At 39.6% G+C, this 72,089-nt stretch overlaps 2 protein-coding genes and 1 long non-coding RNA gene across 3 annotated transcripts; 2 read left to right on the plus strand and 1 right to left on the minus strand.

Moving 5' to 3' along the window:
• Positions 1-9,123: 9,123 nt before the first annotated feature.
• On the plus strand, positions 9,124-33,010 carry pld3 (phospholipase D family, member 3). Its single transcript, XM_053623377.1, has 12 exons — positions 9,124-9,348; positions 14,155-14,227; positions 14,730-14,780; positions 15,128-15,273; positions 15,559-15,739; positions 18,369-18,486; positions 18,673-18,800; positions 20,101-20,298; positions 21,017-21,156; positions 22,605-22,770; positions 23,727-23,826; positions 29,476-33,010. The coding sequence occupies exons 2-12, from the start codon at positions 14,201-14,203 to the stop codon at positions 29,667-29,669; spliced, it is 1,449 nt and encodes a 482-aa protein (XP_053479352.1). The 5' UTR covers positions 9,124-9,348; positions 14,155-14,200; the 3' UTR covers positions 29,670-33,010.
• Positions 33,011-36,266: 3,256 nt separating this feature from the next.
• On the minus strand, positions 36,267-38,098 carry LOC128606311 (uncharacterized). Its single transcript, XM_053622346.1, has 2 exons — positions 37,321-38,098; positions 36,267-36,387 (listed from the first exon to the last, which is right to left on the minus strand). Exons 1-2 carry the CDS (start codon positions 37,985-37,987, stop codon positions 36,311-36,313), a joined length of 744 nt encoding a protein of 247 aa, XP_053478321.1. The 5' UTR covers positions 37,988-38,098; the 3' UTR covers positions 36,267-36,310.
• Positions 38,099-50,804: 12,706 nt separating this feature from the next.
• LOC128606312 (uncharacterized) lies at positions 50,805-52,944 on the plus strand. Its single transcript, XR_008385658.1, has 3 exons — positions 50,805-51,566; positions 51,994-52,085; positions 52,371-52,944. It is a non-coding gene; the product is annotated as an uncharacterized LOC128606312 (long non-coding RNA).
• Positions 52,945-72,089: the final 19,145 nt, after the last annotated feature.

A 72,089-nucleotide genomic window follows, 5' to 3' on the forward strand; every position in this document is an offset into this window, starting at 1 on the left:
TGGAAAAACAACCGCTTCAGTTAATTTTTAGATGGTTGTTTAAACTTTATGCTGAATAGTCATCTTACATAAATTTGAATTTTTATTAAATGTATTTTATTAAAGCAATCATTTCAGTCTCCATAAGAACTGAAGAGTGCGTACACAAGAAGAAACTGAAGGAAATGAAGAATGAGAACAAAGTGACAGAATTGGGTCACAGTCTTGAATACCACAGAAATAGTATTCACCTCCTTCACTTTTTTCCTGTTGTCAGTCCCGGATCTGTAACTCAGGACATTTAATAGCTGCACTCACTTGCTAGTGAGGAACATATTTATCTAAGCAAATTAGAGGCACCTGCTCAGGTAAGCAGGATGTGGGTCATAAAAGTGGAACGACTAGGTAAAACGTCCTCAAACACACCATCAAAACACATGGGCCAGGGTCAAAATAACAATGAATGATCAAATTAAGTACATTAATCAGTCAATTAAACATACATAAAACATTTGCAATATATTATATGTATTAATTAGATCAAATACAGATCACATTCTTCCACCTAACAACATAATAAATTTGTGTGTGCGTGTGTGTACGTGTGTGTGCATGCGTGTGCGTGCGTGTGTGTGTGTGCTTTCCCTTCTACTTGACTCCTTAATTGTATCCTGGATTTGTGGCAGAGGTTCTTGACTCACCCATAACGGCCCTCAGGCTATAAAGCATTAAATGCTAAACCTACTTTGTATCACAAACATGTCAGCGAGAGAGATAGACTAGTGTGAATGCCATTATCATAAAAAAGTGTCATAGTGGAATAAGGTATATTGCATTATGAGCTCTTAGAATTGGGTTGTATGATTGGGATGGTAATTAGAATAATGACATGGGTCTTTGTTGCAGGGGTCTTAGGCCCTAGGAACTTTGTGTTGCATGCTTTTCAACATGCCAAAACCAGAAACGCCTATGCCCTAACACACATTTAAGGGGCATCAAAATTATTTTTCAAATATGGAGCAGATAGGGCCTTGCTCAAGCGTCCAATAGTGGTGGTTTGGCAGTGCTAGGGCTTGAACCCCCAAACATCTGATCAATAAGCCAGGGCTTTAACCATTGAGCCACCACTCCCCAAATTTTTTACAACACCTGGTATTCCCAGGTGGTCTCCCATCCAAGTACTAACAAGGCCCAACTTTACTTTGTTTCCAAGAACAGGTGAGATCAGGTATTCTCAGAGTGTCATGGCCAGCAACCTAAACTTGTAGAAGTCAGCATATGAGACTCCAAAATTATACTGAATGCACACTTCAGCCTTGAAAAGACTGCCGTTTCTTTTTCTCTCATTTTTATGGATTTCTTGGCCCTTTTTTGCATTTCATTGTCATTTTAGACAGCTACTGTAACTTCTGGTAGCTTTTTTAATGATAAAAAAGTGCCTCTGAGGTGTGAGTGTTTGGGAAAGTTTGGGAGGACACATCAACAACCAGAGAAAAAACTGTTCAAACAGAACACCTGGTCAGTCTTATTTTCAGGCTGGGGTCTGAGTGTCCTGTTTTAACTGGGTGTCCTGAAAACCAGACAGGTCACAACCCTAGAGGAACTGCTGATAGTTACCTTTACAACAGCAGGAAGTACATACAGTACATATGTCCCTGCTGAAATAAATAACAATAATAGGAATCATCATAGAAATTGTGACCTGATAAGCAGAGAGAGCAAGAAGAGAGTCACAGTTACCCAGTTACTCTGTAACTTTTATATACTGGTTATAATGCTGGTTATAGTAGGAGTTGTATTGGTTTTAATGGAAAATGTAATGGTCCCTGTTGTTCTATACTGGTAATTTGTTGCCTTCTATTAGCGGTGTGTATTGTCTAGTGGGTACCATTAAGGACCGGTAAAGGTTTTAATGGTTAGATGATGGTTTGTAATGATATTTGTAGTTGAGACCTTTAGAATTTCTGTGATGGTTTCTATTATTATTTTTTTTTGTTCAGCAGGAGTATTTTAGTATTAGTTATTGGAAACTAACCAGCCATCACAAGCTAGCTAAATGGAGCTGCTAATAATATTCTGTTTAATGACTTAACAAGCTAGCGGTACATAGCAGAGATTAATAAACATAAAGTCTCTTATAACTGAAATAACAAACAGACTAGCTAGCTGAATTAAGATTATCTGTCTACTACTTTCCCTCCAGAAACATATCACACTAGGACTGCCAATGATTGCCTGATTTTACTAAACCTTGGTAATATTTGCAAGCCAAAATAACTGTGGTGTGATTGTGGCTTAAAGTAGCATTAAAGTCCCTGGAGAATGCTGTAGATAAAGAGGCTAATTAACATAACAACTAGCATTATCAACAAACTGGCAGCCCTGGCTAACATTTCATATTTTATATAGAGAATTCTTGAAGTGAACACAACAGTGTTACCAAGGTTAAGAGGTGTAAGAATTAATTAACATTTGAATAAAATACATTATATATAAAGTACATATACAATAAAGTACATTATAAGTTCATAGATCAAACTTGTATGTATACAGCCTAATTAGCATATTGGCCTCTGTAAGCTACCTACTCTTTCATTCTTTTTTTAAATTTTTTTATTATTATTATTTAATTGTGGCTAAAAGGGGTATTGTATAATATGGGTATCATGAACAGACATGAAAACAGTGGTGAAAAAAAGTAGAGTTAAACTGATATGTTGTGCACTAACAGCAACAAGTAGATTAAACATAAAGAGTGATTAGCATAATGTCTAAAATCAGAAGGCAGCATTATTTTTTTTTGTTTACAGGTGATAAAGATAAACAGGGTAGTGTAAACAACAGTAGCAGCCATGTGAAATAAAATAGGCATTTTCGTAATAGAAGCTAGGTAGCATTACTGCTCACAGCTCTAGGGTCCTAGATTCAATCCTGAGCTCGGGTTACTGTCTGCATGGAGTATGTATGCATGTTCTCCTTTTCTTTTTGTGTGGGTTTCCTCAGGGTTCTCTTGTTTCCCACCTCCCACCTCCCACCTCCCAAAATATGTCAGTAGGTTAATGGCTAAAATAAATTGCCCCTAGGTGTGAATGAGTGTGTGAATGTGTGTGCATGGTGCCCTGTGATGGACTGTCCAATCCAGGGTGTATTTCTCATGTTCAGTGTTGCAGGGATAGGCTCCGGATCCAACTGATAGTGAGTGAGTGAGTAATGCAGTGAGAGATACATAGAGTAATTGAATGTGTACATTGATAGACTGGGGCACACGGTGGCTTAGTAGTTAGCACGTTTGGGTTCGATTCCCACCGTGGCCCTGTGTGTGCGGAGTTTTCATGTTCTTCCCGTGCTCCAGTTTCCTCCCCCAGTCCAAAGACCTGCATGGTAGGCTGATTGGCATGTCTGAAGTGTCTGTAGTGTATGGTGTTTATGTGATTGTGCCCTGCGATGGATTGGCACCCTGTCCAGGGTGTACCCCGCCTTGTGCCCGATGCTCCCTGGGATAGGCTCCAGGTTCCCCATGACCCTGAAAAGGATAAGCGGTATAGAAGATGGATGGATGGACATTGATAGACCCTTGTTGGCCGGCCCTACAGGAATAGGAAAGGTCCTTTGGTGCCATCTGCTGGAGAAGCCATAGAAACGCCTCTCTCAATCCTAAATAAACTTTTAAAATAAAATTTTAAAACTGCAGCAGATAGTGACCGAAGCATCCATCAAGATGTCATCTATGAGTTATAAATAGTCTTTATTCGTTATTCTAAAAATAGTAGAAAATACAATCGATTTCCTCAGATACAGTGACACAGCGCCGTTGAAAAAGAGAGTTGCGACACTCCCATAGACTTTTTTTACTCCCATAGAATTCTGTATGAAATCGGAATGCGGAAGTGACGCGTTTCATGGGGCAACCGATAGTTCCAAATTTATGTGTACATAAAGATTTTGTGTGCCCTGCGATGGACTGGCACCCTGTCCAGGGTGTACCCTGCCTTGTGCCCGATGCTCCCTGGGATAGGCTCCAGGTTCCCCCGCGACCCTGAAGAAGGAGTAAGCGGTAGAAGATGGATAGATGGATAAAGATTTTGTTGATTTCAACCCCAAGAGAACATTACAGTGTGCTTATTGGAACAGCATCACTTAAGTATTTGGATGACATTTAATTTTACATTATTTAAGATAAGCACCTCTTCCCTCTCTTTTAGGAGGTTATAGAGAAGTCTAAAGCAAGACATATCCATGTAGTCAGTAAATCTCCAAGTTCCAGCTGTTGAACCTATGGAATTTTCTTATTATTATCTCTCTCTTTTATTTATTTAATACAGGCAAATAATACAACATAACCACACACACACACACACCTCTACTCACATCAGGTCTGTTATTATAAGCAGATATTATGCTGTTTATGAAGGACATTAAAATTACCGGGGCTCATTAAAAGCCTAGTTTCCTTTTTTCCTTTTTTTTTTTTTTGCATCCAAATGCTACACAGCCAACTAGGGTAAAAATAAATAAATAAATAAATAGATAAATTATATATATATATATATATATATATATATATATATATATATATATATATATATATATATATATATATATAAATCACAACACCCAAATGCGTCGGCTTTTTCGTGTGAATATTAGAATAGCAATATTTTAGTTAAGGGCAGTGTGGTATTGGTTGTCTGGTTAAACTCTCTACGTCATCTTAGACTCACAATTTACCCGCGCAAAGAGAAGAAGAAGAAGCAAACATTTTTTTCTGCCAATTTCAACATGGATTTGTCTTTTAAATGGATTTTAAAAACTAAACCTTTTACTGCAACCACCTCTGGTCCTGCCTCCTCTCAGCCCACCAAGTGAAATATTTCTGATGCTTTTGAGGGCTAAATAATTGGTGAAAACTGCTGAAATGATGTATCCAAGACATAATTTATCTGTGGTGATGGCTACTCCAGGCATTAATAGACAGGCTACGTATATATTTTGAATGTACTATAAAATGTATTTTGCTTTTTATTATATGTAGTAATATATTTTCATATTAAGATTAGGCTAATCATACTCTGTGTTTGATCGTCAGAAAAAAAGTTCTTAAAATTCTTCGGTAGCCCATTTTTAATTATAAAGTCTATGGCAACCACATTTATCATGGCCAGTGACCACAGCCTATGAGAAAGCAAAACATTCTGCTATCTAAAAATGTATTGGCTTGTGTAACGCAAATCGGTTGTGGGATCAAGGGGATGCTTGTGTGTGTGTGTTTGTTTGTTTGTTTGTTGGGGGGGGGATATTGCCTGATGTATTTCAAATGCTTTCCGCGGTCCATAAGATACGGGTTGTATGTTCTTGTCACTGTATTTCCGGTAGCGTGATTCGACACGGTAGCATAGACCAACAGACTGGCCTATAAATTAGTGCTATAAATTAGTAGGATGTAAGGAAGCTCGACAGAACACTGACCCCGCAATAACGCGGATTCTGGGCTGCATATGTTTTTCTAGTTGGGGAATACTTTGCGTTACGTCATCGTCCCCTTCCGGTACTGCAAACGCCCCCTCTTCGGTACGCCGCTGGTTCCGGGTCTGCAGCCAACCGTTTATTTTTTATTACATTAACATTATATTTATTGTTTTTTTGTTTGTTTGTTTTTTTTTGGGGGGGGGGGCATCGAAAGAACATATCATATACACAATAACATTTATAAACACTCCCTCACCCCACCCCCACCCTCAACATTGAACATTCAGGAGGGATCATAAATAAATTATTATTATTATTATTATTATTATTATTATTATTAAGAGGTACAGTATTTTTTATAGGTGCTGTCATTTTATTGTTCAATTACACTCATTAATTTCAGGCTAATCACTTTCCAGGAACTGCATAAAAGTGGTGTGTTTTCTGCCATCTTTCTCTCCCTGTAGAATGGTGGAATGAGTTTCTATGAAGACTGGCCATTCAAGGAAAAACTTATCTACCCTCTCCCTGGATATATTATAGAATAAAATGCTTAATTGAATGCAGTTGTTTGCCTTGTTTATTTTGCACTATTGACCAAACCTCTTTCTCGGGTAAAATTGAGTAGCTGCTTGCACTCATTGATATCCACTTGTTGTGTATGCTTATGTAAATGTCTTAACATAAGATAACATTAGGATGTGAGTAATTATGACCATAGAAGCATGGAAAAAAATATGAATGCATACATACTGTAAATGTATTCTTTGTTATGAGAGTAATCCCCTTTTCCTCCAAAAGTGAACAGAAAAACTGAGTAATTCGGTCTCTCCATCACTCATGAGAATTTTTTTTTTTTTTTTTTTTTACTGTAAATGTAGTCAATATAGTAATCAAAGCACATTATGTTAGAACTTACAGAAAATTGCTGCAAAGCACATTCAAATAGGTTGACAGCGCGGATTTGTTTGGAACTCTCTGCTTGCCTGTCTGACATCTCGGACTGGATGAGGGAACACCACCTTAAGCTCAACATGGCAAAATCTGAGCTTCTCTTCATCCCAGCCTGCCCCTCAATCAACCACAACCTCACTGTACAGCTCAGCTCAACCACACTCAAGCAAACAAGGACAGCCAGGAACCTTGGGGTGATTTTTGATGACAGCTTAACCTTTACAGACCACATTTCAACAACTGCACGGTCCTGTAGGTTCATTCTGTACAACATCAAGAAAATCAGACCCTATCTCACTGAACAGGATACACAGCTACAGGCTCTTGTCATATCAAAACTGGACTACTGTAATGCACTACTCTCGGGCCTCCCAGCCAGCTCTGTCAAACCCCTTCAGATGATTCAGAATGCAGCAGCACGTCTCGTCTTCAAACAGCCAAAAAAACCCATGTCACACCCCTCTTCAACTCCCTCCACTGGCTTTTTGTAGCCACTTGTATCAAATTCAAGGCCTTGATGCTCACATAAAAGACCTTGTCTGGAACAGCACCCCCCTACCTCAACACTCTTCTGAAGGCTTACATTCCCTTACACAGTCTGAGATCGATTAATGACCGACACTTAGTAGTGCCTACGCAGCGTGGATCAAGGTCCCTTTCCAGAACCTTCACACTAACTGTCCCTCAGTGGTGGAATGAACTTCCAACCTCAATCCGGACTGCAGAATCTATCATTATCTTCAAAAAACGGCTAAAGCCCCACCTCTTCTTTGAACACCTAACTAACCCCTAAAATGCCAACCACACATTATCCTTTATAATATATATATATATATATGTGTGTGTGTGTGTGTGTGTGTGTGTATGTATGTATGTATATATATATATATATATATATATATATATATATATATATATATATATATATATATATACAAAGAAATGATCAGTCTATAATTTTAATGGTAGGTTTATTTGAACAGTGAGAGACAGAATAGCAACAAGAAAATCCAGAAAAATGCATGTCAAAAATGTTATAAATTGATTTGCATTTTAATGAGGGAAATAAGTATTTGACCCCCTCTCAATCAGAAAGATTTCTGGCTCCCGGGTGTCTTTTATACAGGTAACGAGCTGAGATTAGGAGCACACTCTTAAAGGGAGTGCTCCTAATCTCAGCTTGTTACCTGTATAAAAGACACCTGTCCACAGCAGCAATCAATCAATCAGATTCCAAGCTCTCCACCATGGCCAAGACCAAAGAGCTCTCCAAGGATGTCAGGGACAAGACTGTAGACCTACACAAGTCTGGAATGGGCTACAAGACCCTTGCCAAGCAGCTTGGTGAGAAGGTGACAACAGTTGGTGCGATTATTCACAAATGGAAGAAACACAAAAGAACTGTCAATCTCCCTCGGCCTGGGGCTCCATGCAAGTTCTCACCTCGTGGAGTTGCAATGATCATGAGAACAGTGAGGAATCAGCCCAGAACTACACGGGAGGATCTTGTCAATGATCTCAAGGCAGCTGGGACCATAGTCACCAAGAAAACAATTGGTAACACACTACACCGTGAAGGACTGAAATCCTGCAGCGCCCGCAAGGTCCCCCTGCTCAAGAAAGCACATATACATGCCCGTCTGAAGTTTGCCAATGAACATTTGAATGATTCAGAGGACAACTGGGTGAAAGTGTTGTGGTCAGATGAGACCAAAATGGAGCTCTTTGGCATCAACTCAACTCGCCGTGTTTGGAGGAGGAGGAATGCTGCCTATGACCCCAAGAACACCATCCACACCATCAAACATGGAGGTGGAAACATTATGCTTTGGGGGTGTTTTTCTGCTAAGGGGACAGGCCATGTACCGTCAAATCTTGGGTGAGAACCTCCTTCCCTCAGCCAGGGCATTGAAAATGGGTCGTGGATGGGTATTCCAGCATGACAATGACCCAAAACACACAGCCAAGGCAACAAAGTAGTGGCTCAAGAAGAAGCACATTAAGGTCCTGGAGTGGCCTAGCCAGTCTCCAGACCTTAATCCCATAGAAAATCTGTGGAGGGAGCTGAAGGTTCGAGTTGCCAAACGTCAGCCTCGAAACCTTAATGACTTGGAGAAGATCTGCAAAGAGGAGTGGGACAAAATCCCTCCTGAGATGTGTGCAAACCTGGTGGCCAACTACAAGAAACGTCTGACCTCTGTGATTGCCAACAAGGGTTTTGCCACCAAGTACTAAGTCATGTTTTGCAGAGGGATCAAATACATATTTCCCTCATTAAAATGCAAATCAATTTATAACATTTTTGACATGCGTTTTTCTGGATTTTTTTGTTGTTTTTCTGTCTCTCACTGTTCAAATAAATCCACCATTGAAATTATAGACTGATCATTTCTTTGTCAGTGGGCAAACGTACAAAATCAGCAGGGGATCAAATACTTTTTTCCCCTCACTGTGTGTGTATATATACATATATATATATATATATATATATATATATATATATATATATATATATATATATATATCTTATTCTGGCACTTACACCTCTACTCTGTGCACTTTGCTTTTCGAGAACTCAAGAAAGCGTCTGCTAAATGAATAAATTTAAATGTAAACTACTGAGAGCTACATGAACCACGTGACTACGTGGCGGCGCGATCGAAGCGTGTCGCAACTGTCTCTTTCAAAGCCGCTGGAGTGGCATAAAGTGGCATGACGTCACTTGACTTTCTCTCCACCCGTTGGTCGGCTCTTGAAACGCTGGTCACATGCTTGCACGTGCACGGGCGAGGAAGTAAGGAAACCAAACGCGAGCGCATATCGGCGCAGCGAAACTGCAGACGCGCTTGTGTTTCATTTCTCTTTTAGAAGTTGTTCTTTCTTTCTTAGTGTTGTCTTATTGTTGTCTCTCAGTCAGTCTGTTCATCATAAAGGAAATCATCATTAAAGGTAAGACTGATTAGTGCATGTTCACTCTGTGTTTCCTTTAGATGAAGCTAGGTTAAACAAAGTGAATAATAATGTGCTTAGATATAAACGTTACATTTAGTATATGCAAAGAAAGTAAAACCTATGTTTTACTAGCTAGAATACATCCTCTACTTGTGCATTTCTGTGAGGTGCAAATAGTGTTTATGTAAATAAAAGGAGAAAATGCATAACACTACACATACTAATACACAATGCTGTCAGTGTTTATAAAACTGCTTTGCCTATATGAGAAGCTGGTGTTAGTATATATGAGTTAGGAATTTAACTCCTATAGGTAGGCAGCAGTTTGTGGAGATAAAGATCAAGTCTGCGTTCAGTTGTGGAAATATTTCTGGCAGAATGTTTTGTTCTCTTCTCAACCTAGGCAACATTTCATACCTTCATGACAAATATGATGTAAAGAACAGATACTTGAAGGAAGAATACTTGTCATTTGTCATTGGCAATATTGTAAATCGTGTACTAAAAGTGTAATATGAGCATATAACCAGTATTTTCATATAAGAACATCTTTCAGGGATTTTTTTTTTTGTTTGTGCGTCTGTGCTTTGCACTACAGAGAGATAATCAAATGTCTCAACTCAAACTGTTGCTCTTACCGTGTTGTCTTTTGAATCATATTTCACATTCAAATCATATTTAATAAATGTAATAAATGTCAAATGATTTGGGCTGTAGAGACACATCTCATTTCGTTGTCTTTACAAACATGACTACATGTTCTCACTGATCACTGTTGAAGTCCTACAGTGTCTCGTTCAGGATTCAGCTCCGTCATTCACCTTCACTTCTCGTGTGTACATTAGTCACTTGTGCTCATGTACTAGCTTCTTATTTTTAATCGCTGGGACACTCACGTGAAGTGGCCACGAAAACAACGTAGTGCATGTTGTACACAGTGATGTATCATATAACCTGCACATTCATTGGCACTTTTCTAGTAACAAACAGCCTTAAAATGTTATAATCAGTGTGTTAACTCTCATACATGTGGAGCATTCTGTGAGCTTTTTGAGTGTATAGAACTGAAAGAAGCTGAACTCTATATCAAATATGCAGCAATATACATTTTCAGCATTAACCTGTCCCATCCTGCAGCATGCAACAGAATGAGAAGGGTTTGTGGTAGATAATGGACAGAACCAACATGGCTACTGATGACTGCAGTATTGAGTTCGTGAGTGGTGGCAGTCCTGTCTCAAGGCTGTATAAGGCTATAAAATAAAATTAATTATACCACAGTGCTGGCGAATTCTCCGTTTCGATTGGTCAGGAGGTGATCGTTCATTGTCTATTAACTCTGAAAGTAGTGCTGGCTGTAATTTTATATTAATCTTTCTAATATTGTTTCTCTGTAGTAAGAATTTGTATTGGGATTTGAAAATTGTGCTGTAATTTAACAAAGAGCTTAGAGGCATACATTTATAATTTTTGGAAGGGGTCTACAGTGTCAGCACTTTGTAACACTCAGTAAGGGTTCTGCCACAGGATGTGGTGTTGTGCTTCCCACATTCTCTGTAACATGACAAATTGCTTTTTTTGTCTTATTCAAGAGAAAGGGGAAAAAAGAGAGGCTGATTACGGCTGCTATAACATAAGTGATAACAGGAACTAACTTGTTTTGCGGATAGTCCACAATAGTAAATGTAACTGATAAAAAAATAAAAGTGAATAAAATTAAAATAATTGACTAATTGCTGTGGTATAAGAGGAATAAAATAATTTGGGATGTGTTATTAAAGGACAGTAACTTCATCACATCACCCAGTTACTGAATATTTTCCTGTAACAGCATGTCCTTTCATTTTTTTAGTTGTTTGTTTTTAAACAAAATATACACAGCACACTGAATGCTGTTGGTTAAGCTAGAAACATGGCACTGAACAAAGAACCAGTGCTGCTGTTTCAGTTGTATTTTATCTTTCAAGTCAAAATCTCAGTGGATAAACTAAGCAAACCTCTCATGCAATCATAAATATAATAATTATTAAACATAGTATGTGTTTGAGGTTGATTTGGATGAAGAAACAACATCTTGGTATAATCCTGCAGTGACACACTAGCAATATTCAATGCTGTGAAGATGATTTCTTCTGTTTTTGTGTATCTCATGCTAAATAGTTTCAGATCTTCAAACCAAATACAATATAAAACAAAGGCAACCCGAGTAAACCCATAATGCAGTTTCTATTTATTTATTTTAATTGAAGCAAAATCCAACACCTATCACCCATGTGAAAAACCTTAAACTTAAAATCTGCTAAAGGTGCCACCTTTACGAGCAATAAATGCAACCAAACGCTTCTGATAACTGGAAATCAGTCTTTCACAGTGCTGTGGTGGAATTTTGGCTCACTCTTCTTTGCAGAACTGCTTTAATTCAGCCACATTGGATGGTTTTTGAGCATGAACTGCCTGCTTAAGGTCCTGCCACAGCATCTCAATTGGTTCAAGTCAGGACTTTGACTAGGCCACTCTAAAACTTTTTTGCTTTTTTGAGCAAAATTGAGGTGGTTACTCCTATGCTTTCCTCCATCCTAAACTGTAGGTATGATGTTCTTTTTGTGGAATTCTGTGTTTGGTCTGCTCTATAACGGGACCCCTGTTTTCCAAACAGTTCCACTTTGGACTCATCAGTCCACAGAACATTCTCACAAAAGATCTGAGGATCATCAAGGAGTGTTTTGGCAAAATTCGAACGAGTCTTAATATTCTTCTGGGTTAGCAGTGGTTTTCATCTCGCCTCATTTTCCATGGATGTCATTTTTGCCCGGTGTCTTTCTGATAGCGGAGTCATGAACAGTGACATTTATTGATGCAAGAGAGGTCTGTAGGTCCTTTGATGTTGTCCTTGGCTCTTTTGTGACTTCCTGGATGAGTAGTTGTGCTCTTGGAGGAATTTTGGAAAGTCGGCCACTTCTGGGAAGGTTCACTACTGTGCCAAGTTTTTCCATTTGGAGGTAATGGCTCTCACTGTGGTCGTTTTGGAGTCCCAGAGCCTTTGAAATAGCTTTGTTCCCTTCCCAGACTGATGTATTTCAATCATTTCCGGAATTTTTCTGTCATAGTGTGTTACTGGGTAACCTTTTAACCAACTTCATGCTGTGAAAAAGTTCTAATTAAGTGTTGATTTGATTGAACAGGGTTTGCAGTAATCCGGTCTGGTTGTGTTTAGTCCAGCTGAACCCCATTATGAATGCAGTTTCAAAGATTTGGGGAATTAATAACGGGGGCAAATAAATTTTCGCACAGGTATTGAGTCGGTATTGGATAACTTATTTGCTTTAATATTATCATTTAAAAACTGTATTGTGTTTATTCAGATTGCCTTTGTTTTATCTTTAGCATGAGATATACACAAAAATAGATGAAATCGGGATGGAGCAAATACTCTTTCTCAGCAGTGTGTTGCTTATTTTTTTAAATTCACATTGCAACCATTATATTACAAACGTTATGATGTGCTGCAATAACACAAAACTTTATCCTCATGTCTAAGAACTGAAGAGATCACCTGCACATCTTCTTTTTTTTCCCCTGTGACGAAAAAATAACTTCCTCGTACAGGCTGTGTTGTGTTTCAGGAGTTTGTCGTTTGTCTTTGTGTGTGTGTGTGTGTGTGTATGCACTCGCAGTGTGCACAGTCATCAAAAACAACCCTCAAGCACTTTCTGCATTGTGAGCTGGCTGAGCACTTCATATAGAAAAACATTGTGTGTTTAGGAACAGCAGTAGTTTGTAAAGGGCTTTCACGAACACAGACGCACACAAGCACACATATTTCTGCACACCACATACATGCAGAAAATGCCATAAAAGTGTTGCAGATCATTCAAAATGTGGATCCACTTCATGGTAATACAACTAACTCAGCCTTCTGATTTCTTGCTAACATGAAAAGCTGTATTGTGAAATAACTTACACTGATCATCCTCTTCAAAAGTTTACATCCCCCTGGATCTTAATGTAGTATGTTGCCTTCTTGAGCAATTGTTAACATATTGTTATAAGAGAAAAAAAACAATTCAGGACTGTTAAAACACTCCATCCTGCTGAATTCCTTATGTATTGCATATATGATATATTGATTAATAAAGTTATTAACTTATTAGTAATTAACTTATTCTGTTGAAAAGACTAAATGGCATGTCCTTTTTTTTGGTTGGGCCTTTTTTTTTGCCCCAGAGTATGCATGCAATGAGAGTTCTGATACATCTTGTTCTGTATAGACACTGACCAGTATTACATTTCTAAATCACAATTATTGCCAAAATGTTTTGACATGGCACGCCATGTTATTATCGTTTTGATGATCACTGAAATTGTAGATTGCTACTAAAATGATAGAATTGCCTTCGCTGAGTAGAACACACACAGTGATCCTTTAAAAGGGAGACAGATGAATGACTTAAAATAAGCAAGGATGTAGCAGACATCTGTCCTTGTTCTGGCTTTTGACTTGCACATTCTTTTTCTCTGCCTAAGAATTTTGCCTATTTAGGCTTGTCACTACTGTAATGTAGGGAAATCATATTTTAAAGTGTCATGGATTACCGTGTATATCTGGGAACTGTTTATTGGCATGTGCCAACTTTTGTCCATTTTATTATAGCATAAATTTAGGGAATTTGGATTTCATTTTCTTTTTGTAAATATGGAGCAAGCAAATAAACGTTATAATTGTCCACATATGGATAGCAGTGTGTGTGTGTGTTAAGGTGCCTGCTTGGTTTCTGAACGTGTTTGTGACATTTCTCCTTCTAGTACTGATTCCTGTTTCGCCTCCGATGTGTCTCTGAGGTCTGCAAGCATGAAGTCTGATGTTGCATATGAAAAGGTAAAGGTACAGTTTTGTGTGATTTGCAATTTTAAAGTCTAAATGAAGGCTTCATAGGGTCTCAGTAATCGCATCACGGCTGTGATAATGTACTGTTATGAAGGATATAATGTGACTTGGAAATCTGAAGTTGAAGCATCCTTATAGTCATGCTGTACTTGTAGGGTATAGGAGAGATTCATGCATTTGTCAATAGACAATTGTAATCAAATGTTAAAAATTAAATGTGATTCTTCAGCTGTCTAATCTATATTAAATACTGGTTTTTTTTTCATGTCATCCTTTTTATGTCATCCTCTATCTGACAGACAATCTAATTTGTGTGATAAAGTACTGAATAAGATTAAAATTGACCCTTAAAATGTCTTAAAACAATTATTATTTTTTTTATCTGCGTACAGATCAACAAGGGATGATCAGACCAGGAATTTATTATTAATCATATATCATATTATCATTTTTACAAACTCCGGGTTCATTTGGTGGTCTAATTTCTATCCAGATGGCTGATGTGGAGTCGAGTAAAAGAGAGAGTCTTCTGAAACTCCAAAAGGTACAAAAGAATACAACATAAATAAGACACATTTGACAGAGAATCTTTGTTGTGCGAGTTGTGTGAAACCGAACTAAAAAGATCCACCGGATTTACAAACGCTGGTTTTCTTCATAATCACCCATAAATTACCAGGCACATGCTCAGCACAGCTGATTAGCATTTGGTGACACCCACAAAACTCCATTTAGGGCAAAGCTCACACAGCTGAAATGACCAGTAAACAGGAAAAAAAGCTTTCTTAAAGGTAGAAGTGAATATTATTTAGACTCACAGGGATGAAAACTGGGGCGGGGGAGAAGTCATGCATATTTTATGTCCATTTAACACTGTGTGTGTTTGTGTAGTATTCCAGGTGTATTCTGATCCTCACCCTTCTCACTGCTGTGCTGCTCATGATGTTTAGCATTCAAACACTCCTAATTCCCTCAATGTTAACATCTGGCCCAAAGACAAATCCTCCCATGGCACACCCCTGCACTGATACCTGCAGGTGAGAACACACACATGCTTGTAGAAAACATGCTTGTAAAGATGCATATATCTGCATATCTGTATAGCTATATGTCTGTCTACCTGGATAGTGTTGAGCTCTGCAGGTGAAACTGTATCTGTACCCTCATCTTGTGTTTTCTGTCACACACTCTTTCTAAAACATGCTTTACCTTTTTTTTCCCTCAGTGGTACTTTTAGACATTTACATTGATCCTTGCTTCAGCTATGTGTTTACTTTATATTGTGTGTGTGTGTGTGTGTGTGTGTGTGTGTGTGTTTACAGACTGGTACTGGTGGAGAGCATCCCAGTGGGATTGGAATTCAACTCGTCTGTTGGTAATCCATCCATCTATCAGGCATGGCAGAGTCTCTTGTCAGAGGCGCAGAGCAGTCTGGACATTGCCTCGTTCTACTGGACCCTCACTAACGAGGACACACACACACATGAGCCAACGGCCAATCAGGTGAAGATACTTTGGGCATGATGTTATACGATTATGAAATCTGAAATAGTCTGTCTGTTTCATTCTCTATAACATCATACCTGTCTGCTCACTTTCTGTTTGAATGTATGTCTCTCTATTAGTCTACCTGTCTTTCTACCTGTATATTCTTTTGATCTGTCTATTTATCAGTTATTTCTTTATATATATATATATATATATATATATATATATATATATATATATATATATATATATATATATATATATATAAAATATAATATAATGTCATGCCGCGTTACAGTAATTCATGCAAAAGGAGCCCCGACCAAGTATTGAGTGCATAAATTAACATACTTTTCAGAAGGTCAACATTTCTGTATTATAAATTCTTTATTCTAATATTTTGAGATACTGGATTTTTGATTTCCATGAGCTGTAAGCTGTAATCATCAAGATTAAAACAAAAAAGGCTCGAAATATTTCACTTTATGTGTAATGAATCTAGAATATATGAAAGTTCCTTGTTTTGAACTAAATTATGGGAAATAAATTAACTTTATTGAATTTTTTTGAGATTCACCTGTAGGTGTGGAACAATTATTGGCACCTGTTAGAGACAAAGGAATCTCAGATTATGTCTTTCAGATCTTCCGTCATGCCTTCTCAGCCTTTTACTTCTATTAACTCTTAGTTCTGTGCTGCTGTGAGCTAGAAAGTGTGATTTATCACAGAGTATTCAGGTGCCTGGAGAGTCTAAATGAACACACACTGACACAATGCTGTTCACAGAGACATCCAGTTTATTTTGTCTAGAACAGGAGTATTTATACACATCGATAACAGCATTGTGTAGTAGGCGGGTTTCTACTTGTGCAGGTGCTAGACAGGTTTAGACAAAACACACAGCACACTATGAAAATAAGTCTTTTCAAGATATAGAAAATACATGTGTCAGCTATAATAAGGGATGGCAGTTGATCAGTTTATTCAAAGAGGTAATTAAATGAATACATTCATCATAGGTATTTGACAGCAGTTCATAATATAAGAAAATACATGATATAAGAGAATTTCCTTTCAGCACCCCTATGAATCAATATGAGAAAAATATATTTGACATACCATTGATATTTTACATTTTTAGTACACCTGATTGACTAGGAACATGAAATTGTTCAATCATGTCTTCCTGTTTCACAGGGGTATAAATATGTGGTAGCACATAGGCCAAATTCCCTTAGTCATTCATAACAATTGGTAAGACCAAGGAATATAGCTGTGATGTGCGGTAAAAGGTTGTTGAGTTTCACAAAATGGGAAGTGGCTATAAGAAAATAGCACAAGCATTGAACATGCCCATTTCCACCATCAGGGCAATAATTAAGAAGTTCCAGTCAACTGGAAATGTTATGAGTCACCCTGGGAGAGGACGCATGTCGATATTGTCTCAACCCACTGTGAAGAGGAGGGTTCGAGTGGCCTAAAAAATCTCCAAGGATCACAGCTGGAGAATTGAGAAGTTAGTTGGGTCTTGGGGTCAGAAAGTCTCCAAAACTGCAATCTGAAGTCACCTATATCACCACAAGTTGTTTGGAAGGGTTTCAAGAAAAAAGCCTCTACTCTCAACCAAAAACAAACTCAAGCATCTTCAGTTTGCCAGGCACTACTGGAACTTCAAATGGGATCGGGTTATAATTTCAGATGAAACCAAAATAGAGCTTTTTGGCAATAAACACCAGAGGTGGTTTTGGCGCACACAGAGATGTAGTCATATGGAAAAGTACTTCATGCCCATGGTTAAATATGGTGGTGGCTCTTTAATGTTTTGGGGCTGTTTTTCTGCCAGAGGACCTGAACATTTTGTTAGGATACATGGCATCATGGACCCCATCAAATATCAACAGATATTAAATGAAAACCTGACTACCTCTGCCAGAAAGCTTAAAATGGACCGTGGTTGGATCTTCCAGCAGGACAATGATCCAAAACATACATCAAAATCAACACAAAAATGGTTTACTGACCACAAAATCAAGATCCTGCCATGGCCATCCCAGTCCCCATATAAAACCTGTGAGGTGAACTGAAGAGGAGAGACCACCAGCGTGGACCTCGAAATTTGAAGGATCTGGAGAGATTCTGTATGGAGGAATGGTCTCAGATCCCTTGCCTTGTATTCTCCAACCTCATCAAGCATTACAGGAGAAGACTCACAGCTGTTATCTTGGAAAAGGGAGGTAGCACAGAGTACTGACTAAAATAATTGTTGCACACATATATTTAACAAAGGTGTTTATATATATATATATATATATATATATATATATATATATATATATATATATATATATATATATATATATATATATATATAAACCTGTTTTGTTTGCAATTGTTTGATATCAATAGGAGTAGAGTATTTTTGTGAATTGTTTGAACAAAAGATCAAAAGGTTAAACAATAAAGACAATTTTTCACAGCCTTCTTTTCTCATATTTACCAAGGGTGCCAATATTAGTGGAGGGCACTGTGTTTATATAGTAATTAGCAAAGCCACAAGTTTGTCAGATGAGGACTAAAAGTCTTTGTAATATTTGGCATAATTCTGTGGCATTTTTCTGCAATATTCTCTGTGTGTTTTTTATAGGGTGAGGAGATCATGCAGGAACTTGTAGAGCTTTCTGGGAAAATCTCTGTGCGCATCGCTGTGAACACTCCTCAGGAAAGACAGCCACAGCGTGACATCCAGCTGCTTATTAATGCTGGTCAGTCTCTGTCTGTCTGTCTGTCTGTCTCTCACGCACAGCCTGCTGTTTGAGCAGTAATGAACTGTATTGGGGTTTGGTTCTTTATCTTTGTAACAGAAACTAGGTTAAGAACATAGAGCTGCATTTTGGAAAAGTGTTCAGTGTTTTTGGCAGACATGTTAAACAGGTTGTTGTGTCTCTAAGGTGCCGACGTGAGGGATGTAAACATGCGAGATTTAACTACTGGTGTGCTGCACACTAAGTTCTGGGTGGTCGATAAGAAGCACATTTACATCGGTAGTGCCAACATGGACTGGAGATCCTTAACTCAGGTGTCTTTATTATATACAGCATATCTTTAATAAATTCTTAACTATGATCATAAATAACTTCTAGTTAATTGCTGTATCTGTGTATCAACATTTCTTTGGGACCACTGGCCATTTTAGAAAACCATGTGTTTTTTTATGTAAAAAATATTTGATTAGAGTATTTTGTTGTCTTTTGTTTCACCGGCACTTGGTAAGAGTGGTTAAGAGTGCTGCTCTAGCATCCCTTAGATTCCTCTTTGTCCAATAACAAGGTCAGAACCAATCTGATTAGTCATGAATCATTATGCCAATTAATCTCCGTGCTCATAATTTTAGTTACTAAATATTATATCATATTATATTATGCACATATCAAATTATGCCGATAAGATCCAGTGTGTTCAAGCATGATAAACTATAAGGAGGAAGAGGCCCATAGCTAACAAGGAACATAGTAAAAATTTCATAGATAAATAGTTCAGCAAGAAATCAAATGTATACAATATCCATCTTACCCTGTATCTAGTTGATTAGTGAAGACATGTTTAGTGGTTAAAATTTACTTCTTGAGGCTGTAATTCATAAATAGAAACAAAAATTCATGGTGTAGCTGAATGCTATTAAATTATGAGGACCACCAACCTGGATAACCAGAATCACTTTTTCCACTCAATGTGGCCAACACTCCACCCCCTAAGCCATGACTTGGTGGAATTGTATCTGGGAAGCTGAAATATCTGGTTGTTAGAGTATAGTTCTACTTTAGTAGCTTTACTGTTATTTCAACCATATACAGCTGGTACAGTACACAGTGAAACGAAACAGCATTCCTCCAGGACCACGGTGCTACATAAAAACGACACAGGACTACTAAAACAAGAGCACCATTTTGGATCCCGAGAGGCTGCTGCGTGCTACTTCCGTGCCGCCATCTTGGATCAGGATCATGTGTGCACAAAAGCATTTATTTAAAACGGATAAGATAACAGAATTCATAATATCATTTTAGCAAATATACAAATATAAAAAGCTTAGCTCTGCATTTTTGCATAAATATTTTTTATTAAGAATTATTAATAATATTTATTGTGCGTTATAAGTTTGTTTTGGTCCACTAACCCCCAGCTGAAACCCCCAGGGCTTTTAGGTGCAAGGATACATTTTTTTCACTTTAATTCCAGTGAGTCATGGATCAGTCCTAATAAACATATTCACACACACACACACACACACACACACACACACACACACACACACACACACACACACTTGTGCCACACCCATCCCTCTCACTTCTGTTCAATTCTGACTCACTCCTCAGGTGAAAGAGCTCGGTGCTGTGGTATATGACTGTAAGTGCCTTGCTGATGACCTCGGGAAAATATTTGAAGCCTATTGGTTCCTTGGTGAGAGCAAGACAATACCTGCACCCTGGCCCAGCCAATACGCTACAGCCTTTAACAAAGACACACCAATGCAGCTGCCAATCAACGGGACAGACTCTAGAGTTTACCTGTCGGTAAGAGATCTATAGAGTGTTCACAATAGCTAAATGTAGTAAATATAAAATATACTTATAGATACAGATAGGTGACATATTAAAAGAAAAACAGCCACCAGGACAGCTTTATTGTGCCTGGGCATAGATTGTGCAAGTCTCTGAAACTGTGTTCAAGGGAGAAACACCATTCTTCCAAAGATATTCTCTCCATTGGTGTTTTGATGAGAGCTCTGACTTCTCTACCACGTCACTCCAAAAGCTCCCATAGTCATTCAATTGGTGTGAGATCTGTGACTGCGAAGGCCATAGCCTATGACTTACACCATTTTCCTACACATCAGACCATTCAGTGAGCCTTCCTGCCCTGTAAATGGAGGCAGGGTTATCCTGAAAAAGACAAATCTCATCAGGATAGAAATGTTTCATCAGGAGATGAAGATGATCAATAACTTTGTATTGATTTGCAGTGACTCTTCTGTCTGAAGGGACAAGTGGACTCAAACCATACCAGCAAAATTTATTAGTTTGGTGGAACGTTAGTAAAAAAAAATGTATCCTATATTAGATCCTTGCTCTACCAGTAGAAATTGCAAAGATAATGAAACCATGAAAAAATGCTATCATAGTAAAAACACTTTAATTATTTCATGTTCATATCAGTATATTTGTCATTACCCATCTATTATTTCAATTTGATTTAATTGAGGATATACACTATATAATTATATCTTTCCAGAGTTCTCCTCCATCTTTGTGTGCTGAGGGCAGAACTTCAGATCTTCAGGCTATTTTAAGCGTCATTAACGATGCACAGCGGTTTGTTTACATTGCTGTGATGGACTACCTGCCCGCTGTGCAGTTCTCATTTCCTAAAAGGTGTGTGTTATCTTTGACAGTATGGAAAAATAATATCTGTGCAGCAGTATCAGTGTTCCCCCCACCTAACTCCCTTTGTGTTTACTGCAGAGATTACTACCACTTTTTTTTAATGGCCTGCAAGCTGTTTTAAAAATAAAACAAAAGTTAGGCAGCTCTTAAGAAAATTAAAAATGAGACTTTCTGGTTTGAACACTGGGTATCACTGTCAGGTCAGATCCATGCAAAAAAATAAAATGCAGAATTTAAAATTGGATTTGCGCCATACTAAAAAGTTTTAGATCTTCAAACAAAATACAACACAAAACAAAGGCATCCTGAGTAAACACACAGTATGGTTTTTATTACTGAAGCAAAAAAAAAAAAAAAATTCCAGCACCTATCACCACCCATGTAAATGGTAAATGGCACACTTATATAGCACTTTTATCCAAAGCGCTTTACACTGGTTCTCATTCACCCATTCACACACACACTCACACACCAATGGTAGCAGAGCTGCCATGCAAGGTGCTAACTTGCCATTGGGAGCAACTTGGGGTTCAGTGTCTTGCCCAAGGACACTTCAGAATGTGGAGTCATGTGGGCCGGGAATCGAACCGCCAACCCTACGATTAGTGGACAACCCGCACTACCAACTGAGCCACAGTCACCCCATGTGAAAAACTAATTGCCCTCTTAAACTTAAAATCTGTTTGTGCCACGTTTAGCAACAATAACTGCAGCCATATGTTTCCGTTAACTGGAGATTAGTCTTTCACTTACTTCTAGGACTAGGACTTACTCCTATGCTTTGGATCATTGTCTTGCTGCAGTTGTGCTTGTGTTTCAACTTACGCACTGAAGACCAGATAGTCTCCTTTAGGATTTTCTGGTAGAGAACAGAATTCATGTTTCCCTCAAACATGAACACAAGCCCAGTTGATATTGGATAACTTTTTTGGTTTAATAAATAACATTATCATTTAAAAACTGTATTTTGTGTTTACTCAGGTTGCCTTTGTTCTATCTTAGATTTTGTTTTAATTTCCGAAACAATTTAGTATGAGTTGTACACAAAAACAGAAGAAATCAAGCCAATACTTTTTCACAGCACTGTAAATAAAGATTTTAAATAAAGTGTGTAATTAAAGACATTAATTATACACACACACACACACACACACACACCCCCAGACACACACGCCCTGCATGTCTGGCAAGCTTTATTTATATTTTTCATTTATTGGTTTAGCTGATACCTTTATCCAGAAAATCTTACATATGAGTTCACCCTGAGCACTTACAGCTTTAACCAAGTTTCAACTGGCCTACCACTAAGGGTTGGACTGAAAGATAAAATGGGAGAATAATTAGAATTCATGAACTAGACTGGGATAATTGTTAATTGTGCTGTTACACTGACAGTGTGGAAAGGCACAGTTCCTTTGACCGTGTATGCGTTCCAGATACTGGGCTGAAATTGACACTGAACTGAGGCGTGTGGCATTCGAGAGGAAGATTCATGTGCGTTTGCTGATCAGTTGCTGGAACAACACCTCTGAAGACATGTTCCCATTTTTACGCTCGCTTGCATCTGTACAGGATTCAAAGAGTAACCTCGACATTCAGGTGGTGAGTGACAGTAAGAATGCATGTAAATGTTTCACACTATGAGAAGCTTTACAAATAAGTAAACAAGGGGAAACACACAAGAGGTCAATTCCTCAAATCTAACAGGGCTGGATGTATAAAATCAGATTTTATAACCGTTTTCTTCTACACTGCATCTTATACTTTTTTCCCAAATTGAGAAATATGAACTTGTGAATCTGCACAGAATCAGAAACTTGTTCCCCATTTCAATACTGCTTTCAGCATGCCCTTGTCCTACAGCAATCTGTGTTTGGGAGTCTAAGAGAGCAAAATTGCCCCTGCTCTCTGGGTGGACTCTCCCTTCTCAATCAAATTGACACTTTTTCCAATCGTGGTCATCTGTGAATTCAGGTGTCTAGAAGTGGGTACAGTGCATGTAGCATAAGGAGCAGTTCAAAAACGACAGGTTAAACATGTTAGATGATCTCTTGGAGAGGCAAGGGATCAAGTCAACATTAATGTAGAGAGAACAGGAACAAAACTTGCTAATAAAAATTGCGATCTGACTCAATTTAATTTCCAGCTGTTTAGAAGTGTAAGCCATAAAAAATAAATACTTTGAAATAATTAATATTTTAAAAACATATTTTATTTGTAATATTCAGACTGGACTTTATGTAGCTTGTAAGCTAATCACCAAGAAAATCACTTCATCCATAATTGTGTTTTTGTGTTGACTATTTTTAAAACTCTGCTCCACATTGTCACCAGTTCCGTTTTTCTGTAAGCCACTTGTGTGCCATAAGTGCTATGCACTTCCAAGTTGTGAGGGGAAGTCAGCAAGGACATTCTAAAAACAGTACTGAAATGGGGTAAAGATCACATTACATGCGCATCATTTTACAAACAGTGTAACCTAACAACTACCAAATCTAGTTTCCTAACTGCATGATTTTTCCTATCATATGAACTATTGTTTATTTTTTTCTCTACAGAAAATCTTCATCGTTCCCAGCAGCCCTAGTCAAAAGGAAATTCCCTTTGCTCGAGTGAACCATAACAAGTACATGGTGACAGACAGAGTTGCCTATATAGGTATGAAATTGTGCATCTCTCAATCACTTATTTACTGTGTACAGTTAATGTTCAACATTTGGTCACACATTTACATGCTAGCACTTTTTAATCGCATTTAGAGATATTCCAACTTTATCCAGAAGATCAATATTGGGGCCAATCCAAGAGTATGTTAATTGTAAACCCAATACTCCTCCTTTACCCTGTTTTACTCCTTTGTGTTCTGTTTATGCCAGTAGGTAAGGTGATGTAGAACAAACATCCATAAATTGTCGATGAAGTGTCAGTGAAGGATGTTAGCTAGCAAGGTAAAATTGTGGCATGACATGTCTGCAGTTTGAAGCTGCTTTAACGTGAAAAAACAAACAAACAAACAAAAAAGTCCAACAGCCACCTGTAATATCAAAGGTTTGGGGATGCCTGACCATCAGACCCATATATGGTTGTTACCCAAACTGTTGCCACAGAGTTGGAAGCACATAATTGTATAGAATGTCTTTGTATTCTGTAGCATTACAATTTCCCTTCACTGGAACTAAAAGGCCAAATCTTGTTCCAGCATGACACTGCCCCTGTGTACAAAGTGAGCTCCATAAAGACACGGTTTGTTGACAAAGTTGGAGTGGATGAACCCAAGAGGCCTACACAGAGCCCTGACCTCAACCCCACTGAACACCTTTGGGATGAACTGGAGTGCCAACTTCACTGCAGGCCTCCTCAGCTAATATCATTGCCTGACCTCACTAATGCTCTTGAGGCTGAATGGGCAAATCCCCACAACCACGCTCCAAAATCTAGTGGAAAGCCTTCCGGGGCAAGTGGAGGTTATTATAACAACAAAGAGGGATTAAATATGTAATAGGATGTTCAAAAGGCACATATGGATGTGATGGTCAAATGTCCCCAAACTTTTGGGCGTGTATGTGTGTATGTTGTGCTAATGGTTTATAAGATTGTTGTGAGTACAGCAAATTTCCACAATACAGCAAGTTCCCATCCAAGCAAAGACAATACTGTAGCAAAAATCTGAAATTTCTTTTGAGATTAGATCTACACGATTCTTGATGAAAAAGGAATCCTGAGCGATCTGGCTGGGAGGGATGGTATACACAATCTCCCGTGTCAAATCACAGCGACAGTAGCCAGTCATGGTTATCTGTGAGCACATGCATGTGGAAGAGAGTGCATGGCACTTTCCTCAGAGTGATGCAGCACGAGCAGCAGTTCAGAACAGTGGCTTCACGTATCTCAGAGAACCTTCACCCTCTCTGGTTGGTAGCTGTTGTATGATGGGGGAGATAAAACTGCTGGGGGGGAATTAGCCACCGCTACAATAGGGAGAAAATCAGGGGGGAAAAACAAGGGGGAAAAAAAAGAATTGAGTTCAGGATTATCACTCACAGTTGTTTGACCAAATTGTTAAAGGAACAATGTGTAAGATTATTAAATTCTTATATTCCTGAAACAGTAGCTGCATTTCCTAGGGGATGTTTGTGAGACTCTCAGCTGCATTTTGAATGACTTCATTACAGCAAAATTGTACTGCAGTAGATGAAATCTATAGCTATTTAGTATAAAACTTTGATTTTATTAGGGTGCTCAGTGTATCCTCCCAAAGTCAGTGAAACCAGAAATATTAACAGCTGGTTATTTATGTATTTTTTTAAAAAACCTGTTCTTTAAATGTAATGTGTCACTGGCATGTTTTGAGCAAAATGCAGCCATGACTCACTCAGTCTAATCCTTTATTTCACACAATTAGTCATTATTTGTTTAGTAATTTAGAATTTAATATGCAGTGCATAATGAACATTTATTTAGGAGAAATGTTTCTTCTGACAACAAGCAGCCATTTGAGTCATTTTAAAATGCATTCAAAGCTTGAATTTATAACTATATTTCTTCCTTTTTGTCTTTTAATTTATTTATTCATTTTCATATGATTCATTTACATGTGATTCCTTTACGTATGATACATTTTCATGTGATACATTTTCATGTGATTCATTTATGTATGATTCATTTACATGTGATTCATTTACTGATTTGCTTCTCTTTAAATCCAGTTTTAGACTGTGATATTACAAAGTTCTTTCCAGATTATTACTTGCCACACTGTATGAGATAACCTCAGTAAAATTGCTTGAATTCTATAATATATTATGTTCACCATGTTAGGTTTAAATCCTCTAAAAACAGATTTGCAATTGAATAACATTACTCTTTCCAATTCACATCCTTCAAAGCATTGGCATGTTCTGCTTACTCTCACAATCCCCCAAACTCCCACACTCAAAGTCTCCATAAAACAAATGAGACAGCAGTGTATCCTACAATAACCAAAAGTTGTCCACAATGTGAAAACTCAGAGAGTAAGCTGAACTAACCAAAAAAATTACATTAATACAGAAGTAGATTTAAGAGGAGTAAGTCCACAAAATCTAGGCGAAGTAATGCAACGACAATATCTTCAATAAAAATCCGAATACAGAAGCGCTGGAAGGCTGAGTGCAAAAAATAAAAATAAAAGAAGAGCAAAAAAGATGCCGCTGTGTAGGTGATGCAGTTCACCCCGATATCAAGAGTTTAACATAGTCTCCTGCTTCCTCTGCTGAAATAAAGTCCTTCTGAACACCGTTATATGTAATGCGAAGCCGAGCTGGGTGAAGTATTCCATAGCGAGCGCCCTCAATATCATGAAGTTGACGCCGAACCTCATTAAATGCGGCTCGGGCCCGAGCTATCTTGGCTATGTAGTCAGGGAAAACGGAGATGGTCAAATCCCTCACTTTAATCCACTGGAGCTCTCTCACGTGGCGAAAAAAGGTCAACACAGTCACTGTAATAGTGGAATCTGCACACAATAGCTCGTGGTCGTTCACCAGGCTTGGGCTTCGGTTGAAGGGTCCGGTGGGACTGGTCCAAAACCGGTTCCTTCTCCAGACCAAACGCCTATTTTAACAAGGCCGCTACAGCAGCAGTTGTACATTTGTCAGCTCCCTCTGGAACTCCCACTATCCTAACGTTATTGCGCCGTGACCTCGACTCCAAACCCTCATATTTATTCTCTAATTGAATCATGGTCGCATAGAGGGACTCGATAGTAGTCTTCATTTGAGCTATGTCATCGGTGCAACCGGAGAGAGCGTGCTCCATTTCCCCAATAGTACCTTTCAGTGCTGATATGGTAGCATCGGTAGCAACTTTATCACTAGCCAGCTGTGTTTTCACGGCCTGCAGGTCAAGCTGGATAGTAGACAGCGCACCCCCAAGATTCTCCTGGAGCTCCTTTTTTAAAATATCGGCAATGTCCTTCCTCAGTAAAGTCAGCAGCTCAAGCCTGAGTGCGGTGAAGTCAGGGTCACTGCTTGGCGACGTGGATTCAGGGGAAGTCGTGTCTGAATGCTACCACGGGTTTTCGTGTCCTTTCCAGACATTTTAACGTGCCACAAAGTTATAAGTAAGTGGAAACAAGGAAACGGAAAACAAGGAAATGGAGTAGAATAAGTCAAAATCTATTGTATGACCGAAAAAGCGCAAATTAATTACAATTTTAATTGAAATCAGCAGGAGCCTCCAACTTCACGTCCTACTCCATCGAACTCTGAATTCGAATCCCAAATTTCTTCCCCTTTACTTACAAATGTATACTTGCGACACCTTAGGTGCATATGTGAGAACATGCTGTACAACATCTATGATCATTGTTCACAGGAATAAGGAGAATATATATAAAAATCCTATATAGAACATTCATATGGTGTAAGGTGTAACTAGAATGTACCAGCTAGTAAATACAGAGTATGACTACTTACAATGTACTTCAAATAGAAATAATAACACAGAATTACTGTATGTACATGCTTTTGAAAAATACAACGTAAAACAAAGGCAACCTGAGTAAACACACATTAGTTTTTTTAATGCAAACCAAAAAAAGTTATCCAACACCTATCACCCATTTGAAAAACTAATTGTCCCCTTAAACTTAATCTGTTTGCCACCTTTAGCAGCAGTAATTGAACCAAACACCAATAACCAAACACTTCTGATAATTGGAGATCAGTCTTTCACTTACTTCTAAGACTAGTACTTACTCCTATGCTTTGGATCATTGTCTTGCTGCATAATCCAATTGCACTTGTGTTTCAACTTACGGACTGAAGACCGAACATTCTCCTTTAGGATTTTCTGGTAGAGAACAGAATTCATGTTTCCCTCAATTATTGCAAGTTGCCCAGGCCCTGAAGCAGCAAAGCATCCCCACACCATCACACTTCCACCACCATGCTTGTCTGTAGGTATGATGTTCTTTTTGTGGAATTCTGTGTTTGGTCTACACCAGATGTAACAGGACGCCTGTCTTCCAAACTGTTCCACTTTCGACTAATCAGTCCACAGAACATTCTCCCAAAAGGATTGAGGATCATCAGGTTGTGTTTTGGCAAAATTCAGACGAGCCTTAATGTTTTTCTGGGTTAGCAGTGGTTTTCACCTCGCCACTCTTCCATGGATGCCATTTTTGTCCGGTGTCTTTCTGATAGTGGAGTCATGAACAGTGACCTTTATTGATGCAAGAGAGGCCTGTAGGTCATTTGATGTTGTCCTTGGCTCTTTTGTGACTTCCTGGATGAGTAGTTTTTGTGCTCTTGGAGGAATTTTGGTAGGTCGGCCACTTCTGGGAAGGTTCACTTCACTACTGTGTCGAGTTTTTCTATTTGGAGATAATGGCTCTCACTGTGGTCCTTTAGAGTCCCAGAGCCTTTGAAATAGCTGTGTAACCCTTCCCAGTCTGATGTATTTCAATCACATTCTTCCTCATCGTTTCTGGAATTTCCTTCAACTCTGTCATAGTGTGTTACTGGGTAAACCTTTTAACCAACTTCATGCTGTTGAAAAAGTTCTATTTAAGTGTTGATTTGATTGAACAGGGTTTGCAGTAATTTAGGCCTGGTTGTGTTTAGTCCAGCTGAACCCCATTATGAATGCAGTTTCATAGATTTGGGGAATTAGTAACTATGGGGGAAAATACATTTTCACAAAGGCCCAGTTGGTGTTGGATAACTTTTTTGCTTCAATAAATAACATTATTTAAAAACTGTATTTTGTGTTTACTCAGGTTGACTTTGTTTTGATTTCTGAAACAATTTACACAATACACAAAATCTGAAGAAATCAGGATGGGGCAAATACTTTTCCACAGCACTGTAGCACCATGTCTGAATTCCACACAAGTCATATTTACCATGAAATAAATAAATAAATAATCTGCATATTGAGCATCAAAAGTCTAAGTCTTACCTGCAGTCTAGAAAACCTGATGAGGATTTAGCACATGTATACACTAAATACACTACTCTTCAAAGCAGTGGAATCATCCATAATATTTTATTTAACACATTGTTTTATTCACTAAATCTACTACACTGAAGAACTAAATCATATAAACCAGACACCAAAATATTTTCTGTGATTATCAGTGAAGTACTATAATTTCTCTTTAATGTATCAGTGTTTTTCTAATCAGATGTCCTCTGAATATTAATTCTTGATGCTGGAATTACATGATGCACAGTGTCCTGGATGCAGCACTCACCCATGAAGTTGTAGAATGCAATGACATATAAGAGCTAATCAAATTTTCTTTATTCCCTTTGTGTTATGCAGGAACGTCAAACTGGTCTGGCGATTACTTTGTAAACACAGCAGGCTCAGCGTTAGTGGTGAATCAGGCTTCGACCTCATCATCAGAATCTACAGTGAGAGAACAGCTGCAGGCTGTGTTTGACAGAGATTGGGATTCTCCCTACAGCACTCCACTCAACCACAACAGTGACCTCAAACAGATCTGTGAAATATAATACAGAACCAGCAGGGGGCACCTTAAAACTCCCTTGTGTTCCAGTGTCGATTTAACACGGCCTCATCAACTTCACCTAACACCTACACTCTTAAAAATAAAGGTTCCATATAGACCCCAAAAGGGTTTTTCAGCCTGATGCCATAGGAGAATCCTTTTAAGTTGCACAAAGCAAATTTTACTCTCAAGTTCTTCACAGAACCATCTATTTACTGGTGCTTTAAAGAACCCACAAATGGTTCTTCACAGTAGTGCCACAAGGAACCATGTTATGTTACCTATAAAGTTATCTATAAAAAATGAAATTGAATTTTTTTTAAAAAAAAACCTTAGTTGGTGCTTTAAGGAACCACAGTAAGGTTCTTAAGAGTGATGTCTGCCAGGAGCACTTTATAGGTTTCATTTTAACCTGTTAAGGGATAATACCTTGAAGAACCAATACACTGCTCTGAAGAACCTATAATGAATCATAAAGAACTTCTTTAATCTCCAAAGAACCATAAGGCTCAACTCCAGAACCATATACAATGAAAAATGGTTCTTGACAAGAAGGTTTTTTGAAGAACCTATGGTGCTGTAAAGAACCATTGAAGAACATTTATTTTTAAGAACATAGGCCATGTAAGGGGAGGAGTATCTGGGAACACACTCAACCTGTGCAGCTGGAACAATGTAGCTGAATTGTTTCCTCTCAGATTTACATCTTTGGTTGCCTTTACACAAAAAAAAAAAAAAAAAATTGCAAGTTGACATGTAGCATCATAAAACACAACCTGAACCCAGATAATGAAAGATAAATGTTTCAATCAGATGGCAGCAGGTTGCCTTTTGGTTTACTCGAGTTTCTAAATTCTGTAGTGATGTTGACTTGATTCCAGATCCAGCATTTTTCTAACCAACTTGAGATGATTGAGTAACAGAATGGCCAATAAGATGGCCAATACGATAGCAACTACAAGAAAGTCAATGAGGATAAGAAGAAAAAAAAAAAAAAATTGGAACAGAGGGCATGTTGTTCAGTCCAGTGCACAATCAACTGTTTTCTCCTTGCACTACATAAACGATAACACATAATGAACATAATTGAGGGAACTTCAATAAGGAAGGTTTACATCTTCACAATTTCCTTTTTTTTCCTGCATGACTCAGTTATTACAGATAGCATTATAATCCACTTGCACATTATCACAAAAACGATGGTTTGGCCAAAAATGAATATTGTCTCCCTACTCCAAATGTAGTCGATCAGCCAAGCCATGTTTGGTGTCCTGGTAGGAGGAGTGGATTTCTGATTTCCAAAGGGTAAAAGCAGGAATGTATGTTAGAAGTGATTTGGTTGATAGTAAATTTTCCTTACTTGTTAGCTACATTGCTTTTGTAGCTGCAGTGGAAACTTAAAGAAGCAAACTTCAGATCAAGCACGTCTTCGCTGTTGACTGATGATGCACTGAAGGCAGTAATGCTTTCTTTTGCCAAACTATCGTGCTTACAGCTGCGATACATTCTACTGTTTTTGTCTTTTGTAACAAAGGGAATTTAAACCCTGTACCTGGGCAGATGCATGTGTTTTATTAATATTTTAGTAGCATTTTTTAAATTAAACTGGTATGAATTTTATTTCCTCAGGTAAATCTATAGCTGATCACTGATACCCAGAAGTCTCAGAATAATTATGCTGCTGTCATTTAGCTGCCTTAAATGTTACTTGAAATGCATTACCATTTGTACCTATTATGTTTTTGTGTTTCTTTTCAGTGAATAAATACTTTTACTCACTTTTTTTCTTCTGTAACCATTTCTGAGTAACTGGTGTAGTACATATGTGTTTGAATGAAAATATAGAACTGCTTACATTAATTAATGATAATGCAATATACTTAAGCAGATTCTCACTCCTTATTTTTTTAGACATGATTGTCTTGCTCTAACACATCTGATTCAGCCCATAAACACACCTTTCATGAAAGTAAAATCGATGTTTTTTTTTTGGTGTGACAGATCAGTGTTTTCAAATCACTTAATTCTTGCTTTCCCCATGTTAGACATTTCTAAAACCCAAGATTTAACTCATCAGCTCTTTAACATACCCTTTATGAGGATACAATTAATGTGTTAAGGTAGTGTTTCCAAATTCTCTTAAGTAATGAGGTTAAATGGCTGTGTTAGGTTAATGCAGTGGTCACCAACCCTGTTCGTTGAGATCTACCTTCCTGAAGACTTTAGCTCCAAACATAAATGTGCCCACTTGGCCATCTAATCATTGCTTCAAGAAGTTCCTGATCAACTAAAACAGGTGTGTTAGATTTTGGCTGGAGATGAAACCTGAAGGAAGATCTTCAAAAAGAGGGTTGGTGACCACCGATATAGAGTTTCCTGCTGATTCAGCCCATGAGCTCATTAACATACAGGTGAGGTCATAAATGCACATACCCCTTGAAAATCTGGAAAATGTTAATAAATTTTAAAAAAAAAAAAAAAAAGGATCATAAAAATTGCATTTTTTAAAAATTTATTTAGTACTGCCCTGAATAAGCAACTTCACATAACAGATGTTTATATATAATTCACAAGACGCAATAATAACTGAATTTACACAATTGGACCAGTTCAAAAGTTTACATATACTTGATTCTTGGATGATCCACAACTGTTTTTATGTTTTGTGAGAGTTGTTCATAAGTCCCTTGTTTGTCCTGAGCAGTTAAACTGCCCACTGTTCTTCAGAAAAATCCTCCAGGTCCTGCACATTCTTTTCTTTTCCAGCATCTTCTGCATATTTGACCCCTTTCCAACAGCGGCTATATGATGTTGAGATCCATCTTTTCACAGTGAGGACAACTGAGGGACTCGTACACAACTATTACAAAAGGTGGAAACATTACAAACATTCACTGATTCTCAAGAAGGTAACACGATACATTAAGAGCCAGGGAGTGTAAACATTTTAACAGGATGATCAGTGTCGATTGTTATTATTTTGTCTTCTGGGAAACATGTACAATGGTGCTTGAAAGTTTGTGAACCCTTTAGATTTGACTATATATGACCTAAAACATCATCAGATTTTCAGAAGTCCTAAAAGTAGACAAAGAGAACCTAATTAAGCAAACGAGTTAAAAATACTATACATGGTCATTTATTTATTGAGGAAAATTATCCAATTTTACATATCTGTGAGTGGCAAAAGTATGTGAACCTCTAGGATTAGCAGTTTAATTTGAAAGTGAAATTAGAGTCAGGTGTTTCCAATCAATGGGATGACAATCGGGTATGAGTGAGTGCACTAATTTATTTAAAGAACAGGGATCTATCAGAGTCTGAACTTCACATTGGCTAATATTAATGTTCATCAGGAGAGCACTGAACAACAATGGTGTGCATGGCAGGGTTGCAAGCAGAAAACCATTGCTCTCCAAAAAGTACATTGCTGCCCATCTGCAGTTTGCTAAAGATCACATGGACAATCTAGAAGGCAAAATGGTTTGTGGGCAGATGAGAACAAAATAGAATTTTTTTGGCATAAATGAGAAGTGTTATGTTTTGAGAAAGGAAACACTACATTCCAGCATAAGAACCTTATCCCATCTGTGAAACATGGTGGTGTTAGTATTATGATTTGGGCCTGTTTTGCTGCAACCTGAATTATACCAGTGAATTCTAAAGAAACATTTCAGGACATCTGAGCATGAACTGAATCTCAAGAGAAAGTAAAACAATGACCAAAGAATGGTTACAGAAGAATACAGTTAATGTTTTGCAACGGCCAAGCGAAAGTCCTGACCTTCATCCAATAGAAACATCCCAGAGTTGAAGTTGTTCTGTACTGAGGAATGGGCTAAAATTCCTCCAAGCCGATGTACAGGACGATCAACAGTTACTGGAAACGTTAGTTGCAGTTATTGCTGCACAAGGGGGTCACACCAGATACTGAAAGTAAAGGTTCACATACTTTTGTGACTCACAGGTATATAATATTAGCTCATTTTCTTCAATAAATAAATGAAGAAGTATAATACTTTGGCCTCATTTGTTTAATTGGGTTCACAAACTTTAAAGCACCACTGTAAATATCTTATGTAGCTTCTGAGGGGCAGTACAAAATGAAAACAATAAGATCTTTAAACAAAATAACAATTTACACTTTTACATCCTGTTCAAAAGTTTACATCCCCCTGGCTCTTAATGTAGTCTTTTGCCTTCTTGAACATCAGTGAATGTTTGCACTTTTTATAATAGTTGTGTATGAATAAACTTTTGAACTGGTTCATTTGCATAAATTCAGTTATTATTTTCTCTTGTGGACTATGTAAACATCTGTTATGTGAAATAGCTTATTCGGGGCAGAACTAAATAAAAAAACAAAATACAATTTTATGATCCCTCTTTAATATATGTATGTATGTATATATATATATATATATATATATATAACATTTTACAGATTCTGCAAGGCATATGTGAAGTTATGACATCAACTGCATTTGTTAACAAATACAAGATAAGATGACAAGCCATATTTGCTAAACATGATCATCCCAAACAGGTTCTCTTTTGACCGGAAATGCTGTATGTTCAATGTGCACTAACAGCTGAATGCAGAAAAATGCACATCATGAGACATTATTGTGCATGTCCCTTTCTTAATAAACATTCTTCTACATAAATCAAAGTAAATATTCTCTAGCTATTAATGCTAGTAATATCACATGCCTTTATAAATGCCTTCAATCACTTTTCTGTCCTATAAATAGGTTTTGGATGATCGTAGCTGAAAAACCCTATATTCTTCCCAGCATATCTGTTTTAACACTGCCCAGATGCTTTGGCCAATCTTGGCCAATTATTCATGGCATCTCATAACATTTATGACGTCATACACTGTTTTGCTTAGATCAGGATTATGACAAATGCCTTATGTTTTATACAGTTGTCTTGCTCCACAATAGACCTATGCTTAATTTGAGACTTCTTAAAATAGATTAATAATAATAATAATAATAAAAATAATAATAATAATAATAATAACTCATTTTAATCTATTATATAAGCTTTTATATTATTACTTTGCTTTAATATAGTTTTCCAATCTGTATAAACTCTCCCACATAATGTAAATGCACCCTAAATTTCAATTCTACTTATGTGTACTGTCCATAAAGAATGCATTCTTGCTTTTGCTGTACATGTTTAATGATTTCCACATTATTGTACTCTCAGAATGATGGTGTTTCTATGTCAAGTTGACAGTTCTTTGATTCAGTTCACTTTCCAGTAGAGATGGTAAAGGTTTGCACATCTATTCCTCTTTAATTTTTCCCAAATTGCCTATTTCCTGCTGAACACAGAACACAATTATTGGTGTATGTCTAAGATGAACCCAAGAACATTTGTTATTCACCATAGGGAGAAACTTCACAGACAGTTAGGATCAAACCAGTGGACCCTGGAGCTGTGAGACAGCAAGCCTACCTGTTGTGACACTGCACCACTGTGTCACCTGTATACAGTCAGGTCCATAAATATTTGGGCATCGACAAATTTATTGTTATTTTAGTTGTCTACCACAGTAGATTGGAGTTGAAGTTAATATACAAGCTCAAAGTGCTTCTGATTTAATTTGACGGTATTTACATAAGAATCATGTGAATGGTGTAGGAATCACAGCACTTTTTATGTGATTTGAAACAGATATGCCTACCTCCTGAAGGGTGTTCTTGATCTGGCCAGCTGTCGGGAAGGGGTTTTTCTTAACCAGGGGAAGAATTCTTCTGTCATGCACCAGAGTTGTTTTCCATTCTCTTCAAGACAAATTGGTGTTTCTGAGCTCACCCATGCTTTCTTTTTAAAAATGGTGCTTTCTTTCACTTAAAAAGGGGTGGAGCAGATATTTTTAAAAAAAAGAAGAATGCTGTAGTTCCTAAACTGTTCAATCTTGTTTTGATATGACAAGAGCCTGGACTAGTAGTTGTGAAGCCTGTTTGGTGAAGTATGGTTTGATTTCTTGATGTTGCACAGAATGAACCTACAGGACTGTGCAGTTGTTGAAATGTGGTCTGTAAAGCTCAAACTGTCATCAAAAATTACCCCAAGGTTCCTGGCTGTCCTTGTTGGCTTGAGTGTGGTTGAGCTGAGCTGTACAATGAGGTTGTGGTTGACCGAGGGGCAGGCTGGGATGAAGAGAAGCTCAGATTTTGCCAAGTTGAGCTTAAGGTGGTGTTACCTCATCCAGTCCAAGATGTCAGACAGGCAAGCAGAGATTCGCGCAGAGACAGATGGATCTTCAGGCTGGAAGGACAAATAGAGCTGGGTGTCATCAGCATAGCAATGATATGAGAAGCCATGAGACTCAATCACCTGCCCCAGAGATGTAGTGTAGATAGAAAGGAGCAGTGGACCCAGAACTGACCCCTCAGGAACGCCAGTTGTGAGTTGCAGAGATTCAGAAATACCTCACCTCCACAATACCTTGAAGGATCTGTCTGAGAGATAGGATTCAATCCAGCACAGAGCCGTTCCGGTGACGCCTACGCTGGAGAGAGAGTTGACAGGAGGATCTGATGATTCACAGTGTCGAAAGCAGCAGAGAGGTCGAGTAGGATTAGGACAGATAATCTTGAGGTTGCTTTTGATAATTGTTAGGCTTCAGTGACGGAAACCAGAGCAGTCTCCTTGGAGTGACTGCTTTTGAAGCCTGATTGCTTGGTGTCCAGGAGGTTGTTCTGTGTGAGAAAAATGGAGAGTTGATTAAAAACAGCTCTTTCAAGGATTTTGGAAAGAAAAGGGAGGAGGGAAACATGTCTGTAGTTGTCAACTGCAGCAGGGTTAAGTGATGTTTTTTTAAGCACTGGGGTAACCCAGGCCTGCTTAAATGTGGTAGGGTATGTGCCAGTAGAGAGGGATGTATTAAAGATGTGTGTGAGTGCAGGTAATAGTGTAGACAGGTTGTAGGATGGCTAGAGAGGAGGAGTTTTTAGACATCAGTCTCTGAGAGAGGAGAGAAGTTGAGAGTTACATGGAGGAGTAGCCGGTCTATGCATGTCTGGGGTTGCGAACTGGTTCCTGATTGATGTAACCTTGTTGGAAAAGAAAGCAGCAAAGTCATCTGCAGTGAGAGAGGTAGGGGAAGGGGAGGGAGACAGAGAAGAGAAGAAAAGATTTTGAAGAGAGTATGGGTGTTGGGAGAGCTGCCAATATTCTCTTGGTAGTATGTGGCTGTAGCAGTGGAGATGCTATTGGAAAAAGAGGAGAGAAGTGTTTGGTAATTGGTTAGGTCAGTCGGATTGTTAGATTCCGCCATTTACTTTCAGCTGCCCTTAGTTTGGCCCGGTTGTTACACAGAGCTTCTGAGAGCCAAGGGCTAGAGGGTGATGTGCGAGCGAGTCTGGAGGTTAGGGGCAGATGCTGTCAAGAGAAGATGTTAGAGTGGAACATAGCATGTCAGTTGCAGTGTTTAAGTCTAGTGAAGAGAGGTGGCTATCAGAGGGAAGTGAGGTTGTGACAATGGAGGAGAAGTGTGAGGGGGAAAGGGAGCGAAGATTGCGATGAAAGGAGATAGAAGGTGGAGACACTGAGGGGCATGAGGGGAGAGAAATAGAAAACTGGATAAAGGTCAGAGGTGTAGAGAGGAGTAATAAGATGTGTGATGCAGTTACGTGTGAGGATGAGGTTGAGCTTTTTGCCGGCTTTGTGAGTTGCTGCTGTGGCGAACTGTTTGAGGTCAAACATGGGGAGGAGTGCAAGAAAGTCAGCTGCATGTGGCTTGTCTAGATGAATGTTGAAGTCACCGAGGACCACAAGAGGAGTTGCGTCATCCGGGATGGTGGACAGTAGCATGTCAAACTCTTCGTTGAATTTCCCTAGTTGACCTGGCGGACAATAAAGAACAAGAAAGTGCATTTTGGCAGGGTCAGTAACTGTAACAGCATGAAATTCAAAGGAAGTGTGGGAGCAAGGAGGAGAAAGACACACAAATTTCCATGTTTTGGAGAGAAGCAAACCTGTACCACCCCCTCGTCTGTTGGAACGTGAGGTATGGGAGAAGTTGAAGTTGGAGTCAAGGGAAGCGGGTGTGGCAGTGTTCACAGTATGGATCCAGGTCTCACTCAGAGCCAGACCACTGAGGTTGCAGTGGGTTGCAAAGGCAGGAATGAAATCTGCCATGTTGATGGCAGATTGGCAGTTCCAGAGTCTGATTGAGAACGAGAGGGAATCTGCAGAGGCCACATTCAGAGAGCGTAGGTTGTCCAGGTTGAGTACTTTTCTGGTAGTGTGCCGTGGTCTGGGCCTGTGGTAAATAACAGGGATAAACTGATGACACATGTTAGTGTGTAAACAGGTAAACAGCGAGAGGAAGAGAGGAGAAAAAGTATACTTAGTAGCGTGAGTGTTGTCTTGTCGTCGTCCTTGCTCGGTGGACTCGGGCAGATAGACTCACAGGTCTTTACACGACAAGAGCTGATGCTTCTGCCTCAGTGTTTCCTACTTCTTAAGTACTGTGTTGGGGTGCTTCACAGCTGGGCATGCCTATTTAATTAGCAAAACAAAGTGTAATCGTGTGAACGAGCGACTCCTGACTGAAAGTGAATATGAATATTGGAATCAGCTTTAATTTAGCAACGTGTAAACAGCTCATAGCAACAAGGAAGCGCAGTTACAGCTTCTATCTGACAACCGATGCTAAAATCGCTTTTGCTGTAGTTACAACTGACAGGCACACTCATATAGTCCTCAACAAGTGCTGGGCACGCCTCTTTAATTAGTAAAACAAAGTGTCAATATAACTGACTGTGTGGTTGGTCAGCCTTATGTTGTAGGCCATGTGATAATTCCTTCCCAAAGCGGAGGAGGATGGATGAAGAGGACAGCGAAGAGCCACTCCTAGTAGAAGGCAGCGTGCGAATCCTGTTGAGTAGGAGGAATTTATCAGGAGGCCTGTCCGAACCCATCCTAGTCTAATTCCAATATATATGAAAGAGCTATAATCTTCAAAACCTCGTATTCATCACCTCACACTCACCATTTTTTTTTATTTTATTATTTGTGATGGGTATTTAACCCCTAGACTCCAGCATTAATCTTTTTTTAAATAATGTATAATTAATAATGGATATTAATTACATTTATGTGGCTCTAATTAGTGCAGATGTATGGTATATTCATGTAAATATGTATATATTAAGTGTTTAAGATTAAGGAATAACAGAAAAATTGCATACATGCCCCCCTGGCCCCCCCAATTGGTCTATAGTGTATTAATCCACTTATACCACAGCAATTTGCCAAACTGAACAATGTTTAATTTATCCATGAACAAAACCTAACACAGTTTAATGGTTTATAGTTCTGAAAGTGTATCTGAGTCTTCCATAAATGTTAATCAGATTTCAATCAGAATCGAACAGTCAGTGTAGTAGGAACTGTACTAATATCTGTATATAATACCCTAACCTAATAAATGTATGTTAATATAGGTTTATAATAGCTGTATTGCATTTTTTGTTTGTTTTTGCTTATAAATAATCAGTAAAGTATCGTTTTTTTTGTTCAACACTCATGTTTCAAGTGTCTTTTCTTACAACACACTTTAAGCAGTTCTCATTGGTTTCACATATACTTACAATGTAGAAATTCTCCTTCAGTTGAAAGCTTGGTGTTCAGAAGTAATTACACTGTTCTCCTCACACAAACAAATACACTAGCCAACAGTCTGAACCTGTTAAATCTGTATAATTAATAATCTGGTGTTATTGTAATGCCAAATATACTGGTAATAGATGAAACTCAAGGTGCAATTTTGCTGTTAAGATTTTAAAGTTAATTCTCACAAATGATTGCAGCAGGTACAGGTGAAATTTACAAACTGAGTTTTTTTTCTAAGCATTAATGAAATAAATAAAAAATACATGCAAACTCGATTTTTATTTGTTCTGTGTAGTTGTCATAGCAAATACTGCTCTGAATATAACCAGATAGAGAGAAAAAATTTAGAGTAACGATTAATGACAAGTTCAATATTCAATCAATATTAATAGTCATGAAAACATTGTTCCACTTGATTTATGCTACAAAAGTGTTGATTATGTTGATTCATTGCTTGTATCACACAAAAACAGAGGACGCTTTCATTGTTAAAATTGATCTAGCACAGGTAAATTTCAAATATTACACAGATCTGTCATCAATATTGTATAAGGGAGTTATAGACCCCAGTTATGTACTGGGTCAATTTGACCACGTGAAGACCCCCAGTAGGAGCAAAAAGTGAAGGCCACACAAGGGCATCAACATTGAATCAAAGAAAACATGTTTAACCATCTGAGGGATCTCTATAGAATTATCAAATGCACAATGATAATACATCCATGATAATGGTATAAAGACATTAAGGCCATGTTAAAGCCATACTTAAAATATTCATTTTAAGTTAATAATTTACTTTCATTCTTTAATTTGGGTATCATGGTTGCTGTACACACTATAATTGTGTCTTAGCACATAAAAAATGTATGATAACATGAACAAGTGCATAACACGGTGAAAATACAATAACATTTCATTTGCAGTTTTAAATATTGATATAGGACAAGTTTCATTTTCACCTGGTTTTCATTTAGTATCTTCATCTCCCGAGTGTCACCAGCAGAGTTTATTTAAAGCACAGGTGTAAGGAAGCAGTAAGGAGACACTGACCTAATAAACACACACACACACTCTCATCTGAAGCTTGCAGGTTATGAGACTAGAGTTCTATCTTTGTTGTCTTTTAGCTCTACAACAGACCTCAGATTAAGGTATTTATATTTATGTCTACAGACAACTGACAAAAAAAAAAAAAAAGTGGGCATGAAAGTGGCTGTCTGTGATACCACACACTCGAGTCTGCTTCACCAATATATGGTATTTTGCATACAGGCATTTATATATTTATATTCATATATATATATATATATATATATATATATATATATATATATATATATATATATATATATATATATATATATATATATATTCAGGTCTCTACTTTGTTTGTAAACTCTAAGGTAAAACCAGCAGAAAAACTAAAGGTTAGTCACTGCTGGCCCAAATTTAGCCTATTACCCAAAAACACTTAAAATTCAACATAGAAGCAAATACTCACATCTGTAAACCCAGTTGGAGATAGAAAAAAAGACACCAGCCGTGAGTGAGAAGAAGCAAGGGTCCAGATTTATTGGTTCCGTTCCACCACACGAGATCCACACCGATGAGAATTCTCAGAAGTGATCTGACACCCGGAGCTCAAGCTCCAGTATTTATACTGTATTTACACAGTAGATAACCAATATATTTCAGAAAGACTATGATATCAATACCAATAGGGTTCATCTACATTACCATTAATAGCTCATCTACATTACCATTATGTTTTGAAAAAGGCCTTTCCAATTTACCATTAGGTTCGAAAGTGGAGAGAGACAAAACAATTTAGAGAGACCTTGGTCTCACTATTATCTCGCGGGGGCAGCTACTTGACTCAGCTACCCTTATAAATGGCTCCTCATGGTTTTCTCTTAAAATTAAGGCCTTCCTTGCGAGACAAGAATCTTCACCATCTGAATTATGAGTAAGTTACATTTTTCTGTATTTCTGGTTTATAATTTATTTTCATATTTGCTCTATATCTCTATTTTATATATAGTTATACTGCTTGCAAAATGGTTTACTGTACTTCCTACTTCATAATATCATTATATTACCCTTCTACTATCCTACATATCCTACTACTCTTTATTTTTATAAAGAGTGTTTTATAAAGAGTATATATTTTATTATTATAAGATATTACCCTTATAATATCTTAATACTCCTTTTTTATTATTCTTATAAATTTATAATGTTATGTGTGTGTGAGAGAGAGAAACAGAGAGAGTGTGTGTGTGTGTTATGTCTACATGCCCGCCCTTGACTGTACGAGAGTGTGTGTGTTTGCACTCCTCAGCTCTTATACTTCTTTTTGACTTTTTGACTAATAAACCATAGTGTGTTACTCTTAAAAGATCTTAAAGTGTGAGTCCAATTCGTCGATATCCGCCTAATACCGCTTCTGTGTGTCTAGGTGCCCATCGTCATTTCTTCTTCTCTACTTTACTGGATCTGGATCTGGACACTCACTATCAGCTAGCGCATCTCACTACTGACATCATGGTGCTACTTAACGTTCTTCGCAGCACCCCCTCTGGAAATGGAAATGCGGGGCTCCCCCCCCCCTCTCAGATACAGAATCCACCCCATGAATGTGTGTATTGACGCCTCTACACAGACAGACCCTCCGTCCAGCTTTCAGTCTGAGGATGGTGTCACCTTCTCTGATCTGGGCTCTGACCATTCTTCCCTCTTCTCACCTGTCAGTCCGCCCTACTCCCAGTGGTCTCCTTATTTCACCTTTGCTGACTATCCCATGTCCCCAGGACGCACCCCATTTTCTTCCCCCTACCGCTTTCCTCAAGATTACGCACCCACCAGTCCTGTGAATTTTCAACAAAATTACATATTACTCATACTTGGTCTCCCTCATGTTTATTTCATGTCATTTTTATCCACAACATCATTTTGGTAAATTACAAAGAAATCGAAAGACCATGCACTTTAATTTTTTTATAAAAGTCATGCCACTCCACTGTACTAAAAACCTGTGTCTGTCCTTATCTCTTCTGCTATCTCCATTATGAGGTACCTGACTGGAGGCAAACAAGCTCCTGTACAAGTTCAGGACTCAGTGATGAAGACTAGGGCAAAACCACCGGCATTAACTCTGTTAAATCTAAAGAGCAGGCATTTGTTGAACTTTTTTATTATTATTTTTTTTAATATAATGTTGTTCCCCTACATTAAACAGTTTGTTCTTGTTCTACCTCTCTTGCTACCTTAATCACGGTGAACCTGACTTGTGACACAGAAGCTCCTGTATAAGTTCAGGACAAGTAAAAACTACGGCAAAACTAAAGGTTAGTCACTTTGGTAAATTACAAGAAAAATCTTTGAAAGAAAAGGCAATGCACTAGAATTTTACGTTATGCTGCTCCACTATGTTAAAATCTTGTGTCTTTTTATTCCTCCCTTGCCACCTCAGTCATGGGGTACCTGCCGAGGCAAATGAGTTCAAGTTCAGGTCACCAGTCAGGACTCTACCTCTGAGTGTCACGATCTCCCCTTCTGGCAGCGCGCTCGGAGAGACAAAGGGTGTGCGCATGCACGAGCTACGTGCACGAGTGCTCAGCGAGTGCATGCTCTTCGGATGTTGATAACAGTGACATTGTTTACTGTGGACATGTGCATTTGTTTTGTTCCTCTTCTGTCTCCTCCCTGTTTTGTCATTGGTTGTTGTTCGATGGTGTGGCTTTATTGTTGTCAGCTGCCAGCACTTAACGCTGATTATGTCTGGGATATATACCACTCGCTTCCCATTACACCTCGCGGAGTATTATAGTTAAAATAGTTAGATAGTTAATGTTATGTACCTTGATAGATTTACTTAGTTTAAACTTTAGAATAGTTCATTTAGTCCACGCTGGTTTTTCCACTCCCAGTTCATAGTACTAGTTCATGTTTCTTGTTTTGTTTTGACCCTGTTTTCTGTGACCGCGACTTCGATTCCTGCTTTGCCCCATTTATGCCTGTTTGCCGATTGCCCGACCCTTTGCCTGTCTTGACTATGTTTTTTGGATTACGATTTGGATTTGTCTGCCTGCCCTTAAACAAATACGTCTTTACCTGCACCTGCTTCTGTATTCTACTCCCTTAGGTCTCGCGACGTGACAGAATACTCTGCCCAAACATGGAAGCAGCGGGAGAATGAGGAGAGCATCACTATCAGAGCATCATCATCAGTAAATATACGGATTACTGGCCACGATTCTTATCAGTGTAGTTTCCCCAGAGGACTGCCGCCAAACTCCCACCTGAGACATATGGGTTAGAGAGCTACCCGATGATGTTCCTGTGCCACTGCCAAGTGTACTTCTGTAGCCTGGCATATCCCAAGCCTGACAAGAAACAGTGGCTTGGGTTCTTAGTGTCCCGGTTTGGCGGCCCGGCCCGTGACTGGGCGGAGCAGCTGGTATGTACAGGGTCCACCGCCCTCAATGATGTCACTCAGTTTGCGGAACTTTTTCTGGAGGAGTTCACGCAGTCAGGGCAGCTACACGGCCTGGATTTACTGGGGTGGAGTGTCAATGGGATGCCCCAGGCTGACCTGCCATTCCACATCTATTATGAGTGGATTGACAGGGCAGCCTCCACAGCTCCGCTTCAGGTTCCGGCCAATGTGGGGGAGGTTCCTCCGAGATGCATGACTGAGGGCTGTGGGAAAGAGACTCAGCTACAATGCCCCACATGTAAGAAGCTAGGTCTCCAGGAAGCAGAGACCTGCTCTAAAGAATGCTTCAAAAGCAGCTGGCGTAAGCACAAGCATCTACACAAGAAAACCCCTGCGGAACTACAGCCCGAGGTCAACGCGGTGACCTCAGAGCTCCAGCTTGAGACCCACGACAGGGTCTCAGCATCTGAGCTCCAGCCAGAGGTCAACGTGGCGACCTCAGAGCTCCAGCTTGAGACCCACGAGGAGGTCTCACATGCTGAGCTCCAGCCAGAGGTCAACGTGGTGACCTCACAACGAGAGCTCGAACCTGAGACCCATGAGGTGGTCTCACCCGCCGAGCTCCACCCAGAGGTCAATGTGGTGACCTCAGCGCTCCAGCTTGAGAACCTCAAGGTGGTCTTGCATGCTGAGCTCCAGCCAGAGGTCAATGTGACGATCTCAGAGCTCCAGCTTGAGACCCACGAGGAGGTCTCAGCACCTGAACTCCAACCAGAGGTAAACGTGGCAACCTCAGCCCCAGAGTTTCAGCCGGAGACCCATGAGGGGGTCTCAGTGCCAGAACTTCAATATAAGGTCACGTTCCTGCTAGAGGTCAACGAGGTGACACTCCAAGTCCTGTTCCTGTCCCAGGTCGAAGAGACGACCAACCCAAGCTCTGCTCATGCTAAGTTCCTGTCCCAGGTCGAAGAGACGGCCAACCCAAGCTCTGCTCACGCCAAGTTCCTGACCCAGGTCAAAGAGACGACCAATCCAAGCTCTGCTCCTGCCAAGTTCCTGTCCCAGGCCGAGGCCGAAGTCAACTACGAAGTTCTGCTCACGTCCGAGTCCGCTGACATGGACGACCAAGTTCCGCTCATGACCAGGTCTGTTGACAAGGATATCCAAGTTCTGCTCACGACCGAGTCTGTTGACACAGACAACCAAGTTCTGCTCATGACCGAGTCTGCTGACACAGACAACCAAGTCCTGCTCATGCTCGAGTCGGCTGACACAGACGACCAAGTTCTGCTCACTACCGAGTATGCTGACACAGACAACCAAGTTCTGCTCACGCCCGAGTCAGCTGACATGGATGACCGAGTTCTAATCGAGCTCGAGTCCACTGAGGACATCACTCTGCTCACCTGTCACACTGAGGATGTCACTCTGCGTTCCAGCTTTGCGGAGGACGTTGCTCTGCATTCCAGCTTCACGGAGGACGTCGCTCTGTGTTCCAGCTTCATGGAGGATATCGCCCCACTTTTCTGTTCCGATGAGGACGTCGCTCCACTTTTATGTTCTCATGAGGACGTCGCTCTGCTTTTCTGTTCTGCTGAGGACGTCGCTCTGCTTTTGTGTTCTGCTGAGAACGCCGCGCAATGTCCTGGTTCAGCTGGGGACATTTTGCCCAGGGGGCCAGGACCGCCAATGGAGAGGAGTGTTTTGTGGCGCTCCGAGAGGAGCGCCCTTGGGGGGGTTATTTCACGATCTCCCCTTCTGGCAGCGCACTCGGAGAGACGGAGGGCGTGCGCATGCACAAGCTAGGTGCACGAGTGCTCAGCGAGCACATGCTGTTCGGATGTTGATAACCATGACATTGTTTACTGTGGACATGTGCGTTTGTTTTGTTTCTCTTCTGTCTCCTCACTGTTTTGTTATTGGTCGCTGTTTGAGGGTGTGGCTTCATTGTTGTCAGCTGCCATCACTTAACGCTGATTATGTTCTGGATATATACCGCTCGCTTCCCATTACACCTCGTGGCATATTATAGTTAAAATAGTTAGATAGTTAATGTTATGTACCTTGATAGATTTAGTTAATTTAAACTTTAGATTAGTTCATTTTTCCACTCCCAGTTCATAGTACTAGTTCACGTTTCTTGTTTTGTGTTTTGACCCTGTTTTCTGCGACCACGACTTCGATTCCTGCTTTGCCCCATTTATGGAGACATTTTACCGCTTTTAACACAAGAAAATACACTGTCATAGTCCAGGATTTGGTTCAAGCATACAATCACAATTACCATTACAGCATCAAAATGAAACCTGCCGAGCTCAACGAAGCCACTTCCTTCAGACTATTTAAAACCCTCTACAGACTGTTCTCACCTAAGTTAAAGAAACTAAAATCCAAGTTTAAAGTCGGTGATATCGATAGAATTTCCCGTTTAAAAAGACACTTTGGAAAAGTATATGAGCAAAACTTTACGGATGAATATTTTACAATTTCTGAACAGGTACCGAGAGGTCCCCTGGTATATAAATGACAAGACTATGATGGTGAAAAAATTGAGGGAACATTTTATGTACCTGAGTTAGAAAACCTGTGTAAGAAAAAAAAAAAAAACATCTTTGTTTCATTTTGAACAGTACATCTATTCTTTTTAGATTTTTTTAAATAATATATTTTTAAGGAAATGTTTTGCTTGTTCAGAGTTCAGAATAGTGCTAGTGCTTTTCTTCCAGGAACTCTCTAGTTTCAAAAGTTTGAGAAAATGAGATATTACATTGCCTCTGGAGAGTCACCTAACATTGTAGAGAAGTGGCAGATCACTGGGAAGGTTTTCTTCTTGATCACTGGGAAGGTTGTCTTGCATGGGCACCCATCACTGTTCCTCTGGCCCATATCCCTCTCATTTGATTAGGTATTCGATCCTACCCCTCCTGCGCTGCGAGTTTAGGATGTTCTTTATGAGGTAGGCAGGTTGACCGTCGATCTCCAGTGGGACAGGAAGGGTGCTGAGGGGCACATCCATGGCTAGAAGTCCAGGGATAACAGGCTTGAGTTGTGAAACTTGGAACGATGGTGCTATGCGGCTGTGACGAGGTAACTCCAATTTGTAGGTCACTTTGTTAATTTGCTTGATGATCTTGAAAGGTCCGGTGTACCTTGGGGTGAGTTTTTTGCGAGCATGTGGTTGTTTAAGGTCCCTTGTGGAAAGCCAGATTCTATCACCTGGCTGGTACTGTGGGTGCTCACTGTGATGACGGTCAGCCTTATTCTTGTAGGTGCATGAGGTCTGCACAAGACACTTGTGTGTACTGGTCCAAACTTGTTCGCTCCTCTGGAACCATTGGTCAATGGCCGGTGATTCGGTGGGGTTGGCATTCCATGGGAATGGCGGAGGCTGGTAGCAGTCTTCATCACTGAGTCCGGAACTTGTACAGGAGCTTGTGTGCCTCTGTCACGTAATGAGGGTTAGGACAGATGCAAGTGCAGGTTATGGCAGTTTAATAAAACAACAAGTCCAAAGGATAAGGCAGAAATCAATAATCATGAACAGACAGAGGTCAGGCAAACCTTACAGACAAGGCAGGGCAAAGAGACGAGGTCGTAAACGTAAGCAAAGTCAAAAACCAGAATAAACAATCAAGGTATCAAGGCTTAGTAACGACAGAGACAAAATGTAACTGTGCGTATACTTCACAATGGCTGTGTGTGTGAGAGTCTCTTAAGTAGTGTGACTGATATTGTAATTGTGTCTGAATAGTTCTCAAGAGAAGATTACGTGACAGTGTGTAGCTTTGGGAATTGTCATTGGCCATGTTTGTAGTTCGTAGTGCATTCTGGGAAATGGAGTCGCTGGTTTGCCATGACATGACAGCCTCAAGACAGGGACACCGTAATTGAGGTAGCAAGAGAAATAAGAAACGACGAAACTATTCAGTCGAGTGGAACAACATGAAAATTTTATTAAATGTTCAAGTGACTAGACTTTAGATTTACTGTAACAGCGAGACTAACACTTATTTTTGCCGCTGGTTTTGCTGTAGTCTTTAGCACTGAGGTAGACTCCTCAACTTTTACAGGAGCTTGTGTGCCTCAAGACAGGTACAACTTAATGGAGACAGCAAAAGAGGTTTAAAAACAACAACAACAACAAAACAAATAAACCCCCAGTGTATATAATAGTAGAGACAAAACTTTTGTAAAAGGTAAAAAGTTGTAAAACTCATACAGCAGTTTGTATGCATTAAGAAATTTATCACATGACTGAGGTAGCAAAAGAGGTAAGACAAGATGATTTAACACAGTGTAATGACAAGACACAGATGCTGTGATAGAGCTGTGATATACAGTATATGTTATGTCAAAGCATTGTGGTGTCTCTGGATTTCAAACAGTGCAGTGTCATGGACAGTTTAGACATGATCTTATTATCCACATGCTAATCAGATAATCAAGCTAATCTGTAAAATAATATAAGAAATGCCCCTAAAGAAAGGCGGGGAAAAAGAGATAAGAATATAGATGATGGAGGACAGTCTTGCATCTGTTTTAATATAATAAAACTAAGGTGCTATTTTTATAGTCAGAAACAACTGTAGCTGTGCTGACTGTAGCTGTGCTGACTGTAACTGTGTTGATTGTGCCTGTGCTGACTGTAACTGTGCTGATTATGCTGACTGTAACTGTACTGACTGTAACTGTGCTGATTGTGCTGACTGTGCCTGTGCTGACTGTATCTGCACTGATTGCACTGAGTGTAACTGTGCTGATTGTGCCTGTGCTGACTGTAGCTGTGCTGACTGTTACTGTGCTTATTGTGCTGACTGTAACTGTGCTGATTGTGCTGACTGCAGCCGTGTTGACTGTAGCTGTGCTGACTGCGCTGACTGTAGCTGTGCTGATTGTGCTGACTGTAGCTGTGCTGACTGTAACTGTGCTGACTGTAGCTGTGCTGACTGTAGCTGTGCTGACTGTAACTGTTCTGACTGTGCTAACTGTGCCTGTGCTGATCTGAAAGCCACTGACACAGTGAACTTCACTCACCTTACGACTTGCCGAGTCTCTGCCTCTTCGAGGAAATGTTATTTTAAATATTCCATTTCTTACAACCCAGTTTTGTAGATATTCACTAATTATATCACATGACTTATGCATTAGACTCGGCACTAGTACACAGATGTAAACAGCTATAAACATCTGTCTAACATGTAATCAGTACTAATACTTAACATACGGTGAAAACTTAGTTTAAAAACTACAGCTACAATTCACCCAACTCATAATTACATACAACTGACTGAATTATTTTATACATTTATATTTGATATTATGAGCCTACTAATAAAATTCCACAAATTAGAAGTCAACCACTCAAGTACTTCAGGAAGAGGATCAGTGATCTGAGCCATTATACACTAATGCATAAGCATTCGATGAAAACCACTACAGTGACTAAAAAATCTTTTACTGCTGCTGTTATCAACTGTCTTTAGATTTAGTGCTCCACTTTGTTCACACCATTTTAATTTAACCTGTTTCTGTGGTAGCGCTATTTTAATCCATCAATATGCTGCGCAACCTGACGCTCCAGACAAAATACATCTAGTGTGACTGTCCCGAATTTAGTAAACAAAGCTGTTTACACAATAGCATGGAATTAAACTAGACTATACCATTTCACATGTTCATATAATGTGGATATACCCAGGTTTTTGCTTTCCGTGCTGTTTCACTTTCGTCCGTGACACCAACGTGTTTTTGTTTCATGTTCTCGTGCATCACTGTGGTACTCCCGTGCCACACAAGCTCAACTTTGAAGAACATGCATGTTACCATCTTCTTCGCTGCATTTAATGTAAAATGCTCCCATGCCTTAGATGACTCGGGACACACACTTTTTTTGCCGCCGGGTTATCTGTGTTCTCTGCCATTTCACACGTGTTTGCGCCCGTGTTTTCATCAAAGCAACATCATACGTAAACGCCCCCTGTGACGTCAGCAGACCAACTAATCGATAATGATATTCGTTGCCGACGATTTTCATAATCGATTATTATCGATTATTATCGATTAGTTGGTGCAGCCCTAACTGAAATAAATTTGTATTGAACTGAAAGAGATTGTAATGTTGTACCTGAATAAAGTAGTAAATATCCATATTAGGGGGAATATATATTAACATAACGGTTTAGTCAGTTGTCTTAACTAGATTAAATACAGTAGCATTAACATTTAGTCACCTAGCAGCTACAGGCTAACTTTACTGTACTCAATATACTCATACTGACATCAAGTACCTTATTACATTATGTAGTGATTTAACTCTGTGTATTAGTCATTCTAACAGATTATACATTTTATTTACTTGATTTATAGTTACAGCTGAGGGAAAAACTCCAAACTTCACTGTCACAATACATTCAAAATGAATTAAAATACTATAACCTCTTAGTTCTTTTCACAATTTAGGTAAAAACCTGAGAAATGATTTTATCAGAAAATAAACTGACAGATAAAACCTACATTAACTAACTTCTCTGTACTTTAACTGTATCTTACCTGTTCAACTGCAGCAATAATCACTGTTTTTTCTTAGTACAGCTCGAATTTACTGACTTTATCACTATTTCTCAATATTGAATCTGATTAAAATCGCTACAACAGCGGGTGAGATCAGGATCTGTGGAAGACACTAACGATGCTAAAGTCTGAGGTGAATAAACACCGGGCGCGCGTGCAAAAGGCGGGAAAGCCTGGTGACGACATTGCGCGCTAACCAGTGTGTGTCAATAAGCTGTAGAAACACTTCATGTAGGGTCTCACTGCTGCCGGTGTGGAGGGGGGAGGGGGGAGGGGGAGGAGGGAGGGAGTAGGGCACAGTGCGGATTGGGACGAAGCCATTAAAACAGCATTAATAAATGCAGTGCTCAAAAATGCTCATAAATGCTGCGATATAATTTTTTTTTAAAAATCATAAAACGAACAAACAAATGAATAAATAAATACTTCTGAAGATTTTGATTATCCTCAGAATCGTAACGTTATTTTGTATGCATCCATTTCATTCACTTTTTTTTTTTTTTTGCTTTCACAAAATGGCTGCCAATCATCAAAACTTTCTGCTATGAGTGATGCGCGTGAAAAATCTGATTGGCTCCGATTCGCAGGCTTTTTACTCTGTTGCTGAGGCAAATCTAAGTAGATCAGAGATATATTGGCTCCAATTCGTGGTCTTTTTACTATCCGGTGTTGACTGCCAAGGCAAGACAAGAAACAAGAAAGCTGCTCCCACCATGTATGTAGTAATTAAATGTTTAAAAGAAAAATGAGTGTGGGCTTGGAGAGATGTGTAAAGGAGAAAAAATGCTGAGTGATCCAAAGAGGACTGGATTGGTGGAGCACGGAGCGGTTGGAGTAAAGACACCTGAAGGCGGCTGGAAAGCTTTTCTGGCCCATTTTACATGTAAATATAGCCGAAATCACAGAACAGCCACTGTCTTTAACTGATGTGTATGATGATTTTGTCAGACAACAGAAAGGATTTGAGCAGAGCAGCAGCTTGGACGTGACTGCTGGTTAACATGAGTTCTGAAGTCAAACACCAAACAAATCGGAGAAGTAATAATCAATTCAAATATAATGGATCTACAAACCATCGCCTTTTCTATTTCATTTTTGTATGTATAGAACTTGAAACATTTTTGGGTGGTGCACATGTTACTATTCAGTCTTACTCATACTCATCATAACTGCTGACCTTTTACACCTTTCCCCAATACACGTGTTTTTCAGATAGACGATGATCCATACAGGACTCCAAAACAGACAAAGGTACTTAGTTCAAATTATGAAAAGTACAACTAAGATCTTTGTTATTGTTGCTTAATAAAAATACAATTGTTGATTGTTCATGTTAGTTCATAGTGCATTAACTAATGTTAGCAGATACAACTTTTGATTTTAAGAATGTATTAGTAAATATGGAAATGTACGAACTAAGATTAATAAATGTCGTAGAAGTATTGGTCATTGTTAGTTTGTTAACTAATGTTAACAAATGAAACCTTATTGTAAAGTGTTACCATTTCATTACCTTCCTCAATGCAAAGTCAGGTCATAAGCCATTGTAAATAAAATAATGCACTAATGGTTCAACCATTGACACCTGTATTACACAATATGAATTAATTAGGCCTCTTTGGCATCTGAATACAAACTTGTTTGTAAATATAGTAGAAGTTCATTTAATTTCTTACAGACCATGTCCAAAACGTTCCCAGAGTTCCCAAACACTGAGATCAAGGCCTGCATGGCACTAAAATGAAAAGACACCAGGAGACAAGCAGAAAGGTACAGTAAATATAAGAACTTATATATACTGTGTATGCCAAGATACTGACGATTGCATAATTCATAGAATCCAGATTTGGATGTGTTCTAGGGCCGGCTGTGGGTTTGCACAGGATCTGTGCTTGTTTATATATTTGACTCTGAATGCATAGACCAGTCATCATTTGAAAATAACAGGACCAAATCTGAAATACAGATAGAAAAGAAATGAACCTTTACTTTGACAGAATAGACTGGTGTTCGTACTGCACTAATCTTTCATTTTGTCTTTCAAACCCAAAACAGGGAGCCTATTGGAGGAGACGCAGCAGAGGACTGAGACAACACACACGCACAAACACACACAAATAAACAAATAAACTCAACTAAAAAAGAAAATAAAAGCTTGATTTGAATCAATTTGTTTTAATGTCTTTATTGAGGGAAATATGAGCATAGACCTTACAGAAGAACATGGTGCTGTTTGGCATGGTAAATTACTGCTTACTCAATGTGTAGCTGCTATTTACAATGTTTTTATAAAAAATGTAAGTACAAAGACTATTTTGTATTGTACACACCCACTTGTGTCTCACATGTAATCACACGGGAATTTACATGGGATTCACACATTAAACCATGAAAGTGTTCCAAAACCACACGTTTCCCATGTGCAAAGAGCATGTTTCACGTGTTCCACATACTGCACTTGTCATTTTAACAAGTTTTCACACATTAAATGTGCAAAGGGCATGACTGTCCCACTGCTGCCCTGGTTCTGCTGAGTGTAATCATCATCCACGCTGTTTCCTACATTACTGTACACGCTGCTTCCTACATTACTGTACACACTGTTTCCTCTCTGGTGTGTTTAGTACTACTGTGAAAATCCATTTCACTCATGTGGATTTATCATATCTGTAAAATCAAAACAGAGAAATAGTTTCAGCACTGTATCCAGTGTCATTTCTCTTAGCCAGAAGCTATAGTATATCTGTTTTTTATTATTAAAATCATATATATCAATAGTTTCACTAGATAAACACAATAAATATGGCATGAAAGTAGAATAAACATGAAGAATGAGATTATTAAGTTCAGTGGTATTCCTGTGTAGAACAGAATCAGGTCAGGTCAAAGTGCACTTCTATTAAATCAGATCCACAGAAAGCTATTTGCATGCAGTGATGAGTTACTGTTGGGTTTTAATTCTGATCCTAAATAATGAAGGCATATTCTGTGTGCTTCTGTCAGTACGATTACCAACATGCTGCTGATTTGACCATTTACATTACTCTTACACAACACTCTTACACTTACATTATATTCTACAGAAACTACACATTCTGTACTGTGTGTTAAGTTTACTGACCGTATCCGTCCTCCTGAATGCTTCAGTAACTCCTTGAGTTGTGTGACTGAATTTCCCAGTTCATTACCTCTGAGATCCAGATCTTTCAGATGTGAGGAGTTTAACTTCAGAGCTGCAGTCAGAGCAGCACAGCCTTTATCTGTTATTCTGCACTTTATTAACCTGCAGAGAGAAAATTTTTTAGTTTCTTTACCTCACAGGATTAAATAATGATGATGTAGGCATGTATGTAACAATGAGATGCAGAAATATAATAGTGAAGTACTTGTCTACATTGTCATTGTGTATTATAAAGATCTGTGTACGGTCTGTGAAAGACAACTCTAAAGTGTAATCCTGCATCATTATAAAGCTTCATTCAGTGTTTCATTACTGAGTTACTCACTCCAATTTCTCCAGTTTACACTCATGTTTCTTCAGTAGATCACAGAGCTTCTCCACTCCTGAGTCTCCTAGTTCACACCGACTCAGATCCAGCTCTCTGATGTGTGATGGATTTGTACAGAGAGCTGAAGCCAAATCAATGCAGGATTTCCCACTTACACTGCTACATAATCTGCAGAAAAGGAAACAGTGTTTATTACACCATTAGAGAAAGAAAGGATATAGAAATGACTGAAGTAAGAACACTAACACATTTCTAAATCTCTGGTTTCTGTTCTTCTATCTCATATTCTTTCTTCTGGTTTTTACCAGACTCATATGGCTGGGTGATAACTAAAATAATAATTATAACCATTAGGGGTATAACAATATACAACATTTAAATACGATACGATTTCAATACAGAAAAAAGCACTGCCTGAATATGTGCCTTAGGCTTCCATTTTTAATTGATGAAAATATTTGACATTATAAAAGGACAATAATTAAAATTTAATGACTGTGTTTATGTTCTAACTCTTAGAAGCGTAAAATAAAACATTCAATATAATGTAAGAAAATGAAACATATGAAGCGTGGGGCTTTTCTTATTCTTATTCAGAGGAGGAAGTGTAGGTCTGATTAAGTTTAAATGTTTATTACACCTCACATGATATAAGTGATATTTTATGATGGATAGCCGACTTTGTTATCATGTTAAAAATCTCCACCTGCAAATGTATTTACAGTGAGGGAAAAAAGTATTTGATCCCCTGCTGATTTTGTACATTTGCCCACTGACAAAGAAATGATCATTCTATAATTTCAATGGTAGATTTACTTGAACAGTGAGAGACAGAATAACAAAAAAAAAAATCCAGAAAAATGTATGTCAAAAATGTTATGAATTGATTTGCAATTTAATGAGGGAAATATGTATTTGACCCCTCTGCAAAACATGACTTAGTACTTGGTGGCAAAACCCTTGTTGGCAATCACAGAGGTCAGACATTTCTTGTAGTTGGCCACCACGTTTGCACACATCTCAGGAGGGATTTTGTCCCACTCCTCTTTGCAGATCTTCTCCAAGTCATTAAGGTTTCGAGGCTGACGTTTGGCAACTCGAACCTTCAGCTCCCTCCACAGATTTTCTATGGGATTAAGGTCTGGAGACTGGCTAGGCCACTCCAGGACCTTAATGTGCTTCTTCTTGAGCCACTCCTTTGTTGCCTTGGCCGTGTGTTTTGGGTCATTGTCATGCTGGAATACCCATCCACGACCCATTTTCAATGCCCTGGCTAAGGGAAGGAGGTTCTCACCCAAGATTTGATGGTACATGGCCCCGTCCATCATCCCTTTGATGCGGTGAAGTTGTCCTGTCCCCTTAGCAGAAAAACACCCCCAAAGCATAATGTTTCCACCTCCATGTTTGACGGTGGGGATGGTGTTCTTGGGGTCATAGGCAGCATTCCTCCTCCTCCAAACACGGCGAGTTGAGTTGATGCCAAAGAGCTCCATTTTGGTCTCATCTGACCACAACACTTTCACCCAATGCGCTTTCTTGAGCAGGGCGACCTTGCGGGCGCTGCAGGATTTCAGTCCTTCACGGCGTAGTGTGTTACCAATTGTTTTCTTGGTGACTATGGTCCCAGCTGCCTTGAGATCATTGACAAGATCCTCCCGTTTAGTTCTGTGCTGATTCCTCACTGTTCTCATGATCATTGCAACTCCACGAGGTGAGATCTTGCATGGAGCCCCAGGCCGAGGGAAATTGACAGTTCTTTTGGGTTTCTTCCATTTGCGAATAATCGCACCAACTGTTGTCACCTTCTCAACAAGCTGCTTGGCAATGGTCTTGTAGCCCATTCCAGACTTGTGTAGGTCTACAATCTTGTCCCTGACATCCTTGGAGAGTTCTTTGGTCTTGGCCATGGTGGAGAGTTTGGAATCTGATTGATTGATTGCTTCTGTGGACAGGTGTCTTTTATACAGGTAATGAGCTGAGATTAGGAGCACTCCCTTTAAGAGTGTGCTCCTAATCTCAGCTCATTACCTGTATAAAAGACACCTGGGAGCCAGAAATCTTTCTGATTGACAGGGAGTCAAATACTTATTTCCCTCATTAAAATGCAAATCAATTTATAACATTTTTGACATGCGTTTTTCTGGATTTTTTTTTGTTGTTATTCTGTCTCTCACTGTTCAAATAAATCTACCATTAAAATTATAGACTGATCATTTCTTTGTCAGTGGGCAAACGTACAAAATCATCAGGGGATCAAATACTTTTTTCCCTCACTGTATAGCCTTCACCAATCACTGGATTCATCAGTTACAGTATTTTTGGTTAACTGCTGTGTTTTTATTTGTAAGATGTAAGTATGAAGACTATAATTCTGTAGTAAATTTTGGGTAATATTAGATTAATTTAAATTTTATGAGATGTTTTCCTTCCCAAAAAGAGTGATTAGTGTCTGTCAGGGATTAGAGCTGATTACGTGTCAGTCACTGCAGATCAGACATTATCAATTTAGAAGTACAGAGTAGTGCTGTCACAATACTGGAGTTTCTAACTTCAATACAATACCTTAAAAAATATCGATATTCGATACAATGGGGAAAATTCCCCCAACATTAAGGGCATAAAATGTTAGATTTTGATTAAAAGATCAATATAACAAGGCTATAACATGACAACGAGGTATATTTTCACATTAATGAAAACGTCGGGTTATGCATGTAACCCTGTTCCCTGAGAAGGGAACGAGACGTTGCATTTAGCATAACAGTATGGGAATGCCCTTGCTCGCGTCACCGGTATCTGAAGCTTGTGTAAAATCATGCCTCTACTTATAGGCCTGCCATGATCAGGTGACGTGGCAATTAAACGCGTCGCATGATATATATATGGCACCTGTGAACCACGCCACCAGCCTCTATTATCTGAAGCGAAGACACAATTCACAGGCCTGCCCTGGTATGACAAAGCTATGCAACATCTCATTCCCTTCTCAGGGAACAGGGTTTCATGCGTAACCCCGACGTTCCCTTTCAAAGGGAACTTCGACGTTGCATTTAGCATAACAGTATGGGAACGGGAATACCCACTCCGCCATACCGAGGGTACGGCCTGTTCAAAAAGACCCAAGCCCGAGGGTCACTGCAAGACACTCGAGCCCGGGGTGGAATGAATATCCAGGCTGTAATAACGACTGAATGTGTGTGGCGTAGACCAACTCGCAGCAGCACACACATCCTGTAAGGACACCCCTTTGGACAAAGCCTTCGAGGAGGTGACCGCCCTAGTGGAATGAGCTCTTATGCCCAGAGGCGTGGTGAGACCGCGCGCCTCGTAAGCCATAGAGATTGCTTCCACTATCCAATTAGAGATGCGCTGCTTTGACACAGCATCACCTTTACCGTCGCCACCAAAGCAGACCAGCAGCTGCTCCGACTTACGCCACTGGCCGGAGCGGTGGATGTAAGTACAGAGAGCCCTTACTGGACACAGCAGGTGCATCCTCTCTTGTCCAGTGTGAGGAACAGAGGAGGGCAGAAAGCCTGCAACACCACAGGGTGGGCAGCCGATGTAGGCACTTTAGGAATATAATCCGGCATAGGATAAAGGAAGGCCTTGACTAATCCAGGGGCAAAGTCAAGGCAGGAAGGGGCAACAGAGAGAGCTTGTAGATCTCCCTCTCGCTTGAGAGATGTCAGGGCCAGTAGAAGAGCTACCTTTAGAGTCAGAAGCTTCTCAGAGTCTAAGTCTAAGGGCTCAAATGGGGCCCCTGACAGACCTTCCAAGACCACAGAAAGGTCCCAGGAAGGTATGCGCGGCCTGCAGATGGGCCTTTTTGTATATGAAAAACACAAGAAATAAACACGAGGGAGACCAAGGATTAGTAAGTAACTTTATTGGGAATTTATAGGGCTGACTTCATTGAGAATTCACTGGGCTGGTGGGTAGGTAATCCGAGATCCAAATCCAGCCCCTCCAGTAAAGGAGATAAGGAAAAGTGACGGGCACCTAGGACACATAGAAGAGAATGAACTGTGTTAGGCGGTGATATTGATGAGTTGGACTCACACTTTAAGATTAACATTATGATTTAGTATTCACAGAGATATCTAGGAGCTGGGGAGTGCAGGCAGAGAGATACACACACACACATACACAGAAAAGGTCAGGCATGCAGATACACACACACACACACACACACACAGATACAGAAGCACACACACACAGAAGGAATGAAGAATATTATAAGGATAATAAAAGGAGTATAAGGATATTATAAGGATAATAAAAGGAGTATAAGGATTATAAGGATATTATAAGGATATTATGAGGTATGGAGTACAGTGAAGGGGGTAAAATACTTGCAAGCATTATAAAATAGAAATGTAGAACAAATATGAAAGAAAAAGCATTATAAAACAGAAATGCAGAACAAATATGAAAGAAACTTACCCATAATGCACGGGTATGTGTGGAGAGTCCTCTTCTCACAAAAAACAAGTCAGGGGTGACACAGACGAAGGCCTTAATTTTTAAGAGAGAATCAAGACGGGCCATTTATAATATATTTGAGCCGTGCTAGGGCGGTGAGATAACGGTCGATGGGAACGGCTAGGGCGGCAGATAACGGTCGATGGGAACGGCTAGAGCCGCGCGATAACTGTCGATGGGAACGGCTAGAGCCGCGCAATAACTGTCTATGGGAACAGCAGACCCCGTGAGTACAAGGTCTCTCAAAAATGTTGAGTCATGTACGTAATGGTATTATGGAAAAGCTTTTTCTAAACATATTGGTGTTTGGGTTTAGAAAACTGTATAAATAAGGGAGCTTCAGCTCCGGATGTTAGATCACTTTTGAGACTCTCAGCGGTGTGGATCTCGTGTGGTGGAACGGAACGAATAAACCTGGACCCTTGCTTCTTCTCACTCACGGCTGGTGTCTTATGTTTCTTTCTCCAATTGAATGTGTGAGTATCTGTTTCTATGTTAAGTGTCTTCAGGTAATAGGCAAAATTTGAGCCTGCAGCCTCAGCCATCTGACACCACGCATGAACCTCGAAGTTAGAGGATGTTGCCCCACAGAGGCTCCATCAACAGGGGCGTGGCTGGCCAAAATGGCGAATGGCTTCTAAACGGCAAAATGGCTTCTAAACACTGACTGTAGAAGGAGCCAACCCTGCTGAGAAACGTTCTTGTAAGAACTCCAGGACTGTAGCTATTGCGCAGTTCACTGGGTCTAGCTGACGTTCCTCACACCACAAGACAAAAAGCCGCCACTTGAGAGCATACAATTTCCTTGTGGATGGTGCTCTAGCGTTTAACATGGTCTCTACAACCTCAGTTGTGAGACCAGAATCTATGAGCTGGTGCCCCTCAGGGGCCAGACCCACAGTTTCCATAGTTCTGGCCGAGGGTGATAAATCAGCCCTCCAGCTTGAGACAGTAGATCCCTGCCGATGGGAATCTCCCAAGGAGTGCCGTCGAGCAGGGAAATTATCTCCGAGAACCATATTCGAGCTGGCCAATAAGGTGCTACTAGCAGCAGACGTAGACGGTCTTGGCGAACTCTCACTAGAACTTGTGGGAGCAGAGCGATCGGGGGGGGAAGCATATGGACGTGACCTCGGCCACATGTGCACCATGTTGTCCAGCCCCAATGGTGCAGGAGGAGTGAGGGCGAACCACAGTGGGCAGTGTGTTGTCTCCTCGGAGGCAAACATATCCTCTTTCGCTTGTAGGAACCTCCGCTATATGGACTCCACCACTTGTGGATGGAGCCTCCAACTCCCGGGCCTCGGCCCCTGCCTCGACAGGATGTTTCCGGCTGCCCGGAATGTACATTGCACTCACTAACAAGAACTTTCCCTCTGCCCAGAGAAGGATTAGTTGCGCCTGCCTGAACAGGGGGCATGAACGTAACCCTCCCTGGTGGTTGATATATGAGACCACTGCTGTGTTGTCTGACACAACTAGCACATGGTGACCTCTCAACTGAGGAAGAAAGAATTTCAGTGCTAGGAATACAGCCCACATCTGTAGGCGATTTATATGCCACTCCAGATGAGGGCCGCTCCAAAGACCGAGAGCTGGACAGCCATTTAAGACTGCACCCCAGCCCGTGAGGGACGCGTCTGTCATTACCGTCTTGAGGTAAGGAGATGCCCCTAGAGTGTGACCCGAGGCTAAAAACTGCGGTCACCTCCAAATACTCAGAGCACGTAGGCATCGCTGTGCGACACTGATTACTCTCAGAGGTTTCATTCTCGGATGAAACCCCCGACTTTTCAGCCACCACTGAAACAGTCTCATGTGCAATAGGCCCAATGGTATGACGTTGGTTGCTGCTGCCACAAGGCCCAACAGTCTCTCGTAGAGACTGGAGGGGATGCCCAGACCTAGCTTTATCTTGCTCAAAGTTGATAGGATCAATTGTTCGTGTGTTGGGGATAGAAACACCCTCATCGTAGTAGAATCCCTTATAACCCCTAGAAAAGTTGTCCTCTGCACTGAGAAAGCATACTTTTCTTGAGGTTCAACCTGAGCCCCAAGCTCCTCATGTGGGCGAGAACAACATCTCGATGTTGAACCGCCTGTTCCCTGGATCATACTAGAATTAACTAGTCGTCCAGGTAGTTTAGTACACGGATGCCCTGGAGTCGCAAGGGAGCCAGAGCAGCATCCATGCACTTTGTGAAGTTGCAAGGGGATAAAGCTAGCCCGAAGGGAAGAACCCGAAATTGGTATGTGTTTTCTCCAAACGCAAACCTCAGGAACTTTCTGTGACTGGGCAATATTCCTATGTCGAAATATGCATCTTTCAGATCTATCGTCACAAACCAGTCCTCGGACTGAATCTGTGGCACGATAAGTTTGAGCGTCAGCATCTTGAACCTGTATGTCCGAAGAGTATGGTTCAGATGACGCAGATCTAAAATTGGCCGCATACTCCCATCTTTTCTGTGGATCAGGAAATAACGACTGTAAAAACCTCCCTCCCTTAGGGAACGGGGTACATGTTCCATGGCCCCTTTATCCAAAAGGGAACTTACTTCCTGCGCTAACATTGGGCTCTGCTCTGTGCTGACAACTGTGGTGAGCACACCTCTGAACCGGGGGGGTCGAGCTCTGAACTGGACCCGGTAACCCTTTTCTATGGTAGACAGAACCCATGGAGACACATTTGGCAGTAGTTTCCACGCTGCCAAATGGTCTTTCAGTGATGTTAGCTTTTCCACTTTCCGTTGGAGAGAAAGCATCAGATTTCCGTCGCCCTGTGGCAGCTTGCTGACCTGAGAAGACTGAAAACGTGGGATGGCCTTGGCCAGGGCAGGCCCTACAGTAGCACTGGGGGCTAACTGCCCTAGCAACCTCATGTCCCGTGATACGTCCCTCCTTGGCTCTTCAGGATCATTCCTTCCTTGCCTGCTTTGCTTTTATGATCATTCTTAGATCAGGCCTCTTACTAGGCTGTGGCTGTGGCCGCCCGGTCCCCTTGGCTTTCTGCTAACACACTCGTCTTCTGCGTCTCCCTCGCACTAGCGCTGGCCCGGGCTCCACTCATGGAGGCCCGTGAGAACTCTACACGACGGGGAAGGAACTGGCTGAATGCCGCCGTTTGCAGTTTTGCCTCGCGAAACCTCTAGGACATTTTCACTTAGGGGTGTACTCACTTTTGTTGCCAGTGGTTTAGACATTAATGGCTGTGTGTTGAGTTATTTTGAGGGGACAGCCAATTTACACTGTTACACAAGCTGTACACTCACTACTTTACATTGTAGTAAAGTGTCATTTCTTCAGTGTTGTCATATGAAAAGATATAATCAAATATTTACAAAAATGTGAGGGGTGTACTCACTTTTGTGAGATAACGTATATCATGCGACGCGCTTAATTGCCACGTCAACTGATCATGGCAGGCCTATAAGTAGAGGCATGATTTTACACAAGCTTCAGATACCGGTCACGTGCGCAAGGGCGTTCCCATACTGTTATGCTAAATGCAACGTCGAAGTTCCCTTTGAAAGGGAACTTCTTGAGGTAGTGCCTTTGTTCAAATGTCTCTGAGATTGTCCCACATTCAAAAGGCAATAAAGTGAAAGTAAAAAACAAAACTAAACAGTGCAATCTTATGTATTTTTTTAGTAATAATGAATATAATGAATATCTTCCATAAAGAAGATATTTTTAATATTCTCTCAATTTTTTGTCCATCTATTGAAAGTCTTCAATCAATATTTTCAAGCTTCAGGAAGTACACAAAGAGATGGTAAAAGTAATCCATATGAACCGAGCGGTTTAATCCAAGTCTTCTGAAGAGACACGATCGCTTTATATGATGAACAGATTTTAATCCAGGCTTTTATTCACATATAAACACTGATCACATCCATAGAGCATCAAATATGATAAACGGAAGCTCAAGCGTGCGTGATGCGCGAGAACAAACCTCATTGGAGCGACATGAGGGTGAGTAAATGATGAGAGACTTTCATGAGACTTTCATTTTTGGGTGAATTTTCCCTTTAAGCACAACAGTATCTAAGTTCATTTACTTTTGACCATAGTCAAAGTGTTTTCTTCTCAACTCTGCTGTCTGAGATTCCTCAGGCCTGATAGCTCTGAGGGGGATTAGCTTAGCTTTGAGAATTACAACGGACAACACACTTATCAACAACAGTTTACTGGGCCATCGTTTAATGCTTCAGTGATGTTAAAATGGGAACTGTTATAAAACTCTCCAAATTCTTTATCTAGGTCCGCGTGTAGCTCCTTCAGGTGCTTTGCTAAATTAGTGGTGTTAGCACCTTTTGTTAGCACTGCTCTGTAGCAACACTTGCATACTGGCTTGCTCGTGTCCTTCACCTTTCCGTGTTCATTTGTATCAAATCTGAAATATTTCCAAATATCACTCCTGCTGTTTTCTGTATCCACCAAAACCGGTGGCGGAGGCTCTGCACTTCCATCTTTCTAACACCAGAACAAAATGCTATTCAACCGGAGAGAATGAGACGAGTGACGAGAAGACAGCAGTGTGAGTGAGTGACAGGGGACGGGGCTACAGTATGTGGGCACTGCGGTGTGTGTTAACTTGCTGTCGGAGAGAAGAGAGCGTGAGAAAGCGCAGCAGGTATCGGTGTATCGATATTGCGAAAAATGAGAATTGAAACCGTTTCAAATATTCAGAATCGATATGTATCGAAAAATCTATGTTTCTGACAACAGTAGTGCAGAGACAGTGTATGTCACTGTTAGAAGATTTGTTGTCTTGCGGTTTGTTTTCTGGTTTAAACCCCGATATAAAGTACTGAGAATGAAAAGAAATTCAGATCAGGAGCCGGGAAAAGCAGATGTAGTGTCTGGGCCGTTAGTTTTTATTGGTAGTCGCCTGGCAGAAAAGTAGGTTTAACAACCAGAGAAAGATAAAACCTCACTTTTACATTTAACTGATGCTTTTATCCAAAGGGACTTATAACTGAGACAGGATACAGCTGAGGGGTTCCTCAAGGACCCAATAATAGCAGCTTGTTGGTACTGAGATTTGAACTCACAACCTTCCAATCAATAACCCAATGCTTTAACCCTTGAGCTTCTACTGCACTACTTCATGTTAGATTTTGTAAAGCTTTTTATTCGGTGTCTATGTTTAAATGAAATACACTTCCCAGTAGTGCAAAGCACCTCAATGCTATAACTACTGTATACCTCGCACTACTTGTTCCTAATCCTACATCCTCCTCATCACCAGAGTTCAAATAAATCTTTATTTAATCTTTATTACTGATAATAAATCAAATCTAGAGAGAAATTTAGACACGTTAGTTAGACATTCTTCAGCAAATTCATCAACTTGCATACTAGATCCTGTACCTACATGTTTCTTTAAACAGATTTGTCCTGGAGTAATTGAACCGCTTTTAAATATAATCAGTTCTTCCCTTAGCACTGGCTATGTACTTAAATCATTTAAATTAGCAGTTATTAAACCCCTGCTTAAAAAACCTGACCATGACCCCTCTCAACTGTCCAGATATAATTTCAATTCAATTCAATTTTATTTGTATAGCGCTTTTTACAATAGACATTGTCTTAAAGCAGCAGTACAGAAATATCAACACGGCATATAGATATTAAAGGTGCGAATTTATCCCAACTGAGCAAGCCACTGAGTGGCGATGGTGGCAAGGAAAAACTCCCTAAGATGTTAAGAGGAAGAAACCTTGAGAGGAACCAGACTCAGAAGGGAACCTGTCCTCATCTGGGTAACAACAGATAGTGTTGAAAAGTTCATTATAGTTTTATATGAAGTCTGTTTGGCCTTAGAAGCAGCCGTAGTCCCAGCAATCTGGAATTGGAGTAGATGAGAGCTCCATCCAGAGGTAGGGCATCCAAAACGGATCAGGCAGGACCGGAGAGCAGAAAGGATCAGGATCTCTAGTATCTCCATAAAATCATGTGTGGCTCGACAGGAGAGAGGGAGAGAAAAGATTATTATGACTGTGCTTAGTGTAACAGAAAGTCTATTCATGGTAGGCTTGAGTAAACAAATATGTTTTCAGCCTAGACTTTTTAAATTGAGACTGTGTCTGAGTCCCAAACACTAACTGGAAGACTATTCCATAACTGTGGGGCTCTATAAGAGAAAGCTCTTCCCCCTGCTGTAGTCTTCGCTATTCGAGGTACCGTCAAATAGCTTGCATCATTTGATCTAAGTAGGCGTGGTGGATCATAGAAAACCAAAAGGTCGCTTAGATACTGTGGCGCAAGATGGTTTAGTGCTTTATAGCTCAATAATAGTATTTTATAATTAATGCGAGATTTCACTGGGGGCCAATGCAGTGTGGATAAGATCGGGGTGATGTGGTCATATCTTCTCTTTGTAGTTAGGACTCTAGCAGCTGCATTCTGGACTAACTAGAGTTTGTTTATGCTTAGTGGATAGCACGTTCGCCTCAAACCTCCAGGGTCCTGCCAGGGCCATGTGTGTGTGGAGTTTGCATGTTTTCCCCGTGCTGCGGGGGTTTCCTCCGGGTACTCCGGTTTCCTCCACCAGTCCAAAGACATGCATGGTAGGCTGATTGGCATGTCTAAAGTGTCCGTAGTGTATGAATGGGTGTGTGAGTGTGTATGTGATTGTGCCCTGCGATGGACTGGCACCCTGTCCAGGGTGTACCCTGCCTTGTGCCCCATGCTCCCTGGGATAGGCTCCAGGTTCCCCGTGACCCTGAAAAGGAGTAAGCGGTAGAAGATGGATGGATGGATGGATAGTCTAGAGGTGACGAAAGCATGAATTAATATTTCTGCATCGTGTACTGATGAGATGAAAGAAGGCTATCCTAGTAATATTATCTACATGAGCATCAAATGAAAGACTGGAGTCAAAAATCACACCAAGGTCTTTTACTGCTGCAGATGATGAATTCCAGATTGCTGGGACTACAGCTGCTTCTAAGGCCAAAAAGACTTCATATAAAACCATAATGAACTTTTTCACACATCTGTTGTTACCCAGATGAGGATGGGTTCCCTTCTGAGTCTGGTTCCTCTCAAGGTTTCTTCCTCTCAAAATCTTAGGGAGTTTTTCATTGCCACCATCGCCACCAGCTTGCTCAATTGGGATAAATAAAGCTGCTTTGAAACAATGTCTATTGTAAAAAGGACTATACAAATAAAATTGAATTGAACTGAATAGATTTTGTAAAGCTTTTTATTCAGTGTCTATGTTTAAATAAAATACACTTCCCAGTAGTCTAAAGCACCTCAATGCAATAACTACTGTATACCTCTCACTACTTGTTCCTAATCCCACATCCTCCTCATCACCAGAGTTCAAATAATCTTTATTTAATCTTTATTACGGATAATAAATCTAATCTAGAGTTCAAGTTAGACACGTCAGTTAGACATTACTAGCTAGGACTGGTAAGAGCTTTGTTCTGGTTAGTGATTTTATTATAAAGCTGTTTCATCATATCACTGAGTTACTCACCCCAGTTTCTCTAGTTTACACTCGTGTTTCTTCAGTAGATCACAGAGCTTCTCCACTCCTGAGTCTCCTAGTTCACACTGACTCAGATCCAGCTCTCTGATGTGTGATGGATTTGTACAGAGAGCTGAAGCCAAATCAGTGCAGGATTTCTTGCTTACACTGTACCGCAGCCTGCAGAAAAGGAAACAGTGTTTAGTCCAACATTAGAGAAAGAAAGGATATAGAAATGACTGAAGTAAGAACACTAACACATTTCTAAATCTCTGGTTTCTGTTCTTCTATCTTATATTCTTTCTATTGGTTTTTATCAGACTCATACGGCTGGGTGATAACTAAAATAATAATTATAACCATTAGGGGTATAACAATATACAACATTTAAATACGATACGATTTCAATACAGAAAAAAGCACGGCTTGAATATGTGCCTTAGGCTTCCATTTTTAATTGATGAAAATATTTGAGATTATAAAAGTAGGGGAGAGCGGGACACAACCTTACACATTCTGGTTTTCACTAAATAAATGAAGTAATATTTAAGTTAGAATAATTATGTTTTTATAAGCAACATATACATCTCTGTTACAAAAGAACACTAGAGTTTTGTTCCTAGCTCCTACTGTTCATGTACAATTCCACTGAAAGTGAAGGGGTGTACAGTGTTATAACTTACCCCATGGTTGGGATTCATTGGAACAGACAGACGGTGAGATGTAACACTTGCTAGAAAAGTCTGATAAATTACTTCCAACAAAGTTAATTCTATACAATTCTATGTTGTATAAAACAAATAGATTTTCTAACCCAACTACATTATACAGTTGCAAGAAAAAGTATGTGAACCTTTTGGAATTTCATGGTTTTCTGCATAAATTTGTCATAAAATGTGATCTGATCTTCATCTACGTCAATCGTATTGACAAATATAATGTGTCTAAAATAATAACACAAAAAAAAATTCTGATCCCTCATGTCTTTATTGAGAACAACCAAAAAAACTTCATAGTGCTTGTGGAAAAAGTATGTGAACCCTTCAGTTAATGACCTGAAAAAAGCTCATTGGAGTCAGGTTTTAGCACACCTGGAGTCTCGTTAAGAAAATGAGTTTGGAGGTGTGGACTACCACTACTTTGACTGATAAAAACCCCTCAAAGGTTTGGAGTTTGCTCTGCACAAGAAGCACACACTTATGTGAGCCATGCCTCGCCAAAAAGAGCTTTCAGAGGATCTACGATCAAGAATTGTTGATTTACATAAAGCTGGCAAGGGTTACAAAGCGATTTCAAAGACTTTAGAAATTCACCAGTCTACAGTTATTCAAACATTTTACAAATGGGGACACTTTGGGACTGTTGCTACTCTACCAAGAAGTGGGCGCCCAGTCAAAATGACACCAAGAGCACATCGAAGACTCATCAGTCAGGTAAAGAAACAACCCCGAATGACAGCCAAAGATTTGAAGGCATCATTGGAACTGCCTAACATCTCTATTCATGAGTCTACAATACGTAAAACATTGAACAAGCAGGGTATCTATGGCAGGACACCACGAAGGAAGCCACTGCTTACTAAAAAGAACATTGCTGCATGCCTGAAGTTTGCAAAAGAACACACTGACACTCCACAGCGGTATTGGCCTAATGTTTTGTGGACTGATGAAACTAAGATTGAACTATTTGGAAAAACCACACAGCACTACATCTGGCGTAGAAAGGGCACGGCATATCATCATGAAAACATCATCCCAACCATAAAGTATGGTGGAGGAAACATCATGATTTGGGCCTGTTTTGCTGCATCAGGGCCTGGCCAGCTTGCAATCATTGAGGGGAAGATGAATTCCCAAGTATATCAGACAATTCTTCAGGATAATGTGAGAATGTCTGTACGTCAGCTGAAACTGTGTAGAAGTTGGGCGATGCAACAGGACAATGACCCAAAACACCGGAGCAAGTCCACAACAGAATGGCTTCAGAAAAACAAAATCCAACTTTTGGAGTGGCCAAGTCAAAGCCCAGACCTCAACCCAATAGAGATGCTTGAAGAGAGCCATACACATGAGATGTCCAAAGAATATGACAGAGCTAAAGCAGTTCTGCCAGGAAGAATGGGCTAAAATTCCTCCTGAACGATGTGCAGGTCTGATCCACAGCTACAGGAAGCGCCTGGTTGCGGTTATTACTGCCAGGGGGGGGGGGTCAACCAGTTATTAATTCTAACGGTTCACTTACTTTTTTCACTGCCATTTTGAATGTTGAATCAGTGTGTTCAATAAAGACATGAAAGATCAGAATATTTTTTGTGTTATTATTTTAGACACATTATATTTGTCAATACCCTTGACTTAGATGAAGATCAGATCACATTTTATGACAAATTTATGCAGAAAACCATGAAATTCCACAAGGTTCACATACTTTTTCTTGCCACTGTGTGTATATATATATATATATATATATATATATATATACATATATATATATATATATATTATGTATGTATACATATTCCCTCTAAAACTATTGGAACAGCAAGGCCAATTCATTTATTTTTGCTGTAGACTGAAGGTTTTAGACTGGACAAGTCAATCACCAGACCTTAACCCTGTTGAGCAGCATTTCACTTCCTGAAGAGGAGACCGAAACAACAACAACAACTGAAAGAGGCTGCAGTAAAAACCTGGAAAAGCATCATAAAAGAAAAATTCAACAGTTTGGTGTCAGTGAGTCACAGGTTTGATCTAGTGATTGCAAGTAAGGGAAATGCATCCATATATTAAATGTTATTTACTTTCATTTACTTCAAGACTTATCTGTTCCTATACTTTTGCTTGCCTACAAATTGGGTGGTCTGATACAAAAGGTTCTATGTTTTATGTTGTTAAACACGTCTAGATGTAAATACCAGGAAATAAAAGCTGAAATCCTAAACTCATCTCATCTCCATCTTTTGATCTCAAATTCAAATGTCTTTCGTTTACAGCACACACTAATTAACTGGCCTTGCTGTTCCAATAGTTTCAGAGGGGACTGTATATACACACTATATGACAGAAAGAGCGATCAGTTGATAAATATTACATGTGTACAATTATATATGAATACTGACATGAAGCTGTGACTCAAACATTTTTTGTAAACAAGGAAGGACAGCAAATAAAAAACTTTTTAGAATTTTTCCCTTTTCCCTTTTTAAATGTTTACAAATCAAGAGGAAATAAATGACCTGTGTACAAAATATAAAATACCTGACCAGTGTTTTTAACAACACAACGAACAGGTCTGTCAGTGATTAGTATCTGTCAGGGATTAGTGCTGATTACGTGTCACTCACTGCAGATCAGACATTATCACTTTAGTAGTGCAGAGTAGTGCTGTCATGATACTGGAGTTTCTAACTTCGATACAATACCTTTAAAAAAATCAATATTAAATACCATTTTCGATACAATGGGGAAAATTGACACAACATTAAGGGCATAAAATGTTAGATTTTGTTTAAAAGATAAATATAACAAGGCTATAACATGACAATGAGGTATATTTTCACATTAATGAAAACTTCTTGAGGTAGTGCACTTGTTCAAAGAGTCTCTGAGACCACTGCCTTTCTAAAGAAGCTGAGGGTGAAGGTGATGGACTAAATCCTATTGAGCATCTGTGGGGCAATCTCAAACGGAAGGTGGAGGAGCATAAGGTCTCTAACATCCACCAGCTCCGTGATGTCGTCATGGAGGAGTGGAAGAGGACTTCAGTGGCAACCTGTGGAGCTCTGGTGAACTCCATGTCCAAGAGGGTTAAGGCAGTGCTGGTAAATAATGGTGGCCACACAAAATATTGACACTTTGGGCCCAATTTGGACATTTTCACTTAGGGGTGTACTCACTTTTGTTGCCAGTGGTTTAGACATTAATGGCTGTGTGTTGAGTTATTTTGAGGGGACAGCCAATTTACACTGTTACACAAGCTGTACAATCACTACTTTACATTGTAGCAAAGTGTCATTTCTTCAGTGTTGTCATATGAAAAGATATAATCAAATATTTACAAAAATGTGAGGGGTGTACTCACTTTTGTGAGATAATGTATATCATGCAACGCGCTTAATTGCCACGTCAACTGATCATGGCAGGCCTATGAGTAGAGGCATGATTTTACACAAGCTTCAGATACTGGTCACGTGCGCAAGGGCTTTCCCATACTGTTATGCTAAATGCAACATCGAAGTTCCCTTTGAAAGGGAACTTCTTGAGGTAGTGCCCTTGTTCAAATGTCTCTGAGATTGTCCCACATTCAAAAGGCAATAAAGTGAAAGTAAAAAACAAAACTAAACAGTGCAATCTTATGTATTTTTTTAGTAATAATGAATATAATGAATATCTTCCATAATGAAGATATTTTTAATATTCTCTCAATTTTTTGTCCATCTATTGAAAGTCTTCAATCAATATTTTCAAGCTTCAGGAAGTACACAAAGAGATGGTAAAAGTAATCCATATGAACCGAGTGGTTTAATCCAAGTCTTCTGAAGAGACACGATCGCTTTATATGATGAACAGATTTTAATCCAGGCTTTTATTCACATATAAACACTGATCACATCCATAGAGCATCAAATATGATAAACGGAAGCTCAAGCGTGCGTAATGCGTGAGAACAAACTTCATTGGAGCAACATGGGGGTGAGTAAATGATGAGAGAACTTTCATTTTTGGGTGAACTTTCCCTTTAAGCACAACAGTATCTAAATTCATTTACTTTTGACCATAGTCAAAGTATTTTCTTCTCAACTGAAACTCTGCTGTCTGAGATTCCTCAGGCCTGATAGCTCTGAGGGGGATTAGCTTAGCTTTGAGAATTACTGCTATTACTGGGACAACATACTTATTAACAGCAGTTTACTGGGCCATCTTGTTTAATGCTTCAGTGATGTTAAAATGGGAGCTGCTACAAAACTCTCCAAATTCTTTATCTAGGTCCGTGTGTCGCTCCTTCAGGTGCTTTGCTAAATTAGTGGTGTTAGCACCTTTTGTTAGCACTACTCTGTAGCATCGCTTGCATACTGGCTTGCTCGTGTCCTTCACCTTTCCGTGTTCATTTGTATCAAATCTGAAATATTTCCAAATATCACTCCTGCTGTTTTCTGTATCCACCAAAACCGGTGGCGGAGGCTCTGCACTTCCATCTTTCTAACACCAGAACAAAACGTTATTCAACTGGAGAGAATGAGACGAGTGACGAGAAGACAGCAGTGTGAGTGAGTGACAGGGGGCGGGGCTACAGTATGTGGGCACTGCGGTATGTGTTAACTCGCTGTCGGAGAGAAGAGAGTGTGAGGTATCGGTGTATCGATACTGCGAAAATGAGAATTGAAACCGTTTCAAATCTTCAGAATCGATATGTATTGAAAAATCTATATTTCTGACAACAGTAGTGCAGAGACAGTGTATGTCACTATTAGAAGATTTGTTGTCTTGCGGTTGGTTTTCTGGTTTAAACCCCAATATATAAAGCAATGAGAATGAAAAAAATTCAGATCAGGAGTCAGGAAAAGCAGATGTAGTGTCTGGGCCGTTAGTTTTTATTGGTAGTCACCTGGCAGAAAAGTAGGTTTAACAACCAGAGAAAGATAAAACCTCACTTTTACATTTAACTGATGCTTTTATCCAAAGGGACTTATAACTGAGACAGGATACAGCTGAGGGGTTCCTCAAGGACCCAATAATAGCAGCTTGTTGGTACTGAGATTTGAACTCACAACCTTCCAATCAATAACCCAATGCTTTAACCCTTGAGCTTCCACTGCACTACTTCATGTTAGATTTTGTAAAGCTTTTTATTCGGTGTCTATGTTTAAATGAAATACACTTCCCAGTAGTGCAAAGCACCTCAATGCTATAACTACTGTATACCCCGCACTACTTGTTCCTAATCCTACATCCTCCTCATCACCAGAGTTCAAATAAATCTTTATTTAATCTTTATTACTGATAATAAATCAAATCTAGAGAGAAATTTAGACACGTTAGTTAGACATTACTAGCTAGGACTGGTAAGAGCTTTGTTCTGGTTACTGCTTTTTATTATAAAGCTGTTTCATCACATCACTGAGTTACTCACTCCAGTTTCTCCAGTTTACACTCGTGTTTCTTCAGTAGATCACAGAGCTTCTCCACTCCTGAGTCTCCTAGTTTAAACCACCTCAGATTCAATTCTCTGATGTGTGATGGATTTGTACAGAGAGCTGAAGCCAAATCAGTGCAGGATTTCCCACTTACACTGTCC

This window comes from Ictalurus furcatus, chromosome 4, assembly GCF_023375685.1.
Source record: "Ictalurus furcatus strain D&B chromosome 4, Billie_1.0, whole genome shotgun sequence".
Lineage (NCBI taxonomy): Eukaryota > Metazoa > Chordata > Actinopteri > Siluriformes > Ictaluridae > Ictalurus > Ictalurus furcatus.

Bases quoted from the DNA above. Each gene is read 5' to 3' on its own strand.
- pld3 (XM_053623377.1), top strand. From the start codon at position 14,201: ATGAAGTCTGATGTTGCATATGAAAAG. The intron at 14,781-15,127 runs GTACAAAAGAAT...GTGTTTGTGTAG, and splicing joins GTCTTCTGAAACTCCAAAAG to TATTCCAGGTGTATTCTGAT. The intron at 15,740-18,368 runs GTGAAGATACTT...TGTTTTTTATAG, and splicing joins ATGAGCCAACGGCCAATCAG to GGTGAGGAGATCATGCAGGA.
- LOC128606311 (XM_053622346.1), bottom strand. From the start codon at position 37,987: ATGTGTCATCAGTTTATCCCTGTTATTTACCACAGGCCCAGACCACGG. The intron at 36,388-37,320 runs GTAACTGCATCA...TTTCTCACACAG, and splicing joins GCTCAACCTCATCCTCACAC to AACAACCTCCTGGACACCAA.